This window comes from Tripterygium wilfordii, chromosome 13, assembly GCF_013401445.1.
Source record: "Tripterygium wilfordii isolate XIE 37 chromosome 13, ASM1340144v1, whole genome shotgun sequence".
Lineage (NCBI taxonomy): Eukaryota > Viridiplantae > Streptophyta > Magnoliopsida > Celastrales > Celastraceae > Tripterygium > Tripterygium wilfordii.
Window position 1 is genome coordinate 1,287,316 of NC_052244.1, and position 59,743 is coordinate 1,347,058.

The window sequence follows — 59,743 nt, forward strand, 5'->3', positions numbered from 1 at the left end:
AAATTTTTCATCTCATGACAAGTTGGATAAAAATAGAATGCGTGGCTACAAATGAATTATATACAAATATCACTGATGAAATAGACCTAGCACTTACGGTTGTTGGCTTGCCCTACTTATGATATATGGCAGAGGAACAGGTGTCATGGATGTATATTTTTCTTTAGTTTGTCTAATAAATATATGAAAAAGTTTTCCTTTTTGCTAAATTTCTATATAACACTATGAGGAATCTAATAACCAAACAATATGGAAAACAAATAATTAATTGAGTGGATATAATTACCACCTACAATAATTGATTGCATAATTCAAAATTATTCATATGAAAGTTTCTGGCTAAATAAACTTTTGGTTATCCAAAAATCTAATGTTCCAAATCAATCACCCAATAATTTTTTTTTATACAATTTGTCCACTCGTACACACAATGGGGATTTTGGGCAGTCAATCAAATGATTGTGTGTGTGTATATATACCCAATTATCCCTAATAAAATTTTCATGATACATAGCCAGGTGTCCATATGCATGGATTCCCAATTTTTTTATACCTTCAGTTTATCAATATATATGTTATATTATATCAATATCAAAAAAATATGTGTGTGTGAATTCTGTTATGCGGGCACCCACAAATTATATTAACTTACGCACCTTAATCTCACAATTGATTTGAAACATATGGGACCCAAAGTAGTGGACACTACTTGTCATTTCACTTTTGAAAACACTTAAAAAATGAAATGCACAAGTTATTAAGTTGCGGATGTCCGCACTTGAGAATTTCTGTGTATCATATATACATACATATAAACAGTGACTGGGACAAAACTGACAAGTGGCAACACATCACGGTCTCTTCTTTATGAGTATGGAATTATGAATAACCATCATTTTCACGTAAGATATGTGAAATTCAACAAAGAAAGAAAGAATGACAAATAAGTTTACGCAAGTCATTGATGGTCCTTAATTAGGGTCTCTTTTATAATACAAGGTTTGATATTGTTGGAGCGGAATATGAACATGGTGTCAAGATGGTATTTGAATGCTCGTTTTCCCACCTCTAAGAGGTCGTGAGTTTAAGTCGGGGAGGCGTGATTATTTCTTGAAATAAAAAAACAGGCAATACCTTACGTCTTACATCCATATTCCGCCCCAACGATATTAGTTTGAGAAAAGTTAGATTGAATAAAATTCTAACAAAAAAGTATCAAAGGAATTGAATTAATGAGTTAGCTCATTTATAATTTTAAATTTGTCCTTGGTGATTTTTTTTTTGTTGGATCTGTCAACTAATAATGACATACTCTAAATGAAAATCATGGATCCACCACTATATATTTTATATAGTTCATCATCCACCCTGATTCACTTTGATTTCCTCTCAAATTATATAATTAGGATCATTTCGCTATCATGGTTAGATCAGGATCATATGCTATGTATAATTAATTAATTGACCCAATAAATGACGTGGAGTTTATATATATATATATATATATATATAAGATTCTTTTATTAGATAGTCATCCATAATTAATAGTGAATACATGGATGCTCTGCTCATCGTTTGGAAAATGATTTTGGTTAATTATTAATTTATTCACATTATATATTATATTACAAGAACAATCGCGTGACTACATAAAAAAAGGCTAATTTGCCTGGAAAAGACTCCATTCCTTCGGACTTCATATAATAGGCATGATAAACTCATGTACACACAGCGCGCTCTCTTTCACCACATAGAGGGAGATTGCATTAGGTTGTAGCCCAGTGTAGGTTTTTTTATAATATATGTCAAGTATCAGTAATTTGATTACTAATAATAAAAAAATTTAAAATTAAACGAAATATTATCATGTATTGTGAATACAATTACCACTACAATATAAGGGATCTAATCGGGTCTTTATAGGTAGTAATTTAAATGTCCAATATGTCTATATAGTAATGTATTAATTGACATTATAACCAAATCCAGTGACAAAATATTTCCATATGAAATCTTCATTTTTTGGTAACTTAATTCTCTATATATATGTATTTTCAAGTTATTTACACAATCAATTATTGGCAGAGTAGTATTCAAATATCAACAATGAAATAGACTTAACAAGTACTCTTGTTGCTTACATCACACATGAACAGTTTTTAATGTCGTCTAATTATATATCTCTTCTTAATTAGAAAATATGGAAGAAAGAGTTTTCCTTTTGGCTATATGTATATATAACACTATGACGAATCTAAAGGTTGCATCGTATTACACCCCATACAAGATGGACAACAAATAATTGAGTGGATATATACAACAAACCTGCAATAATTGATCAATACATAATTCAAAATTAATAATATGAAAATCACACCCACTATGTATTTATGTAATAGTTGATCCATTCGCATTAGTAATACCACATGTTTTGGGACAACTCATACTTGCATGCACGACTTTGTCCTTCTAAGCTCAGCGTCAGTCCATACTAGTTTGAATCAAAAAAAAAACATTTGCTACAAATTTAGAAATTTGACCCGAGTATTTTCCACGTGCGAATATGGGATTTAAGGCATTGAGCCCTCTCGCTACTTAGTATCTTGCTTAGTACCACCAAACTTGAACTACATAAGCTTGTGGTCTTGCTCACTCAAATCATATACTATACACTAGTGTATTAAATATACGGTTATATATATATATATATATATATATATATATATATATATATATATTATTGTTTTGGCCTGTGTTTTGTGAGTAATACTAATAGAAAAGTGACGATATTGCACGAAGAATTGAAATACGAAGGTGGTGAATTGAAATACGTAGGTGACAGACAACACACAGTAGGAAACCCGCCTAATTGACACCATCAATAAGGACCATACGACGTCGATCACTTTCTGATGGAGGCCAGGAGGTGTACTTCTTTAAGTGAAAGCTATGCACATCACAGTTTTTTTTATGACCAGAACTTGGTTTTGGCCCATATAAACCTAGTGGTGTAGCTTGAGTCTACGTGGGTTCTGAACAAAATCTAAAAAAAAAACCCTCTTTAAAAAGATCGTATTGTTACTTGAATGAGTTTGAGACTATTATCACATTTGTATTTTTTCAAAAATATGAAACTCTGGGCGATAGCCCATATCGTCCCACTTTAGGGATTTGATAGTAAGTTTGTCTTTAGTAAAATTATCAATTATGTGGATGAAAAACTATATATAAAGGTGTAATGAATCTTAAAAAGTTTGATGTTATCGAGTTGGCAGTGGCAGAGTTGGGATGCATTGTCACCGGGGTCACATTTTCTATAATTATAAACAATTACATACCAAAATAACATATCAAGCGGACAAAATAATATTAGTTAAAGTAACCCAAATAATCATAAAAATAAACATATTACATATATTAATTTTTTTAAAAAAAAATTGAGTGGGGTCACTTGACCCCACCCTACCCCTCTATCTCCGCCCCTGCGAGTTGGGATACGTATGTGGTGTCATACTTGGACAATCACTTTCTCATTTTCAAAAGGTCATGAGTTCAAGTAAGAGATGGATCATTTTTTGAAATAAAATAATACCTTACATTGAGCACATAAGTTGACCGCACCCGTATTCCGTCCCAACAATATTAGATTGAGTAAAGTTATATTGAATAAAATGATAGCAAAAAAATTATCACACCAATTGAATTAGCTCCTTTATATTTTTAAGTTTGGCCTTAGTGAATTTAATTTCTTTTTGGATCTGTGATCAACTAATAATGACCTCCTCTATATGAAAATCATTGGATCCACCACTGTATATATATTTATAGGTCTTTCACCCTGATTCACGTTGATTCCATCTCAAATTATATAATTAATTAGGATCATCTCGCTACCATGCTTATTAGGTCAGGGAGAGAGCATTTTACATTAATAACTGATCATACGCTATGTATAATTAATTCATTATTGACCCAAGTAAGTGACGTAGAGTTGAGAATATATATACATGCATATACTTCTTTTAATATCTAATGCACTATATAGTATATAGGATTCTTTGATTAGTGAGTCATCCATATATAATTAATAGTAATATATGCATCTTCTACTCATGGTTTGGACAATAAGTAAGGTTAATTAATTATTAGTTTATTCGCACTATATAATATGATAAACTCATATGCACGCGACACGCTTTCTTTCACCACATAACTCGAATAATATTTGAGTGTAAAGTAAATATATATTGGAGAGTTTATAAAGCCAATGAATTTTCTTGAATTAGTAATTAAAAAACGTTTTAAAGTCGTGAGTCATGTAAGAAGCTATATGATGGGTTGTGTTTCAAAAAGCGGACAATATATTATAATTATAAACAAGTTTGGACAAAAAAAAAATATCGGAGTTTCCTAACAATAATAATGAGTTAATGATGCTCAATTGATCGTTAATTAATGTAATAGTATGAGATTGATTTATTTTTTTTTTAAATCACACCCACATGCAAACTTTCTCTCTATTTTTTATACCTTTAACGAAAACATGCAAGTGTTTGATATTTATTTATATATCTCCATTTTTTATCATAGTTAATTGACCATGAAATTGTATACTATTTGTATGGAAAGAGATAGTTGCAATTTAAAAGACCAACCACACAAGTTTATGTAAAGTAATTGGATATATTGTGAATAAAACAGTAGAAAAATTGGCTATATATATAATCCCAACAGGGTGTTTTTTGGGATAAGAGGGCTCTAATTTCTTGTTAAAATTGTAGCTACAATTCTCACACAAAATAATGTTAAAATAAAAAAAATTGAGTTTTTTTTTTAATGTTCATAATGTTATAATAATATACTAAATTTTGAAAAAAATCTTAAAATCTAAACTATAAACCCTAAACTTGTAAACTTCAAATCATAAACCCTAAACACTAATTTTTAAACTCTAATATGTCTTTTTAAATTAAAAAAAACTATAATTTAATATTTTCATTTTTAAATAAAAAAAAAACTATAATTTAATATGATTTTGAGGAAGAGTTTTAAATATAATTATAGCAAAAAATTGGAGGGGATTGGAGGCCCTCCTAGTCCTTCTGAGCTATCGTGTAAATTGGTTTCTTGTCGTGCTTGGAAACTACAATAACTTTAATCAAGGATAAGCAACTCCAGTTATAGGCTTAAGGATTCTTTTCCCAAAAACAACTGCACTTGAGAGGCTCCATGTATGTGAACCGAATTACGTGTCCACTGTCAAGTTCACAAGAAAACCCAACACCAAACAGACACGTGAAGTGTGAACTGAGAAGTGGAGAAAGGTTGCCCCCACAATTGGAAAGCTCCTTCGTCTTGCCATTTGTCAGGTGGGTCCCACTCAACTATACTTTGACTATAATGGCCCTGTCACTGTGATGAGTATCCCACATCGAAAAAATAGGGCTACCAACTCTAGTTTATAAGGATCCAAGACACCCTCACCTAGTAAGCCGGTTTTCTGGGTTGTAGTTCTACCTTGGGCCTTATGGGCCGGTGTGGGTATTCATCATTGGTGCTTTCATTGAGAGAGTCGCGTTTGCGGAGAGGGCTGCCGTCCGGGAAAGGGTTGCCGTCTGAAGGGCGAGTGAAGCCGCCAGGCGAGCGTAGCCGCCATGGACGTCGGCTGTCCAAGGGGGGTGGTTTGATGAGTATCCCACATCGAAAAAATAGGGCTACCAACTCTAGTTTATAAGGATCCAAGGCACCCTCACCTAGTAAGTCGATTTTCTGGGTTGTAGTTCTACCTTGGGTCTTATGGGCCGGTGTGGGTATTCATCACACACTGATGCCACCCTCCTACACTTTTTTGCCATATAAATAAACGACAAAATATAACATGACACCTGTGACTCGTAATCAATAATGAAGATGTAATCACGTGACATGGTTTTGTTTTTGATACTGATGGATCCACCCCACTTTTTAAAAGTGTTTGGATGAGTAAAATAATAAATGAGATTTATTATTTTTAGTTTTACATGTTTTAAATGAATTATTAAAATATTAGTGTATATTTAAAATGTATAAATTAGGTGTGTATAGGAGAATTCATCTTTATATATCAAATGAATTGAAATAATTTTTGAGATTTCTCTCAATTTTTTTATTGGATTTCAAGTTTATATTAACTAAATTGTGAACTAATCAATAAATCTTTATTTCCACACCGTGTCAAGATGAGATAATTAATAAAATGGATGAATTTATAACAACTAAAGGAGACCACACCAATGTAAGAAAATTCAAGGGAACCAAAAAACGACAAAAATAAGGTTGGATTTTGAATTTATATAAAAAATCTTAGACAAGCCACGTGCCACGTTGTTATAATGTTTATGCAATAAAATTATTTTAAGAGATGAGACATATTTTTGTTTTTTTTTTTCAAATAGAGTTTCGCTGAAGAGTCACATCTATAATAATCGTGTTGTGCATATTTGGTTTGTATGATCTATCTATATATATAATCATTATGCTTCGATTTGGAAATGCTTGATTAGAATGAGTACTAATTATAGTCCAAAAAATTATTAACGAATGGTGGCTTAAAGAAGAAAGTCAAGGACTTGCCTTTGGAAGAAAAGACATGTCATCACCAAGCTCTCCCTGATTGTCACTGGTTTTATAGATGGCTTTCCGTATTATAGTCCATGTGTGTTTCTCTTTTAATCTGTGTCGATTAATGGTGATTCTGTACGAATTTATTCTTTATGGGTCGTTATCATGGGTGTTTAGGCCCACAAACACGTCATTTGTGTGAGACATGTTAAAACTTTACTTATATACCACCTGATTGAATTATATAAATCCGACATGTGATATCGTCTTGACATGACTTGACTGTTAATTTCTGTTGGGAAAATTATCAGGATCCTCCTCCACGTAAATATCAAAAACAATAGAGAAAATATAAATGGAGAATAACATCACAATCACGGCACAAGAAGATATAAATGGAGTATTGTCAAGGACAATCAGAGAGATTATCACTATATGAAAAATTGTTACAACCACACTCGCAATATTTTTTTTCTCTCACCACAACCCAAGAACATAAAAGAACCAAAACTATTCAAGAGAATGTCTGTCTTGTTCTATATATTCTCTATGCAAATAACTCAACCTGCTTATTGAGTTTTTCAAGCCGTAATACATCCACCTTTGGTCCACATATTTGGCACCATCCGAAGGCAAATCCTTGCGCATGATTTGCAATGCACCTTATTTGGCCCACTAGCCGAATAAACCTTCTACTTTTTCAACAATATTTTGACTTATGCTAGCACTCGAGCATGCTAGCTATTCAATGCATGTTTTTCTTTTTCTTTCTTTGATCAATACTAACAATTTGTACTTATACATGTTGTTAATACAGGTCCTTCGAAGACAACACATAAAATAGAGTAATAAAAACCAGGGCAATCGAAACAGTAAAGAAAAAGAATGATACGAGATTTATGTGGTTCTGCAAGAGTGTCTACACCTACGGAGTTTATGATTGTTTTCACTCTGATAATTTAAATAGTACAATTGAGTTAGGGTTTTCCCAATTTATAGCAAACTACCCGGGTACCCAAAATATAAGTATACCCATAGTAGTGAGGATAATCAATACTCATCAATAATACCGCAAGGGTCTGCCCCCGGTCCCACCTGACACAAATGAGCTGTACTCGACTGGTACGTTGCGCTCCCCTCTCCTCTCGGCTCTCTCGCAACTTCCCCTTTTCTAGAGTTTTTAGTATTAAGTAATTCTTCTAATATGAGCCACTTTATTTGACAAGACACTAGGTTTACAACTTCATTAGATTTGGAGAGATCGAGAGAAACTCATGGAACCTCTGAATTGTCCTGGGCCTAGAACTCCATTTTGTTGGTCTCAACAAAATAGATTTGTTGGGCTGGGCTGTAATAGTCAAAAGATGAAGACAAGGCTTGCAAAAGTTTCAGGCCCATCACTTGAGCACTTCATGTGGGCCGGGCTTAGTCTCTTAGCCTGACGGATAGGAGACAACTCGAAGCCTACTCGGAGACTTATCACGTTCACACTTCAGAATAAACTCCTTGAACTGCACTCCGAAAGCCCTCAAACATAAGCGAAGACGCTGCCGTTTCTTCATCCGTCTTTTGTCGTTGTGGCTGCTTGGCTGCTTTCCCGGCGGTATTCAATCTTTTTCTCTTTCTCTATCTCTCTTTCGATCTGCGATAACTGCCCTACAGAGTCTTTCACTTTCTCAATTTTAAGATGATGGCTGGTGGATTTGAACTCGCAATTTCATTTATGAATAGAATTTATCGATTCGTTGGGCATTGTTTTTAGGGTTTCTATGATTCTGTTATAACCTGCTCCCTTTGTTACATTGATGAATTTATTCTATCTGTTTGGTGCATTCGTAGATAGGTTTCCGGTGTATTGGGTGCAATTTGCAGCCTAGATTGGGTGTTTCATGGGCTTATGTTTTTATTTTTTTTCTCTGCTTCTTCAATAGATTTTGCGAGATTTTTTAATTTGTTGTGCATATGGATTCCGGTGTTTGTACGGATAGAGTGAGGGAATGCAAAGATTCAGCGGATGAAGGATTAAAAAAATCAGATGAGCCTAGTGTTGTTGAAGCTAAAGGAAGTTTTATTGATCAAACCATTGTTGCTTTAGGGCCTATTACTCCTGATTCTAACCGAGAGAATGGGGAAGTCCCGTATTTTGTTTCTCCAATTACTGTGCTTAGAAAACCAGCGAAAGCACTCTGTTTCGATTTTGAGACTTCCAGAAATCAGGACCCATTGGCTCCAATTGATGACAGCGGCAGCCCTCGAACTCCCAAAGACGGTGTTTCTGATACATTTGCCCCTGGTCCTGATCACCTGGCGCTGGCCCCATTGTGCAAGAAATTTTTTGACAAATCAAGAATTAATGTTGCACATCGACTAAACTTTGATTCCTCCTATAAGATTGTGGAAGATGCAGGTTTTATCTCCGACGAACAGATGTTTGATGCGGTATATGAAAATCTGTTGGAAGTTATTGTTACCAAGCAGGCAGGCTGACGATGCTTGCTAGACACCTCGTTTGGCACCTCGGCTAACTGGCATTGCTGATACTTGTCCTGGTGCACCTATAAAGCCCTCAGGTAAATCAATGAACTTTGACTTGGGATTGTGCAGAAAGATTGAATTTTGATGCTCAATGACTCTCCTTTTATTTGTTGCTGAGAGCATGACACAGCACTATCAGCTGATTTGGATGCACATTGATGGTGTGAAATTGAAACATTAGGGCTTTAAGTTATAGCTTGTGTTATTTAGGGAGTATCTTCTGGCAGTGAGCTGTTTTGTCTGACCAAGTTTTTAGTGGTAGTAGTAATCTTGTATAGTAATTCAACAGTTATTTCTTTTGGAGATTAGCAAGAACTCTTTGTTGCCAGACTGCATTGGTATTACTCTCTCTTTGTTTTTTTGTCTTATAAGAAAATTAGAACAAAATGTGTCAAATTCTGTTTGCATATACAAACATTTGTAACTCTGAGTCTGAGGTTACAACTCCTCATGCTAAATTTACGCGGGAAATGCTATGCTGGAGGCTGTGCTCCTAGAGTTTTGGCCTGATATTACATTTTGCTGGGTTTTTTTTTGCTGTTCCTAATACCCAGTGGCAATCTCATAGAGAAGCCCTTTTGTACATTCTGAAGTTCTAAATTTCTAATAGTGTTCCTTTAAAGGGTTGAGAAACCATCGTTGGATTATCCTGGTGTCAGTCTAGGCTGGATTGCATCGCTAAATCTAGTTTTTATGAAGGAGCTCGAATTTAGCGTGAGCAAGGATTGGGACTATTGTATTAGTAAGTAAGTTACTTTCATGTCTTTTTTTCCTTTGGAAAGTTGTTGCAACGCATTTCTCTTCATTAATACTGAAACTCATACAGTGATTGAGTCTGTATTTGTGACCACAGTAATAAAAGTGAATGCAGGATATGCACTTTGGCTGGCTAATTGATACACTTACTCAGATGACTGAACTATGACATTTGTTTCTACGTTCTGATAATGCTTGAGTGGCTGAGCATGCCTCCACCCCCCCCCCCCCCCCCCCCAGTCCCCTTCCCTTCCTTCCCACCCTCAACACACCCCGAATGGGAATTCGAAAATGATTTCTCCCACCTGCCTGTCTTTGTATGGAAGGAAACTCTTTCCTGCACCATGCTTGAAGCTGGCATGGTTAGGGTTCTCCACCAGGATTTTCAGGTTGATGGTGAGATTAAGCTCAATGTTCAATAACGGGAATCTCGAGGAGCGAGGGCATCAATGATGGCTGAGATAATGTGGACATGCAGTTGTTTTGGCTTGAATAATCAGACAGTGATTTATGATATTTTTGCATGTGAATCTCATCCAGAGTAAGAGAGCAATTCAAAATGGAAGCAAATATGGCTTGGTAACTGTCATAGCCGTAGGAGTTATAGACGTTTAGCCTATGGTAATTAACAAAGGCCCAACTCCAATACTTGTAGTCCAGCCCAAAACGATAGAGGGCAACCTCCAATTTAAGCCCAAAACATGACCCAGAAAAGAGAGTAAATCTACTATTTTTGTTCATTAATTGCGATTTTGTTTTCTTTGTATTGGTTCCTTGGACAACTTCCTTACTAACAAGACAAAATCTCTTACGAATACATCATGAATGTGATGCATCAAATGCACTACAAGTATTTTAATTGGTTAATTGTCAGAGGTGAAAGTTTTTCTACACAAATCTTTATCTTTACTCCATGCCCTACTTGATCTGCATCAGCACGAATGATAACATACTTGAAGAAAAAGCAAAGGTAGTGAACAGTAGAGAATGGCAACTTATATTCAGGTAAAAACTAAAAAGAAGGATCTCTTATTGTTTCACTAGTCACATGTCTGCCATACATACATACATACATACATACATACATACATATATATATATATATATATATATCACATTCAACGCTGCCAGCATTTATATTTATATCACATTCAACGCTGCCAGCATTTATATTTAACTTTCATGCCAGCCTCATTATTGAAGGAAATGCAAGCTGGCTGGTGAGGAAAAGAATCTTAAAAACCCCAAAAACTACACCTTACCTCAACATGATGTGCCGAAACAACTCTACCATGGAACCATATATTTTGCTCAATAATATGTTTTATTAAAAGAATCAAACTCAAAACTCTCCGATCCTGATTTGTTTCCAGCTCTTCAATCACTTCTTAGAGCGTAAACATGCATAAACGTTACCAGCACTATGAAAAGTATCCTAATTGAAATTTCAAGCAGAGGCAACTTCAATCTAAGAGACCAGGTTGCTGATTCATGTACAGCCATTTATTTGAACAACTAATTTCTACCTCTCCATTTTAAAGTTACAAAAGTTAACTAATTTAAAATTTTTGACATGTAGATTCAAACCGAACTAAGCCATGGTGTAGGAGATTTGTTTTACCCTTCACAGTACAATGCACCACAGAGGGTGCCAAAGGGTAATCTGTACTACAGAGAGCACAAAACAATAAATGACCATCAAAATCAAGGAAATCTGAATTCTGTATGCATATGAGGAATTCAATAGTTGTTGTTATATACACCCAAAAATATTTTATCTAAGCCAAGATTACTAAACAGATAGAAAGTAATTTACAATCAAACAGATAAGAATAAGTATAATTAATCAATATGAATTTCCAATCAGACAAATAAGAGCATAGAAAATTGACAGCAATAGAACTATAATTTTGTCTTATATCTGCAGTGTTGATCACCAACCGTTCTATTGGAAACAAAGACAGTGAAATCACAAGTGCTGGTGGAAACCACTTTCACCTTAATACCGATAATACTAACCTTGCCGGAGATCCGGAGAAAAGTGGATAGAGGCAACTCACCGGCAATCACGTCCGAATAAACCTGAGAATTGGAGAGCAATTTGTCCGCCATGATCGTAAGCGTCAAGTTCATGGCCTTAGTTTCTCCGGCAGAGATCTTGTCGGCGGGAATCGGAACTTCTCCAACTTGCTCCCCTTTGTAATTAAGAAGAGCGGAGGTGTTCTTGAACTTGAATCCGACTTTGTTCGGGTTCTTGATCGACAGATCCACATCAACAGTAACATTCAAGTTCACTCGGACTCGCGCGCGGTCCAACGACACATCTAGGTCCTTCAAGGAGACGGAGTTTATGGTCGTCACAGCACGCTTGGCCTTGAATACGGTGAGTGCGAGAATTACTATTATAAGCACTATAACAACGATTGTTGCGAACAAGCACAAACAGATGTTCCTTTTACGGTGACCGTAACCTCCGCCCTGCTTCATTTCTTCTTCCCTGTGAGATTCCTCTCTAGGGTTATTGGGCTATAAATATTCGGTATTCAGAAGATCTGCATAGGCGGATGCCTGAAGTCACGAGTTGACCAATACGTGTGACATGGGACCTTGATAAGTTCATACACGATTGATTTTACGGAAGTACTACATGTTCATAATTTTGATGTTTATCATCTAGGTGACATGAGCATTTCTCCTCGTATCATCTAGATTATGGATAATTATGGATACTAAAATTATATGGACACATATAATTTTGATTGATTTTACTCGTCTTTATAATTTAAATTATTTATTTATTACTTTCTATTTATTTATGATTTGATTCTTCATTGAAAACTTGGAAAGTAACGACATGGGATTACGTGCAAGGTTTTTTTTTTTTTTTTTTCCCACGATTCTGAAATAATAAATCCGTGCCGACAAGTGATTCAGATAATGTATGCTTGATTTGTTTAGGCTTGGGTTTATAATCGTGGCAATGTTGTATTAATGCACAATGTAGACTGATACCAAATTGGTTGAAAATCACGTGACTCTATTGGTCCGAATTAATTTAACTTTAAGTTGTAATGACATTTATGACACACCCTCCTGCCAACCCTTAGATTAAATGTCCAATTTCGACTACTTACACCGCGTTCAAAACTAGTTGACAATTTGTTAACCATCTGAATCCTTTAAATATGACTATACTGTTTGTAGACCCGAACAATTAATTTGTTAGGTGGATCGACACCTTCCACAAAGATCACATTAAGTAGAATATGAAGTTTGGCATTAGTATGGTGTCGGTTGAAAAAGATCTGATGATCAAGTCAATCAATGATTATGAAAATAATAATAAGAGAAATGAAATGTTTTTTGATAGAGATACCAAATAATTGAGATAATTAATGAGATTGGGACTCACATATTTATAATGTTCTATGTCACGTGATTGATAGTGTTGAACGGGCCGATGGGCCTTGGGCTTTGATTGGGTCCAAAGATTTTTGTAGGAGCTTCATTGGCAACATGGGTTTTTAGCATTTGTATAATAGATGGGCATGCTAAGAGCAATTGCAATGGGAACAATTTGTTGGGCCAGCAAAAATCAAGACTGGGTCCCATCTCTATTACATAAAAAGTCAAGCTAAACACGTATCTCAATACAATTGCATCAATAAAACACATCTCTCAATATAATCACATCAGCAAAATATAAATTCCTATAAATTTTTCCTTCCCACCTAACATGGAGGCCAACAAATTCTCATTCCCTCCATATTGTCCACAATAAAACTACACAAAAACACAATTTTCCAATACAACCACACTAGCAAAACATATCTCCCAATACAGCCACATCAGCAAAACACAAAACCTAATACAACCACATCAACAAAACACAAAACCTCATACATATTTATTGGCTCATACAAAATAACACCATTGCAAGTGCTCTAACATTAACTCTTATGTGGGTTCTCTTGTAGACCGTAGCTCTTATGGGCTTTATTGGTAGATTGCTCATGCCCTCATGGGCCTTTTGAGTTAGGCTCAAGACTTTCATGGATCTTTGTTGAATTTGGCTCACACTCTCATGGGTTGAGATGTGAATTTGTTTGGGTCTATTAGGTTTTACTAAGACTCTCGTGGCGTAGTATTGTTATTGGAATGCTCGTGGCGCATACACTGTTACTGTACCAAGCTTGTTTTCTTCTAAACCTACTATTAATACTGTTTTAAACTTTTATCATGTCTTACCTGACAAGCTTCCATATTTATTTCCTGCACTCTTGCTCGCCCAAATGTTTCGCTGTGATTCTTTATATGGGCTTTTTCCCCCCCTTCCTTTCAAGTTTGTGGGCCCACATGTCTCGTTGCTCAGCCCACACGTCTTGTATTACCAACTTTGTGGGCCTATTTGTTCGTCTTTTTGTCGACAAAACTCAAAAGTCAGTCAAGGGGCTCAGAAGTCTGGGCCACAGAAACATCCGCATCTTATATCTCTGAGATCAGTGGGAATGTGTTCACACCATAAGCCTTGTCGACCTGTAGGGTATACTGGTATTGCTTAAAACCTTCAACAGTGGAGATGGAATTTGGAAAGGACATTCCTCCAAGTAATTAACCGATATTGGAGTATAAATTGCAAGAGATTTCCTTACCTTCCCCTAAATATAAACGTGAAAATCAAATCTAAGCTCCCATGCTGTCAGAAATGCCAAGGAGAGATCGAGCTTTTACTGTCAGCAACGCCCAGGAGAGGTTCCGCAACATGCGATTGACGGTATATCCTATATTTTTTCCCCTAATTTTGTTATGCTTTTACTTTTGACATTCTCTGCTTCGTTTCTTTAGAAATTCTGTCTGTTTCTAGCTTTTTGAGTGATTATTTGTAACTAATTTGATTACTTGTAGCTTAGTAGGATGATTTGAGAGTTAGTATTTGAATATCGTTATTCACAAATAAGGATCTTGTATATTTAGAATTTTTTGCTGGGAGTTTTGGGTTTCAGAAGCGAGGCTTTGGCCGAGCCAGTACTAGAGGGATTCAATTATTCAGATTTTGGAAATTTTGAGAGGGATGAGAAGAAGAAGAAGAAAATGAGAGAAGTTTGGACTAATCCAATTCACTTTAGGTATTATCATCTACTCTGGGCCCAACGCCTGCATGATTTTGTCGCCCTCAAGTGGTTGGAAGTAGATTCAAACTTATAAATCATATCACTTGGTACTCTCTCAGCGATGTTATGTCTTTAACACTCCATGAAAAGAATAAGGTGAGAAGTAGGAGGACTTTTTTTTTTATGTTAAGACACTCCATGAGAAGAAGAAGGTGAGAAGTAGGAGGACTTTTTTTTTTATGTTAAGACACTCCATGAGAAGAAGAAGGTGAGAAGTAGGAGGACTTTTTTTTTTTATGTTAAGACACTCCATGAGAAGAAGAAGGTGAGCAGTAGAAGGACGTGAGAGAGGTATGGCCCAATCCAATTCACTTGAGCTTTGTCCGCTCCAGGTCCAAGGCCACACGGTTTTGTCCTTTAAAATGGTGGGTTCATACTTATAAACCACATCACTTGATACTCTCCAAGCGATGTGGGACATTTTATGCCTTAACACAATCATAATTGAGTTCAGCTTTTTATACTTTAATAGTCTACACCTTTTTTTTTTTTTCCATGGGCATATATGCATAACCTCTAACTTAAAATTATATTTTTTTGTGCCATGCTTAATGTATTTCTTTTTGTTTTAGGTTGAATGACACTCATGACCCCAAGGGGCATTGTTCAATGGTACTCCCCGATTTGGTGAACAGAACGAAAGTTATTGAGATTGTCGCCGCCCGCGATATTGTCTTTGCTCTTGCACATTCTGGTGTTTGTGCAGCTTTTAGTAGAGGTAGCACCCCAGATAATGCTTATATTTGTGACAGAATGTTGATTTTTAATGCTTCTTGAAAACTTCAGTGTGTGATTTTTGCTTCCCATTATGGACATGACTTTCTTCACACGTTCTCTGTTGGCTATTTTACTTGCAGAGACAAATGACCGAATATGTTTTTTGAATGTGGGCCCTGATGAAGTTATCCGGAGCTTGTTCTATAATAAGAACAATGATTCCCTTATCACAGTCTCAGTTTATGCTTCTGACAACTTTAGCTCTTTGAAGTGCAGGTCCACAAGGATTGAGTATGTAGAGCTATAGATCTCTTTTCTTATTTATGTTTGTTTGCTTAGTTGTTTTCTTTCCTTTTTTTTCTTCTCACTGTGTTACTTGTTCTCTTTCATATGGTTAGATACATAAGAAGAGGCAAGCCAGGGGCAGGATTTGCTCTTTTTGAGTCTGAGTCCTTGAAGTGGCCTGGATTTGTGGAATTTGATGATGTTAATGGGAAGGTGCTAACTTACTCTCCACAAGATAGGTATTTATCCAACACACATGCTGTCCTGATTTCTTCACTACAATATATATGCTTTTATTTGTGGTTTTGACATGTTTAATTGCTGTCAGTATATACAAGGTGTTCGATCTGAAAAACTACACCATGCTCTACTCTATATCAGATAAAAATGTACAGGAAATCAAGATCAGGTTCTCCCTCTCTCCCACAGTTTTTTTTTTTCCATGCATGTGATTCTCGTGCATTGTACTCCTAATTGCTTGGCAGAAATTTCTATATTTTTTCTAGAACCATAGTGTTCATGTTTTGAGTTTGTAGTGTTCTGTTGAATTATCCAATTTTAAGCTTTTGATCAAAGATGAGGGTTTTTTGTGCCGTCACCGGTTGCATTTTGTTAGACTTAAATATCAATTCCGTGGAACTCTAGCTCACCAATGTGGTTGAATGAGTTGCTGACTGATTGTTCTATTTTCTCCTTCTCATTGTTTGTCATGCATCATATGTGTCGTTCCTAACAACTTATGTCCGCTTTAACAGTCCTGGGACAATGCTGTTGATTTTCAATAGAGCCAGTAGCCATGTGCCTCTTAAGATTCTATCGATAGAAGATGGCACAGTTCTCAAAGCTTTCAACCATCTGCTTCATCGCAACAAGAAGGTGGACTTCATTGAACAATTTAATGAAAAGCTTCTTGTTAAGCAGGAAAATGAGAACCTCCAGATTCTTGACGTAAGCCTCATCTTTTTGTGGAAATTTCTTTATGCCTTTTCTAATTTATATGCCTTTGATCATACCTTGAGTTTTGTGTAAGTTCGAACCTCTGAGATGATGGAAGTCAGCAGAAATGAGTTTATGACTCCTTCAGCATTTATCTTTCTATATGAAAATCAATCAGTTGTTTCTGACATTCAGAAATAGAACTGTTGCTGTTTGGAACTTTCGTGGGGAGCTTGTAACTTCATTTGAGGATCACTTACTGTGGCATCCAGACTGCAACACAAACAACATTTATATAACAAGTGATCAGGATCTTATCATTTCTTATTGCAGAGCTGAATCTGACTATCAACGGGTAGAAGGAAATGGTAATTCTTTCACTTCCTTAATACATGCCAATTTTTGTGGTGGTTACTTAAGAGTTTGGAAATAGGTAGTGTTTCTTGTGCTGCTATCTGACTTGAGCGACGTTTATTCCACAGTTCTAGGTTTTGGGCTGCCATACTTTTATCTTCAATCATTTTCACGGAACATAAAATTAGTAACTTAAGAATGGAAGTGAATTAACAAAGAATAAACTTATTGCAGTATAGAAATGTTAACCAAATGAAAGAATAGTTGAAGAAGAATGCCTCCTAGTGCTAGGTTCATTAATACTGTGTCTCAGTTTCCAATCACGTGTAGTTCCTAATCTTACTGGTTTCTTGATAGGATTGTCCCACATCGAAAGATGTGGGAGCTAAGATGTTGTTTATAGGGGGAGGTATGGGCCTCCCTTAGTACCCAAGGTTTTCTAGTATGGGCTAGGAGGCCTTGGGTACAACCGGCCCATATGGGTGGGTGTCGGTTGGGCCTTGGGTGCTGAGCGTGTATGGGCACGACTCTATCAATGGTATCGGAGCATGATCCTGTTGTACCTTCAACTTGGGACCGTGCCTGCGGAGTGGCCGGCCATGGTGCTCGACCAACGGGGGTGCGCCTGCCGGAGTGATCGGCCATGGTGCTCGACCAACGTGGGCCTTGGTCTTGAAGGGGAGGGTATTGATAGGATTGTCCCACATCGAAAGATGTGGGAGCTAAGATGTTGTTTATAGGGGGAGGTATGGGCCTCCCTTAGTACCCAAGGTTTTCTAGTATGGGCTAGGAGGCCTTGGGTACAACCGGCCCATATGGGTGGGTGTCGGTTGGGCCTTGGGTGCTGAGTGTGTATGGGCACGACTCTATCAATGGATTGATACGAATCCCACATCGGTTGGGAGTGAGGGTGAAGTGCGGTTTATAAGGGGGCCGCCACCTTCAAATGGTACCAAGGGTTTTCCAAAGTAAAAGGATACCTAAGGGTATATTGGGCCAGGGCCTGTGGGCCTTCGGTTTGGGAGTTAGGCTGGGGACTCGAAGCCCAGTTCGTCTGTCTGGGGGCGTGACCCAGGAACTGCTCAGCTCCTTGTGGGCCGGGGTGGGACCCTTGTTATGCTGAGTTGGTGGGCAAGTACTTATCAAGGTATCGGAGCCTAAACTCTGGGCCTTGTGGGGGGAAGACCGTGCTCTTGGGTTTCGGCCTTACCCTTCGGGGCAGCGCTCTGCGGAGTGGCCAGCCATGGAAGTACCTGTCTAAAGATCGACAGAAGGTCCATGGTGCTTGACCAACGTGGACGTTGGTCTCGAAGGGGGGAGTATTGATACGAATCCCACATTGGTTGGGAGTGAGGGTGAAGTGCGGTTTATAAGGGGGCCGCCACCTTCAAATGGTACTAAGGGTTTTCCAAAGTAAGAGGATACCTAAGGGTATATTGGGCCAGGGCCTGTGGGCCTTCGGTTTGGGAGTTAGGCTGGGGACTCGAAGCCCAGTTCGTCTGTCTGGGGGCGTGACCCAGGAACTGCTCAGCTCCTTGTGGGCCGGGGTGGGACCCTTGTTATGCTGAGTTGGTGGGCAGGTACTTATCAAGGTATCGGAGCCTAAACTCTGGGCCTTGTGGGGGGAAGACCGTGCTCTTGGGTTTCGGCCTTACCCTTCGGGGCAGCGCTCTGCGGAGTGGCCAGCCATGGAAGTACCTGTCTAAAGATCGACAGAAGGTCCATGGTGCTTGACCAACGTGGACGTTGGTCTCGAAGGGGGGAGTATTGATACGAATCCCACATTGGTTGGGAGTGAGGGTGAAGTGCGGTTTATAAGGGGGCCGCCACCTTCAAATGGTACCAAGGGTTTTCCAAAGTAAGAGGATACCTAAGGGTATATTGGGCCAGGGCCTGTGGGCCTTCGGTTTGGGAGTTAGGCTGGGGACTCGAAGCCCAGTTCGTCTGTCTGGGGGCGTGACCCAGGAACTGCTCAGCTCCTTGTGGGCCGGGGTGGGACCCTTGTTATGCTGAGTTGGTGGGCAGGTACTTATCAAGGTATCGGAGCCTAAACTCTGGGCCTTGTGGGGGGAAGACCGTGCTCTTGGGTTTCGGCCTTACCCTTCGGGGCAGCGCTCTGCGGAGTGACCAGCCATGGAAGTGCCTGTCTAAAGATCGACAGAAGGTCCATGGTGCTTGACCAACGTGGACGTTGGTCTCGAAGGGGGGAGTATTGATACGAATCCCACATCGGTTGGGAGTGAGGGTGAAGTGCGGTTTATAAGGGGGCCGCCACCTTCAAATGGTACCAAGGGTTTTCCAAAGTAAAAGGATACCTAAGGGTATATTGGGCCAGGGCCTGTGGGCCTTCGGTTTGGGAGTTAGGCTGGGGACTCGAAGCCCAGTTCGTCTGTCTGGGGGCGTGACCCAGGAACTGCTCAGCTCCTTGTGGGCCGGGGTGGGACCCTTGTTATGCTGAGTTGGTGGGCAAGTACTTATCATTTCTAGATCTATTTCTAGCTGGATATATTTAGTTTTGTCTCTAGCTGATGCTTCATGCTTGTGCTTGTACATAAACTCACTGCATGTGAATGCTCTATTTGTTGATACATGCATTTTGGATAAAGCTACAACAGAGAATACTGTGAATTAAGTGCTGAAAACGTGCCAATAGTACACTATGTTATCTCTCCTGTTGCTTTGAGATCATCTGTTTGGCTGATGTTTAGGAATATTATAATTCCTGACACTGGCTGGTTCAAAATTAGGTTGAGTTTGGCATTGGTTATTGATAAGATCACACCCAAGCAGAGTGCCACAAGAACAATATATCGAAACAAACTGATATATATGTATGAAACAGAACTGCTATTACAGAACAATTGCACATGACAGAGATAACCTAGCTTTGGAGGAGCATAGGACCTCCCACTCTTTGACCTAATTCTTTCCTGATTCTTCCCTCTGTCCCCAAAACCTCGTTAACAACAGAAACACTAAAACAAAATAGGCAATAGAAAATCTACAAGTGGACCACTGATAAGCAAGCACGTATCACACCTGTCCCCCCCCCCCCTTTTACACAACTAACTAATAGGTCTATCAGTTATCTTTTCCTGTTTATGCTCATTATTCACCTTGTGTCTTTTTTGGGTAAATTAAGCAGAAGCGGGCTGGAAAATCTTTGCCAAACTTATCTTGATTTGAATCTTAATCTGCTACTGAAGGAAGTTTTTTTGTGATGTGCATTTAATCATGATTCTCCATGTGTGCATCAGATTTCTCTGTAGTTTACCTTTTCCCCTTCAGTTTGGTTTAGTTTCAAGTTGTTTGGCAGGCGGGACAGATATGGTGGGAGGGGTTCTCTATTTCATTTGATGTTTTTCTATGTAGCTGCTGGATCTATCAATATCAGCAATATCTTGACTGGGAAATGCCTGGCTAAAATAAACGCGACAAATGCAAGTACCACAGTTGAAGAGTGCAGCAGCAGTAGTATCGCCAATTCTAAAGAGTGTATTATCACAGCCCCAATGAAAAGTACAGTTTCTGAGGCTTTGGAAGACATAACTGCTCTTTTCTATGATGAAGAGCGCAATGAGATATACACTGGTAACAGACAAGGTCTGGTGCATGTGTGGTCGAATGAGGTGAAGATTTTTTGTCGTTCACATCTTTGATCCACACGGGGAAGAATTACTCGGCTGGTTCATGCATTGTCTAATTGGGGCAGATAGCTGGCGCCGAGCAATGACTGTGAGAGAATGGTTGTTATTCCCTACTGGCTTGAGTGCATTTTAATCTTGGGAGACTGAATAAGTGTATTATCATTAGATGAGTTTCAAAACCATTGTCAGATTGTGTCATTAGATTTGGTAGATTGTAGTGTAGTAATAATAGTTCCTGTATATGTTTTCTCTGCCCCTCTAAGAAGCTTTGAGGGGCAGGTAAATTGTTCACGAAGTTAAATCTTGCGGAGATATTTATGTGTGCAATTATCTTGTTGCTTGTAGAGCATAACAAAGTTTGCCAACGGTTTGTAAAGAAATCTTCAAAGTCCAAATTGATAAAACCGGATTGATTGATCGGTTTTTTCCTTAAAAAGTTTTATTCATTTCCCCACTGAAATTTCAACCGGAAAATTTGATAAAAAAACCCATAAAAACTGATAAAAAACTGAAGACAAAAAAGAGACCCCTCGATCGCCTAATTTATGTCAAAAAATTGGAAAAAAATTAAATTTCGACCGCGAACATCTTGTTCCTCCTTAATATTTTATAATTTTCCTTAATTTTCTAATTTTTTAGTTAATATTTTTTTTCAAAGAACAAACAAGATATGGTCGCACAGACTTTCGTTTGGATTGAGGGATTTTGAGGGAAGAGAAAGGAAGGGAAATAGAGTTTCCTTCCAATTCCCTTGTTTGGATAATTTATTAAAAATTAAGGGGAGGGATTTGAGGGGATTGGGGAGGAAGATTTCTTCAAATTTTTGTTAAAATTCTCTCTCCAAAATGGAGTCATTTGGAGGGAAGGGATTACTAATTAAGTCATTTGTAAGTTAAATATTTATTTTGTCCTTGTACATAATACTTTAACATAAAAATAAGGATAAATTAGTAAATTAAACAAATTTTCTTTCCTTCTTTTTTTTATTTATCCAAACATGGGAGAGGGAAAAATAATCCCCCTTCCCCTCCCTTCCCTTCTCTCCCCCTCCCCTCCCTTCCCTTCCCTTCCCCCCAAATCCCTCAATTCAAACACACTCTAAAATGCAGATTATTTTAAGAGTACGGGCCGTGGGTTGGATACTTCAGAGCCACGGCCCATATAGTGTCGGCTTCTGGGCTGTATCCCTGAGATGGCCCAATGGGCTCGGCTTCTGGAACTCCATATAATAACCCCCAATTTATACAGTGGACTAACATTATTATTCTCATTATTGCTAGATAATTCGATCTTCAACGGCTGCAGTATTTGAAAGAGATACTTCTCTCTTCCCTCACAGACCTTGGCGTTTCCCGATCTGACATCACCGATTGACGATCGCGCAGAGGGAAGAGATAGTCTCTCTGTACGCGGAACACGCGCGCATGTTTTGCTTTGGTACTTGGAAGAACTAGGGTTAGGGTTTTGAATTTGGGGTGGATGTGGATGCGGTGGAGCAGGGTTCGAAGAAGAGGAAGCAAGAATCATGCATATAATGTGTTGGTAAGTAAAATTTAGTAGTAGATGGAAGGACGGAGGATATCGGCGAGTCCTAGGCCCTGCTCGGGGAGGCGGGTAGTGGCGAAGAAGAGAGCTCAGTCGGATGTTATAATGAATAGTGTGAAGAAGCTGCAGAGGCGCGAGATTTCCTCAAAGATAGATCGAGCTTTTACTGTCAGCAATGCCCAGGAGAGATTCCGCAACATGCGCTTGACTGTATGTCCAATTATTTTCCCCCTAATTTTGTTATGCTTTTACACTAACATTCTCTTTTCCTTTTCTTTAGAAATTCTGATTGTTTCTAGCTTTTTGAGTGATTATTCGTAACAGAATTGATTACTTGTAGCTTAGGATGATTTGAGAAATAGTATTCGTTCTTCAAAAATAAGGTTCTTGTATATTGAGAATTTGTGGCTGGAGTTTTGAGTTTCAGGAGTGAGGTTTGGCGCGAGACAGTGGGAGAGCGACTCAATTGTTCAGTTGTGTAATTTATTTTATTGTATTTTCAATCATCATTGAGTTCAGCTCTTTATAGTCTAATAGGCTACACCTTTTCCTTTTTTTTTTTCCATGGGCATATGCATAATCTCTAACTTAGAATTATATTTTGCTGTGCCATGCTTAGTGTATTTCTATTTGTTTTTAGGTTGAATATGACACTCATGATTCCAAGGGGCATTGTTCAGTGGTACTGCCCTTTTTGGCGAAGAGAACGAAAGTTATTGAGATTGTCGCCGCCCGCGATATTGTCTTTGCTCTTGCACATTCTGGTGTTTGTGCAGCTTTTAGTAGAGGTAGCATCCCAGATAATGCTTATATTGTGACAGAATGTTGATTTTTAATGCTTCTTGAAAACTTCAGTGTGTGATTTTTGCTTCCTGTTATGGACATTACTTTATTCACTCGTTCTCTGTTGGCTATTTTACTTGCAGAGACAAATGACCGAATATGTTTTTTGAATGTGAGCCCTGATGAAGTCATCCGGAGCTTGTTCTATAATAAGAACAATGATTCTCTTATCACAGTCTCAGTTTATGCTTCTGACAACTTTAGCTCTTTGAAGTGCAGGTCCACGAGGATTGAGTATGTAGAGCTATAGATCTCTTTTCTTATTTATGTTTGTTTGCTTAGTTGTTTCCTTTCCTTTTTTTTTCTTCTCACTGTGTTACTTGTTCTCTTTCATATGATTAGATACATAAGAAGAGGCAAGCCAGATGCAGGATTTGCTCTTTTTGAGTCTGAGTCCTTGAAGTGGCCTGGATTTGTGGAATTTGATGATGTTAATGGGAAGGTGCTAACTTACTCTGCACAAGATAGGTATTTATCCAACACATGCTGTCCTGTTTTCTTCACTACAATATATATGTTTTTATTTGTGGCTTTGACATGTTTAATTGCTGTCAGTATATACAAGGTGTTCGATCTGAAAAACTACACCATGCTCTACTCTATATCAGATAAAAATGTACAGGAAATCAAGATCAGGTTCTCCCTCTCTCCCACAGTTTTTTTTTTTCCATGCATGTGATTCTCGTGCATTGTACTCCTAATTGCTTGACAGAAATTTCTCTCTTTTTTCTAGAACCATAGTGTTCATGTTTTGAGTTTGCAGTGTTCTGTTGAATTACCCAATTTTAAGCTTTTGATCAAAGATGAGGGTTTTTTGTGCTGTCACCGGTTGCATATTGTTAGACTTAATTATCAATTCTGTGGAACTCTAGCTCACCAATGTGGTTGAATGAGTTGCTGAATGATTGTTCTATTTTCTCCTTCTCATTGTTTGTCATGCATCATATGTGTCATTCCTAACAACTTATGTCTGCTTTAACAGTCCTGGGATAATGCTGTTGATTTTCAATAGAGCGAGTAGCCATGTGCCTCTTAAGATTCTATCGATAGAAGATGGCACAGTTCTCAAAGCTTTCAACCATCTGCTTCATCGCAACAAGAAGGTGGACTTCATTGAACAATTTAATGAAAAGCTTCTTGTTAAGCAGGAAAATGAGAACCTCCAGATTCTTGATGTAAGCCTCATCTTTTTGTGGAAATTACTTTATGCCTTTTCTAATTTATATGCCTTTGATCATCCCTTGAGTTGTGTGTAGGTTCGAACCTCTGAGACGATGGAAGTTAACAGAAATGAGTTTATGACTCCTTCAGCATTTATCTTTCTATATGAAAACCAGTTGTTTCTGACATTCAGAAATAGAACTGTTGCTGTTTGGAACTTTCGTGGGGAGCTTGTAACTTCATTTGAGGATCACTTACTGTGGCATCCAGACTGCAACACAAACAACATTTACATAACAAGTGATCAAGATCTTATTATTTCTTACTGCAGGACTGAATCTGACTATCAATGCGGAGAAGGAAATGGTAATTCTTTCACTTCCTTATCAGGTTTATCTCAATAAATACAATCCAATTTTTTATGTTTGGAAATAGGTTTTATTTCTTGTACTGCCACCCGACTTGAGCGACTTTTATTCCATAATTCTAGGTTTTGGGTTGCCACACTTTTTTTCTTCAATCATCTTCACGGAGCATAGAATTAATAACTAGAGAATGGAAGTAAAATAGTAAATTAACAAAGAATAAACTTATTGCAGTATAGAAATGGGAATCTAATGAATGAATGGTAGGAGAAGTATGCCTCATAGGTTCATTAATGTTGTGTCCCAGTTCCAATCACATATCGTTCCTAGTCTTACAGGTTTCTAGATCTCTTGTTACCTGGAATATATTTAGTTTTCCCTAGCTAATGCGTGTGCTTGTACATACATTTATTTTGGATATGGCTACAACAGAGAGTAGCGTGAATTAAGTGCTGAAAACATGCCAACGGTACACTATATTATCTCTCCTGTTGATTTGAGATAAACTGTTTGGCTGATGTTCAGGGACATTATAATTCCTGACACTGGCTGGTTCAAAATAAGGTTGAGTTTGGCATTGCTCATCTTTTCCTGTTTATGCTCATTATTCACCTTGTCTTTTTTGGGGAAAATTAAGCAGGAGATGGCAGGAAAATCTTTGCCAAACTCATGCTGTTTTGAATCTTGATGTGCTACCGAAAGGAAGTTTGACTCCCTGTGCATTTTATCATGCTTCTCTATGTGTGCATTAGATGTCTTTGTAGTTTACGTTTTTTGTTCAGGTTGGTTTAGTTTAAAGTTATTTGGCAGGTGGGATGAAGAAAGTAGAGGGGGTTCTTTATTTCATTTGATGTTTTCGTATGCAGCTGGGTCTATCAATATCAGCAATATCTTGACTGGGAAATGCCTGGCTAAAATAAATGCAACAAATGCAAGTACCACGGTTGAAGAGTGCAGCAGCAGCAGTACAGGCAATTCTGGAAAGTGTATTATTACAGCCTCAATGATGAGCACAGTTTCTGAGGCTTTGGATGACATAACTGCTCTTTTCTATGATGAAGAGCGCAATGAGATATATACTGGTAATAGACATGGTCTGGTGCATGTGTGGTCAAATTGAAGAGATGATGTTTTGTCATTCTGATTTTTGACACACAGAGGGAAGAACACGGTGGGTTCATGCATCGATCGACTTATTTAGGCAGATAGCTCATGCTGAGGAACGAGAGTGAGGATTGTTATTCTGCCCTACTGGCTCCAGTGCATTTTAACCTTGGGAGTACTGTATCATTTGATGAGTTTCAAAACCATTGTCTGATTGTATCATTAGATTTGTTAAATTTTAGGGTAGTGAGAGTTCCTGCATATGTATGCTGCCCGACTAAGAAGGTTTGAGGGCAGGTAAATGGTTCACGAAGTTGTTATATCTTGTACACACTTATTTTTAGTAATTTTCTTGTAGAGCGGAACAAAGTTTGCCAATGACTTCTTACTTGTTCCATCTGATCTGATTTTGGATTCTTCATTCTGTCGGGCCATGGACACACCGCCTGTCACACTATGGCAGCTGGCCATGCCCGAATCAGGTAGTACGATGGCGCAATCAATGAAGGAAAAAAAGAAGAAGCGAGAATTACCCAAAAAAAAGTCATTATATATACAGAGAGCTCATGATTCTTGTAGCAGACTTAGAATTATACTGCAGGAACTACTGCTGTCTGCATTACACCCAGGGGCAAGCCAGAGCTTAACATAGAGGAGTCATAGTGGTAAGACATAGAATTTTATATTAGGGTGGACAAAGTTAGAGGAAGGAAAAAAAAAAGAAGCGAGAATTACCCAAAAAAAAGTCATTATATATACAGAGAGCTCATGATTCTTGTAGCAGACTTAGAATTATACTGCAGGAACTACTGCTGTCTGCATTACACCCAGGGGCAAGCCAGAGCTTAACATAGAGGAGTCATAGTGGTAAGACATAGAATTTTATATTAGGGTGGACAAAGTTAGAGGGGGTCTAGGGGCGCTGCCCCTGGGATTTTTTTTAGCTTATTTATTAATTATACATTTTAAAGTATAAAAACTGACACTAAAAATGAAAAAAAAAATTATAAGATATGATAAATAATATTTGTCACATGCCTTTTTGTTTCAACCATGAACATGAAATTTTATAATAAAGGGGTAAATTAGTATAAAATTAGGTTTATTAAAAAAATTTGAGGGGGTCCCTCACTACAGGTGGCTTCGCCCCTGATTGCACCAGCGGCGGTCAAAATTTAGGCCATACATAAGGTAGATCCACCCATTTTGTGGTTGCCCTAGTTGTCAACAACTTCAACGAGAGTTGGCTCATAGTCACTAGGTGCCTCAAATCCATGGAGATTCATCACAGTGGCAGCCACGTTGGCAAGCCCAGCATTTGGTAAATCTTTGCGGTATCTGACACCAGGTGCCAATCCAGGACCCCCAATCGCAATGGGCACCTGCTCAAGGAAACTCCAAATAATGTGTCAATGCTCGGGGAAGTTACTCTAACAAATCAGACGAGAGAGAATGGCCAACTGACTGCATAAGAGGCACAGCAATGTCCTAATAAGAGGCTATATAAAACAAGCAAGCAATAACCACTGTTGGCCATTCAAGTGTGCATACAATTGTTGGACAGTGAGATCTAAAAAAAATTGTCCATCGCTTGTAAATTTGTGAAACTACCTGAACTAGTATATTTTAGCAGGTTTCAGAATTTATTGTACTTCAAGTCAGGTATGCAAGCATAATCAGATTCAAATGCTGAAGTGCACATCATAGCAAAGGAGGCTGAAACTATGAAGTTTGAATAGAGAGTTCCCGCCTAAATTCAACAGAGAAGACGACAAAGCCAAGTGCTATTAACATCTAGTTTCAGACTTACCGGTTGGAGAGTGTGGGAAGTGAGAACTTGAATGTTGCCATTCTTGTCAAGAAGAGGTTTCCCAGATTTGTCCCTCTTCACCATGTCCTCTGCATTTCCATGATCTGCAGTAACAACATATATGCCACCAACTTGCTCTATCGCATCCAGGATCACCTGCATTCATAAAAGCCTCTCCAATCAGTCATATAGATGAAATTGAGGATCAAGACAACAAAAAGTATACTAACAAATCAACATCTGAAAAAATGAGCTGTGTAGTCAAGAACATTCGATAAGCACGCTGTTTTCCTGAAGTAGGTCTCTCCTACCTTATTTTCAAGAATATCAGAAAACAAATTAAGAAAAACAAGCTCTCTTAAAAGTTTAAAACTCACTTCCTACAGTAAAATTTATTGTGAACCTTGCAACTAAGGTTAATTTTGTTTCCGATTCTCATTTAGAAATGACTAAGCTTCTTGAACATTTCCGTAACAGCTCTACCACACGAGGAGTAGGGCAAAAAGAAAATATAAGTACTACCCTAATGGTTTATGTGGTTTATATCGTCATCATCATAATCATGATGCCACCATCAAATTCCATAATTCAAGGTTAAGCTGCAAGACCTCTCTCAAATCCATGTTAAACCAATAAGATGGAGCCACCATACCTTGACAGCATCATCTGTGAACTTGCAACCCACAACGGTGGCCTGAATATCTCCTGTATGACCCACCATGTCACCATTTGGTAGGTTAACACGAACCGGAACAGACACGAAAATATGTCAACCACAAGTTTGTTCAATTTTGGAACTAAATTTCTCACATAATATGAAAGTGTGCATTAAATCACCTGATGAAATTTGCGGCTAAGGATAGCATCCCTCGCCTTTTCAGCAATCTTCATTGCCTTCATTTTGGTTGGACATTAAAAGTAATTCCTACATCACTTGGAATTTCCACATATTCCTCCATCTCATGGTTGAAATAACCAGAGCGATTTCCATTCCAGAAGAAAGTGACATGACCAAACTTGACAGTCTCACTGTTGCCAAAAAAAGGAGGAAAATGACCAGTTGAAAAGAGAGAAACAATGGGAAACACTAAATAGATAACAGGAGTTGAATGCAAAGACATGAATTCAGAAGGAAACAAATTCTAAGAAGTCAAACAAACAGCTGTACTACAGATCAGTTCCAAGCAAACAAGTAAAACAGCCATGAAATACAAGTCTAATGCTCAAATTAATGTTTTCCAATCAGGTCAATTTTTCTTTCTAATCAGTCTAATCAAGAGATAAGATATCAGTTTCATTGAAGAGAGAGAGACAAATGCATTATTAGTGGTTTGCTTATTCATATAATAAACTTCAGCCTGTGAGTTTGAATTTATTTTGTATGAGCTGGTCTAAGGTGGATTGATTAAATAAAAAATCTAGAGATACAAGTATACAACTAACCAAGGAGACACCATGAAAAGGTCAGGAAGATTTGTAGGTTTGCACAACAGACACTCATTGCAGGGCCAACCTATCAACTATTTAAAAAGAGATCATCAAACTAACTCAAGTTCCACAGTGTCCCAACAAAAGGGGCTCCTACGTACTCAATTTCCAGGGATATGCAAAAAATACTAATAGATATCGTCATTAATAAAAATGTTCAATAATAAAAAAAGAAAAATAAATGGGCAAACGAGGGGAATTTAATTATTGAACCCGCGCATGGTGGATCCACAATCCACTGCCTTGATCCACTTGGCTACATCCGCCCTTATACTTCTTATTAGCTAACGTATGAAAAGGAACAAGGGCATTTTGTTTCAAGAAATTGAATTAGTTTCTTTTGTGCCTAAATTATAAATGAGATATTTACTACTCACCTACAAGCAAAGGTACGAATGCCGTTGTGCACTAAATATTCACCAGAAGTTCTGTCAATCTCTGGTGGAGAGACAAGGTAATGGCTGGGAAGCTTCAGCTCACCATCATATTGAAGCATTCCAGCATAATGGATTTGAGGAAATCGAACACGATCGAATTTGTCAAAATCTTCATACTCAAGAGCCTTGGCCAGCATAACCATACGGTCAGCTCGGAAGTTGAACGTTACTACAGCATCTCCATCATTTATGGGGCCAACAGGATTCCCATTCTCATCGACAATAACAAAAGGAGGTAAGTACTGATCATCGGCTTTTAGATCTTCCCTCAATTTCTTGACAGCTTCAACAGCACTTTTAAATTTGTATGGTGCTTCGCCAAGAACGTGGGCATACCATCCACGTTTCACCACATCCCAGTCATTCTGTAGTTGATTCATCAACATTGTTCAACAACATACCAGATGACAGATTCATTTTTAAATACCTCTACCTTTGAAGCACAATAATATAACAGGATACAAAATATTACAAAAGTAGAAAAGGAAATCGACAAATTGTAAATTCAAGTGACAAGAAGATACTACATCCCTGTGCACTAAATAAGTTTTTCTGATCTAACTTTTTAAAGGGAAGAGTGCTAGTTCATGCACAAAAATTCCTTATTTGCATAATATCATGCCAAAACAAAGATGCACAATTATCCTATGCCAGAATGAGAAGCTGGACAATGATCATGATCCTCATTTGTCACAAGAATGAATCCTAACAGTCTAACACATACCTCATAACGGTCCATTGTCACATACATGCACCCTCCACCAGATGCTATCTGTGCATAAACCCCCTTTGCACGTAGTTCTGCAAGCTCTTTCTCAAGAGTTTCAACGAATCCAACACTAGTACCGTCCAGGACATCACGCCCATCAGTAAGTATATGAACACAAATTCTTTTAGCACCATGCTGGGCTGCTCCTTTTAGCAACAACTGCAAAAATAGCAAAACAATCAGGAAACATGTAATTAAACAAGGTTGGAAAAAGAGTCATCCATGACAAAACATACCTGCAACTGATCAAGTCTGGAGTGGACTCCTCCATCACTCAATAAGCCAATCAAGTGCAATGTACCGGTTTCAAAGCACTCTTTTATGTAGTTAAACCCTTCTCCTTCATAGATTTTCCCGGAAGCAAGATCAAGGTCTACAAGCTTTGCTCTAAATTCCAAAATAAATCATAAAAGAAAACCAGCATTTCAACAATCATATCAGAAAAACAGCATTTCAACAATATCCCGGTGATTAAAATTTTTAAAGAAAATTGTGTTACAATAAGAAACACACATCATTGAGGTCCGTAGACGGGAATCAAATAGTATGACATTTCCTTGGAAAAATTGCCTTATTCACCCAAACACCTAAATACAGCTATTAGTTGTACTTGAAAAACATAATAATGTCATGGGAATCACAATATCATTACAGAACGAAGTGAAACAAACATGCCATACATTTGAAGTACATATATTTTCCACCTAGAAAGCCATACAAATCCCACAATCATAAAAACATAAAATGCATTTCTTGAGACACAGGGGAGTTAATATTGACAATTTTAAGGAAAAAAAATTTTTAAGTCACATTGAATGGCTGCACAGTACCCCCGACAAACAATTAATTGATGCACACATCAAACTAAAAATATGCTAATACTGAAAGACATTTACCCTTGAGCAAAAATGCGGCCAGCGCCAAGTGCATTGTGACCAACTTCACTGTTGCCCATGTCATCCTCAGTTGGAAGGCCCACAGCATTACCATGAGCCTTAATTACTCTCCACTTCTCGGGGGCACCCTATAAAAATCAATGTTGAGTGAAATAATGTTTAGATCCTTGCCTTCATAATAATAGAAGTTCGACCTAACTACAGCCGCAGAACATAAAATAACCAGTAACGACAAGAAATTCATCAGCATTATAACATTAGAGGATTGATATCCTTGCTTTCATAACAATGAAAAATCGACCTAAACAACAGCTACGGAACATGAACCTGGTGACGACATGAAATTCATCAGATCATAACCATTACAACAGATGAACGTAGATAAGGTAAAAAGGAAAATCCAGGATGCAATAGCATCACAAACCAAACATGCTTCGTAGATCAATATACCAGAGTAAAAGAAGAACATAAGAGGAACAGTAATAAATTTAGGATTTCCAGAGGGAAAAGGAAACAAACCTTCCTGAGGGAGTCCATGGTGGGAGTATCGGCGACGTGGATGCAGTTATAAGGATCAGGATTAGCTTCACCCCACCCATCCAAAACAACCACCGCCACGATCTTATCTTTTGGCAGCTTTGGATGATCGGCCAGTTTCCAGTTAACTTCGCCTGCGCTCCCCATCCTCGTCAATCTCTCTCTTTCTCTCTCACCTGCTACTGGAAATATCGAATCCGTGTGTGAACCAATTCACGTGAAATAAAACCAGTGAGCCAGAACTTCAATGGAGCAAGAAACAAGTGGAAGTTATCGCGAAAACTAATGCAAGAAAAAGAAACTACTTTGCCGCCATTGCCGGTACCAGATTCACGTTTGACCGTCGGATCAATAGAACCAAAAAATCTTGACCGTTGATTAATACTTAGCGGCACTCGTGTTTTTGTACTTTTTGGTCATTTAACATGAGACTTCTAGTTCAAAATCGAAGAATGTTCTAGCTTATTCTTAACGGACCGTTTGGCACTGTTGACGTGTCCACGGTGCACCGAACCATTAGAAGCCTTTTCCGTTAGTTTGGAGCAACGGAAAGTCTGTTCTCCTGCGCGCCCATTCTTTATTTCATCACAACTTATAAGGCAGCCAGTTTACTTAGCTGCGAATTGTCGCAGTGCTCATTAATTTAATATCATGAGTATCATCTTATAGGGATCTAAAGTAGAAGAGGGGTTTTATCCTTTGAGAATATGTCTAATCCAAGTTTAATGCTACCGACTTTAGAATGCTTTACTTGCTAGCAAGATTAGTTCTATCTAGATTAGTTTAGATAGCACCAATATAATTAAGCAATCCGAGTTTAGACTCATGTTAGATGTCTAAATGATCAATTTATATGATGTCGTTATATATATATATATTAAACAAATAAGATTAGGGCAAACAAATTTATAGTAATAAAAAGGATGCACAGACTCAATTGTGCTATTGCGCCCCAAGGCCCAAGTACGCGTCCAAGGCACATAGGGACGGATGGATCAGATGGATCCAAGATATCATATAGTGTCCAATGCCAGAAAGCCCAAAGGCTTGGCCCAACACCAAGCCCAATACCTCATTCTCCACTTGAAAAGCTCAAAAGCCAAATCTTCAAGAGAGGGTCTTTGGCACGGTCTGCTTCAGTAGGCGTATGTCGCTATCCAACTGAAAGACCAAACGTTCAGGAGAACTTTGAGCCAATCACCCAACAGGGTCTATGACACTGCATGCAGCGGCCGAAATATGAGGAAGATCTTCTGAATCATAGTATCCATCCAATCCAACGAGTCCCTCTAACATCTTCTATAAATACGATCATTAGGGATGTAGACTAGGGAATTTGGGAGTATTCACACTTGGCTAAGTTTTATTATGAGCTCTCTCTCCCCTCTTTCTAGTCTCAACCTAGGTCGTTGTTGCAGGACTGCCATCAACCATCCACATAGACGATCATCTTGATAGCACTCCCCGCCCCCGCTCACTACAACAGTCACGGTGAACTATATCCACTATATTTACTTGTCTATTTTGTTCTCTACTTAATTCATTTTCCTAACTTGATCGTCGGGTGTTTATTTGCCACGTGTCAAGAATTCTCACGAATGTCATTCTCTATGCTCTTTGCAAGTCGTTGGTGGGCCATGGTTGCCCCTATGACACGTGGTCAATTGTAAGTCTTATATTAAATTATTCTTTATTAATGTTCAATTTTAAAAAAAAATAAAAAATAGAGAGATCTAAAGGATAAATCGTGTAACAGTGAAAAAGAGAAATTTTTTGGGAGAGAGATTTACATTAGAGAAGCGAGATTTACATTAGAGACTAAGCTGCAGAGATTAACGCGGGGAAGGCAGTTGCAGGTGTTGGAGAGAGAATGTGCATGGCTTGGATTTGATAGGAGAGGTTCATATCACAGGGGAACCTTGCCCTAGTTGATTGGAAGATAAATGTTGAGAGGAAAAAGTGGTGTGTTTGAGTGAGTAGCGAGTGACCGGAAATCGGAGATGAAAGTCGGTGGCGGTGGCGGTGTATATTCCGGGAAGAGGCGATGCAACGGGCTGGTGGTTGGGGTGCTGTGCCTTGTCATCCTCTCTCTGCTTGTTCCTCTCATAGGCCTTCACAATGCCTTTCACTCTGGCGGTAATAATACTCGATCTCTAGATCTGTTCGTTCTCTTCTCCAATTAGGGCATGAGCATAACATCAATATCAGATCCAGATTTAAGATTATATAGAAGCCGATCTGGCCCTGTGGTAGAGTTACAACGGTGTAAGCCGATCTGCCTGCATACTGATTGTTCCAAACCTGTCGGTACGGGAATTTTGTGCACGGGAGTTGTTTACCTATAGAATGGATATGATTTCCTATTTTTGTTCATTGAATCTGCATTTCTATGTATCTGTGGAACACATGACTAGTTTTGAATCGTCTTTTTTCTCGTATTCATTCATTCGTTAGAAGGTTATGACCTACCTTATTTTTTTATTCCTTTTGCAGCATACCCGTATGATCAACCAAGTTCGACTACTGTAAGCAATTTCACTTGTTCTTTCAATTTATAGTTATTTTTGTTTTTCTGATTTGCGTATAATTTTGTTCATCCAATTATCTAGTTTTGATGTTGACTACTTTCTGCACTTATCTTTTCCTTTCGAATGATTCAAAACAGAATGTCCTTATAGACAACTCGCATGACTCTAAGGTAATCTCCTTTGTTTAGCCTTTGAGTCATTATTGTAAAGAATAGTCCCTTTTAACCTTTTGCTTCCTTACATGAGTTGATACTTTGTTTCAAGCAGGAGAAACATGAGAGCCCTGTAAATGAGACCCGTGTAAAAGAGATACTTGACAAAATACCGCCAATCCTTCCACAGGTTTGTTGTATAATCTTATTCTGAGCATGGTGTTAAGTTGTGTATTTCATGTTTATAACGGGTGCACTTGTCATTGGACATTCACATGTAAAGTATTGCTTATCCCTTTCTATTCTTTAATCTTTTGCACAATAGGGTTTGTGGAACAGGTCAAATGAACCATTAAATGAAACCATTGATACGGCTCCAAGTGGAACTAGTACAGGAAAGAAAGGTCCAGTTGAACTCTATTTTTCACAAAATGTTCTTAGATAATTATTTTCTTTATATCATAACTTGTCTTTTATCAAATAATTTACTTGTTCTCGGAATCTTGCCTGTCAAATAATTTACAGGTAGTTCAACAGCAGATGTTGTGCAGCAACTTCCTACTGATACAAATGTATAATGCATTAACCTGTCTGCCTGAAAGATGCAATCTTAGGTTGCTGTACTTGTAAGGTCTCTAAATACATTGAATTTATGTGGCAGGATGCTAAAACTGGCACTGATCCGGCCAATGCATATGGAAGAGGTGGTGTTGATGAATATGGAAAGGGTGGTGTTGATGAAAATATAAATTCATGTGAGGTGAGCTTTGGGACCTATTGCCTTTGGCGTGGAAAGAACAGAGAGGAAACAAATGGAGAAATGAATGCTTCTATGGTGAAGAAATTAAAGGACCGACTTTTTGTTGCCAGGGCATACTACCCTAGCATAGCTAAACTTCCTGCTCAAAATAAGTTGTCTCGTGAATTGAAACAAAACATTCAAGAATTGGAGCGCGTTCTCAGTGAAAGTTCTACTGATGCTGTTCTTCAACCGGGGTAAATCTAAACAACTTTTGCATTATTTCTCCATCTTCGACAATGTGTTTTGATGATACTCTTGGCAGCAAGATAGCACAAATTGTGATTACTTTCATTATTTATTTGTTAGTCGTGTACATTCTGCCATACTTCTTGTCTTTTCTTCTTCTGAGTAAAAGTTAGTGTGCTATTTTCACTTTGACCAGTCATAATTCATGTTCTTAGAATTCTTATCTTGCTGACAAGGCACAAACCAGCTAAACATTTCTTTGTTGTATTTCTTCTTTCATTTGTGTTTTGCCAACAATCTTTTGTTGTTTCCTTCAATAATAATAATATTCTTCTGTCAAATGTGCAAAATTTTGCATTTTTGGCATGCCAAGTGTGAGTACACCGGTTATGGGTATTGATGTTGGCCACTAATCGCTAAAATTGTAAAGGTTAGAACCACCTTAAGGTGGCTCATATTGGAATTTTACAGACAGAACCAAATTGGAAATTGTATGCCTGCAAGCAACTTTTGATGTTTGGAGCCACTTTTCAGTATGCCTGGAAGCAGTTCTGTTTTTTTTCCCCTCCCTTTTGTTTGTATGGACCTCCTCGGCTAGCTTTTAGTGTTTCTGTGAATGTATGGCAAGCTGATAAAATATATTCTGATAATAAGTAGTTATTTCTTATTATAAATCATTTTTTTCTGCTCAAGAGAAGAACGCGCGTGCAAATATTACTAAAGGTAAAAAACTCCCGAGTGCAAAGCTCCCACAGTAGTAGGGGTCGGAGTCATGCAAGATGTACGCAACCTTCCTCCCGCACAATATGCGGGGAGGCTGTTTCCGGGGTTTGAACCTATGACCTCTAAGTTGTATCTCTGCAACTTAACCGTTAGGTTGCATGTTCGCCTGTGTGCACATATCACTCGACCAACTAAAAACTCCTTGTAGACAATCTGCCATCACTAAACATCTGCTCAATTTATTCACTTTTTATTATGTTCTTCCATCTGTTGTTCTTTGTTTCATGCTTTCTTCCATTGGCATGCAGTGATCAAAAGTTTCCACTGTTTTTGTCCTTTGGCTTTTATTGTCTACTGTCAGAATTGATCATATTGCTCAAACTAAGTGGTATTACATATATTATCAGAATTGAGAAGAAGTTACGTAAGATGGAAGCTGCCATAGCCAGAGCTAAATCATGCCCCGTTGATTGCGGTAATGTTGATAAGAAGTTGAGACAAATACTTGACTTGACCTTAGATGAAGCAACCTTTCACATGAAGCAGAGTATTTTCCTCTACCAACTAGCAGTCCGGACCATGCCAAAGGGTCTCCATTGCCTTTCAATGAATCAAACAGTGGAATATTTTAAATCACCTTTGAAGGACATGGAACTCTCTTTAGCTGGGAAATATTCAGACCCCACTCTGCAACACTATGTTGTCTTCTCCAAGAATGTACTTGCATCATCCGTCGTAATAAACTCAACTGTTACGCATGCAAGAGTATGTTACATATATTCTAACGTGCATGTTGAATTAACTTGGCATTATCCGTGCTGATGTAAATTGACTGGCTACTCTGCAATATTTCAGGAAAGTGGGAACCTAGTCTTTCATGTGCTGACAGATCAACAGAATTACTTTGCGATGAAACTATGGTTCTTCAGAAATATGTATAAGGATGCTGCGGTTCAAGTTCTGAATATTGAACATCTTAACATGGATTCTCATGCTGAGGCAACTGACATAAAAATGTCCATGCCTAGGGAGTTTCGTGTTTCTTTTTCAAGTGTTGATAACCAACCGTCAAAAAATATTAGAACGGAATACATAACTACCTTTTCTCCTTCTCACTACCTTCTACCTGAGATATTCAAGAGTTTAGAGAAAGTTCTGGTTTTGAATGATGATGTTGTCGTCCAACAAGACTTGTCTTCCCTATGGAATCTTAACATGGGAGGAAAGGTAAATGGTGCTGTTCAATTCTGCTCTGTGAGATTGGGCCTGCTGAAGAGTTACCTGGGGGAAAACAATGCTGATGAAAATGCCTGCGTTTGGATGTCTGGACTAAATATAATTGATCTGGCCAGGTGGAGAGAGCTTGATCTTACTAAGATATACTGGAGATTTGTCCAAGAGGTAAGTGCCGTTTATTTACCAAACATTTGTCCATTATCATATGGGGGTTGATACGTTTGTCTGACAATGTGTATTTGTCTCTAAATAAAAAATAGCATACTATTCAATTGCTCTCTTGGTTTGGATGAACTGACCTAATCCCTAGTGGCAATGCCTATGCCATACTGTTACTATGGCCTCATGGCCGAAGGATTGGTCCTGTTGGACATCTTTATTATGGATTCTGCATGTTTAGTATATCTAGAGTTTCTTGATTCTTTCAGTACTCAGTAGTGCTATCAAATGTAAAATCATTAACTGTAAGCCAGAGTTTTTGTTGACTCATTTCCCTCATTTGTAATTTGGGCTGCAGGTGAAGTTACGGGAGAAATCAGTTGGAGATCATGAATTGGCTGCAAACTTGCTCACTTTTCAGGATACAGTTTATGCTCTTGATGATTGGGCTTTGTCAGGACTAGGTCATGACTTTTGGATTGATGTTCGAGACATTGAAAATGCTGCTGTGCTGCATTATAATGGGGACATGAAACCATGGCTAAATATGGGAATTCCCAAGTATAAAACATACTGGAATAAGTTTCTGAATAGAGAAGATGAATTTTTGCTTGCTTGTAATGTCAATGCATAATCATCTGAGGTTACTACATGAAGAACGCAAGGTATTAGGTCATGGCAGGTTCATAGCTGTGATGATTTTGATCAACATATATTTCAGATTTTTTTCAGTAAATAAAGGATTGTAGATTTTTATCCTCGCCTGCTAAAGGCAGGAACGACTGATTGCCTTGGAGGTATTGACAGTTGCAAAGGCACTGAGGATCTGAAGCTTAAATTCCAGTTGGTTGAAAGAAAAGACAAGGATCGATTAGGAAGGCCTTCCTTCTCGGCATGGCCTAGCAACTGAACAAGTGCAGCAGGACACATTAAGGAATTTTGTACATGGAAAGGCACAATTGCAACCATTATTTGGGAAAGCTTCCAGTGGCCATTGATGATTTAGAGGATTCTTGGTTGAGAAAGCATAGATTGATACTCAAGTGAGTTCTTTCTAGTTTCCTTCAGTTTTTATTTTAACTGTTTTTGTAGGTCATAAGAAATGGCTAACATTTTTTTTGACAATTTGTATCATTCTAGGAGTAGTAGAAATATATATGTTTCATGTATCAATTAGTATGGCATTGCCCAAGTAATTGGCTAGCTCTGGTTGGGGATACTGCATGTCCATGCATCTGGCTTGAGGAAAAAAATTTGTGCCATCAATAAGGATTTTGATGGTTTTGGAATCCAATGTTTTACCCTTCACTTTTTTCTTTGTGGGGGAGTGAAAAATCTTTACCTTATTCAGTCATTCGAACTACGCATGGTTTAATGCAATTTATAACCTTATAGCACCCCTGGATGGGGATACCTGCTGTTGGTACAGCCGTCCAACCGCTGTAGGCTTTGTGCATGGCTCCCCGTACTGGAGTCCAGTGACCGGGAGCAAACAACAGGGGTAGTAGCCCCAACCAAGTTTCACTATCCTGTTTCAAGGTTAAATGGAGCTTTTCTAGTTTTTATTCCAGGTGGAGTACTTACTTCTTATCCAACATTTTCAATCTCGATCTTTGATATTTATTACTCCTTGGTCTTCAATTTGAAGAATTTTTCTTGCCATCTAATCAAACCTCCGCAATCCTTATGGTTTTTTTTGGCAACTTAGAACAACTCGGGCGTGCTCTTTGAACATGTCACTAGGTCCCTATTCGGACAAGGCTAGACACGCACAAATTTGTCTCACATGTTAGTTTGGTTGAGGTTCAGTGCAAATTATTTGGAAATGGTTGCGTCAGCTTAAAATTGAATTTTCGATATCGGGTGAGGTTTTTTATGTCCCAGGTCCGGAGAGATAACCAACTAGGATATTCCTAAGTTTCTCAGTCTTCTAAGTTGTCCTTCTCCCAAACCAGAATAGAATTGCTAACAATTCCGATATCCACATTTGTCCTAATTTCCGTTGAACCTTGTTCATGAGATTTATTTGAGCTTTGAGCAGCAGCTAGTATATAAAAAAAAAAGAAGTTTCCTCTTTCACATAACATGATCTATATCTTTGGGTCTTAACGTTTTCTGAAAATAGGCTATGCATGATGCTCTTCCAACAAGCGGCTGGTAAAACACATTTTTTGTTCATCCATGGGCCAACAAATAATGAGTGGGCATGTTGGGCCAATAAAACACATATTTTGTTTTTCCATGGGCCAACAAAGTGGTATTATTGTCGTTGCTCTAAATGTGTCTTACCTTCTTCCAAGCCTGCCTTAAAAGCCCACTGGTATTCCTTCTCCCTATAAAAATCTTCAGCAGCTATGGTTAAAGATCCAAGAAAGAAATGACATCTAGACGAGACAATAAGCTCAGTTTAAAGAATAGAAATTGAACAGAAAAGTTGCAAAAATTTCCAACCCAATGTAGACCCATACAGTCTCCAACCATACAAGAACATCTTCTGTATAGAGAAACATCATAGTTCATACATTATACACTGGCTTTTAAGCAGCAAAACGGTGATGATGGGTAGGAGTGAACGTATTGAAGGGTCTCCAAGCCGAAGCAGTAATCAAGCAAAGGTCTCTCCAACCAAGCTTGAGAGTCCCATTGTCCTCAACCAAAGTGTAACCATCCGAGGGAAACATGCCAAGGAGAAGTGTAGCCTGTGTGGCTGCATTGCCAGCAAGAGAGATGCCCTTGAAGCCACACTGCTGGAGCCTCTCCCTCCAGTTGTGGAACTTCACTTCTCCACTCCTAGACGGCCCTCCCACCGCCAAAACGTTCCGTATCTCCCTCGAAAGCAGCTGCTGCTCCACCACGTGCCGCTCCTCGCTCTCCTCCCCGTAGCTCGCTCCTAGCGAGTCGAACACTGCCGAGTAATAATGTATGGCCTCCACAAACCTGCCTAGGAATGATCCTGCATGGCTGAGATCCTGCTCCACCACTGTCACCACCTTTGGTGCCAATCTGCCGTAATGGAAGCATGTTACGAGATAGGACATGTGACCGACACCAAAGTGTGTGTGTACTTACCCCAAGTGTAGGGTATCGTCAAGTAATAAACCGGTGAGTCCGGTATCGATCCACGAGGAAGCAATGCAAATTTGAAGTGAATGATATGCAAATGACTAGCTAACACTAATAAACACAATGAATATCAAATAAAAGCAAGTAAAAGAAATGGGCCGAATGACTCGGTAGCATGAGCGATTTTGTAATCAAAGTAAGCACAAATTGGATTTAAAACAATTAATTAAAAACCTAGTCTCTAATCCGTCCCGGTGGTTACTCGGTTCTCATACTCAAGGTATCATTGCAAACACACACAACCATACACAATGCATTGTGTGATACTATCAATCATGCATATGCAAAGAGAATTGGGATATAAGACTTCAATTCATACATGTAGGCCATCGGGTCTCTTAATCTACGATGAACGCAAAGGGATAAGCACCTAATATTATGGATTAATGTTCCCCCTTGGGGCTCGGCTTGGCTAACACCCTAGTTTCACACTCAAAGATCAATTAACCATAACTCTCCCATGCACATTCCTAAATTAACCCAAAACCCCATCATCAATACACATAATTAATAGCTATGCAATGGAAAACTCAATTAATTAAGGAAATCATGCAATGGGTTTAACAATTCTCAATCAAACACATTAGATGCAATCCCTAGACTAGACAATCCAAGAATACAATCAAATATGTCATTCTCATATATCCACTCACACAACTATCACGAAATTAAAAGAGAAGAATCGAAGCTACGATTCTTTGAACATACCTTCAGTAATCGAAACCTTGCATCCACCTTTCGGGATTAGAAACTAGAGAAGAGAACTACCCACTCATGATTGTTGCAATAAACATCCAATCTATTGTCATCTAAATCAGAGTTTATACAAAATCAAGAGAAAGCACCAAAAACAACAAAGAAAACTTAGAGAGAGAAACTAGATCTACACTACTCCTATGGTGGCTTCCTCTTGGAGAAGTCAATGAATAATCATTAAATCTCAACCTTGCAATATGTAGCCGTTGCACTTGCATTATTTTCCAAGTCTAGCTTTGCAAGATTTGAGTTGTCATGTGCACTTGCAGCCATCTTTGACCATTTGATTAAACTTGCACCAAATCTTGACCTTGGTATCTCCAACAATTTTGTCATCTTTGACCATTTGATCAAACTTGCACCAAATCTTGGCATTGGTATCTCCAACAATTTCCTTTTAAATGTGTAGCAACTTGCAGCCATCTTTGACTCCAAAAATCAAGTAAGATCTTCTTTTAAGTCAAAAATTGCAAGCAAGAATGTTGTCTTATGCACAACCATTGGATTCACCTTTAAATGATCATCTTAACCCTTCAAGTCTTGTTGTAATCTAATCCATTCATAATTCAAAACAATTCAATCTCGGCCATAGATTAGTGTACCGTTGGAGCTTGTAGTCTTCAAGAATATCTTCATAATCTAAGTCCCGACACCTCACAGCAAAAAGTGCCCAATTCAGTCATTTAAGCCCGATTTCCTGCAGAACCAACGGGAAACATGTATAAGGGTAAAATTACTTTATTTAAACACAAATGAATTACTATAAGCACTAGAACCTCCTAATTAGATAGTATTAGGACCTCAAAATAGAGGTCCGGTCACACCCCCCAACTTAGACGTTGCTAGTCCCTAGCAATGCAAACACTTCTAAAAATAAAATCCTAACTCACTGACGTAGGCATCACGGTTGCATTTAGCGCATGCAACAAGCCTTTAAACCCCTAGGTCACCCTAGTGGACGAGTTGTAGTCTCGTGAGGGCTTATCAGAGCGATACCCACAAACACTTGCCAAGGGATCCACTATTACTTTGAAAGCACCATAAATGATTCTTAAGTTCTCACATGCAAGAAATAGAGCTAATCCCCCAATTTCCCCGCTAGTTGAAGACATGCAAAATCTTTAGAAAATCAATCTCAAATCCCCTCAAAGATGACTAAGAACATTTTATAATATGTAAAATATATGTGCAATCAAGCAAGACAACTCAACACATTCACACAAGTAAAACCTTGTTATGGACCCTTTTGGTGTTCATAAATCCGCAATCCCAAATGTACACAAAAACATAAAAGCATTGTGGTAAGTGAATGACTTACACAATTGAATTAAATGTATGTGTTTATAAAAGATAATTTGGATGGGCATAGCTTTGAGAAAGAAATCACCTACAAGAACAATTAATGCATCCGCCAACTCACTTGTTTACCTTGAATCAAATTCATCAAAAGGTTAAATGGTTTGTAATGTGGCTAAGGGACAAGGTAGGAAGAATTTGGAACTAGGTAACAAGTTGCAAGGTTAAGTTCAAACATGTGAGCTAAATTCTCATTTTGTCACCCCTTCCATTGCACCACAAATCCAAACACTTCTCATCCTTTACACACAAAGGATTAACTTTATTGCATACACCTCTTTTTGATTTTTTTTCTATGCACTTTTTTTTTTCCTTTTTTTCTTCTCTTTTCTTCTCGAAAATGAACAACATTTGAACAACAACCCTCAAATTTTTTTTTTCAACATAAGAAAGGGTAATATCACTACCAACTTATTTTTTTTTTTCAAGCTCCTACTCAACCTTGCAACCAAAAGTGGGAAGTATTTAAGGAAGTGGTGCACACAAGGCTTGTAAGTGAAATAAAAAGGCTTAAAGAAATTTAGGCTTATAATCACTCACAAAGGAATAGGCTAAGCTCAAATCTCTCAACCTAATGAATCATTCAATCCTAAGTTCACAGGCAAGTGGCAAAATACAAAAATCACACTTCTCAGTAATCAAATGTAATGGATGCAAAGCTATTGAAGAACACGTACATAAGATGTCAAATGAATATCAATGAATAGCATCACCCAGAACCCAATGTATATCAAGGAAGAATGGCTCAAAAGATTGAGAAGGGATAAAAGGTAGTTTTCCAGACAAAATGATCCAAAAAACGTAGTCATACAAATGCTTCAATGCCAAGATGCCCACTTAATCACAGTTTTGATATCAAACTAGGTCCCAATCATCCCAAGAACGATTGATCATAGTCATCCTACTCAATCACATGCATCGACTTCACAAAAGAAATCAAGAAACCTACTCTACACTTGCACGTTCGAACAAGAATAATAAATTAACGTTGAAATTGGTAGTGAATCCCAAAAGCATCTACCATTCCCTTCCTAAAGTCCATCTAGCATGTATGAACAACAAAGCACAACACAATATAATAGAGGGTAGGAAATCATACCATACTCTTCAAAAGTGATCGGAATCATGAGAAACGAAGCATATCCTGAAAAAGTTAATACCAACCACACTATCCAAGCATGACACAACAAGAAATTTTTATTTTTTTTTTTCAAATTTTTGATATTCACAAAAGCACACCAAAATAAAGCAAGTTTCACAATGAATTCACAATTCCCTCACCCCCCAACTTAAATGAGATATTGTCCCCAATGTCAAGAATGGAAAACAAGGCAAGAACAAATTGTGAAATGCATTGTGAACATACAAAAACACACCAAAATTAAAGGGTAAAAAAAAATCAAAACATAACACACAACCATGTCACAATTCTCACCCCCCAACTTGAATAAGTGCACAATGAGCAAAAATTGTGAAATGGATTTTGAGCATACGAGATACACAAAAATAAAAGTGATCTCTAAACCAATCCTAAACATATATGTACAAAAGTGGATCAACCATAACACAAGAGAGGGATGGGATCCTTGAGATCCCAAGAACATCCTCAAAATCACTACTCCCACTTTGAGGAACATGACGAACCACACATGATTCGGTCCCCTTTTCTCCAAACTCACCTAAAAAGAATTTTAATCGTGGTTTGGGATGCCACACTTTTCTAATTTTGGTAAATATTTTATGTGTGACATGATGTTTAAATGATTCTTTAAATCCACTTGCAAAAGGTAACGTTGTCAATTCTTGAGGATGCACTTGGTATGCACCGACTTTGATTGGGAAAGCCTCTAATGCTCCTAAATGAAGGGGCAAATGTTCTACACTATAAATAGTCAAGAACTTCAAAACTTTTTTCATAATATCTCCCTCAATCAAAAGTCGACTACCTTTCTTAATCAAAACTAGCACACCCTCAAATGAATTCTTTGCAAGTGTCATCTCTAATTTATCCTCAACATGAGAGTGAATATAAAGCTTAGGGATGTACTCAATTGCCCTCCCACGGTCTAACTCATTCCCTTTTGATCTCACTTTGTTCTCCTCTTTCTCTTCATTTCTCTTCTCTTCGCTCTTTTCCTCAACCTTTTCAACTTGATAATTGTCCTTGTCTCGACATGATCTATCTCCAACTATAACATTTTTCACCTCACCACCCACTTCTTCCACTAATTTCTCATCCTCACTTACCTTAGGAGTCATGGTATTGTCAATTACTATCCCACTCCTTGAGGTAATGATGGGTTGTTCTTGTTCTTGCACATTCAACCCCTCACTTGAAGTTTCGAATTGAAATTCTAATGTTTGAGTGATCTTTGTCAATTGGCTTCTTAAATCTTCCAAGGCTCTATTGGTTTGCTCACGAAATTCAAATCTCCTTTGATTAACCTCCAATTGAGCTTCCATGAATATTTGAAGCGTATCCTCAAGTGATCTCTCTTGGGGTGGGGTGCATGGTTGGTAAGATGGTGGAGCTATACATTGGTGTGAAGATTGTGCTTGCCTAAAGGGTTGGTACTCATGTGCATGAATGTAGTCAAAAGGAGAAGGTGCATGTAAATTTTGTCCGAAGGGAGCATATTGTGGCACTTGTGGCATTTGATAATACATAGGTGGGTAGACATTTTGTGGGGCAAATTGCGCCGCATTGTCTTGTTGAAGTGGTTGAGGTGCATTTTGCAAAGCATGCTCAACTTGAACATTTTGCAAATTTTGGGCATTGTCAATTTGGACATCTTGCCCTTGCACCGGATTCATCAACTCATCAATATTCACATGTTGTAAAAGACGACGCAATGCATCAAGATTCATATCACCCCCACGTACACTCCCCGCATCACTCACATTTATATCACCACCTATCCCATCTCTATTATACCCATGCCCACTAACATTATCTCTAGGTTGAGACATGATGGCAAGGAACAATAGCAAGTAACACACAAAAGTAGCACTCAACCACGTCAAGTAACACAAGATTTTTTTTTTTTTTTTTTTTTTTAAACTACACTAAATCGACTACACTACAAAGCAAGTAAAAGGGAGGAACGAAGTTACCCTTGAAGCGTGACCGTGCTCCTTCCTTATTTGATGGTGTTTAATAGCATAAAGCTAGCATCTACAAGCCACCCAACTCCGTCTTTGACACTCGCTTCCCCGGCAACGGCGCCAAAAACTTGACCGACACCAAAGTGTGTGTGTACTTACCCCAAGTGTAGGGTATCGTCAAGTAATAAACCGGTGAGTCCGGTATCGATCCACGAGGAAGCAATGCAAATTTGAAGTGAATGATATGCAAATGACTAGCTAACACTAATAAACACAATGAATATCAAATAAAAGCAAGTAAAAGAAATGGGCCGAATGACTCGGTAGCATGAGCGATTTTGTAATCAAAGTAAGCACAAATTGGATTTAAAACAATTAATTAAAAACCTAGTCTCTAATCCGTCCCGGTGGTTACTCGGTTCTCATACTCAAGGTATCATTGCAAACACACACAACCATACACAATGCATTGTGTGATACTATCAATCATGCATATGCAAAGAGAATTGGGATATAAGACTTCAATTCATACATGTAGGCCATCGGGTCTCTTAATCTACGATGAACGCAAAGGGATAAGCACCTAATATTATGGATTAATGTTCCCCCTTGGGGCTCGGCTTGGCTAACACCCTAGTTTCACACTCAAAGATCAATTAACCATAACTCTCCCATGCACATTCCTAAATTAACCCAAAACCCCATCATCAATACACATAATTAATAGCTATGCAATGGAAAACTCAATTAATTAAGGAAATCATGCAATGGGTTTAACAATTCTCAATCAAACACATTAGATGCAATCCCTAGACTAGACAATCCAAGAATACAATCAAATATGTCATTCTCATATATCCACTCACACAACTATCACGAAATTAAAAGAGAAGAATCGAAGCTACGATTCTTTGAACATACCTTCAGTAATCGAAACCTTGCATCCACCTTTCGGGATTAGAAACTAGAGAAGAGAACTACCCACTCATGATTGTTGCAATAAACATCCAATCTATTGTCATCTAAATCAGAGTTTATACAAAATCAAGAGAAAGCACCAAAAACAACAAAGAAAACTTAGAGAGAGAAACTAGATCTACACTACTCCTATGGTGGCTTCCTCTTGGAGAAGTCAATGAATAATCATTAAATCTCAACCTTGCAATATGTAGCCGTTGCACTTGCATTATTTTCCAAGTCTAGCTTTGCAAGATTTGAGTTGTCATGTGCACTTGCAGCCATCTTTGACCATTTGATTAAACTTGCACCAAATCTTGACCTTGGTATCTCCAACAATTTTGTCATCTTTGACCATTTGATCAAACTTGCACCAAATCTTGGCATTGGTATCTCCAACAATTTCCTTTTAAATGTGTAGCAACTTGCAGCCATCTTTGACTCCAAAAATCAAGTAAGATCTTCTTTTAAGTCAAAAATTGCAAGCAAGAATGTTGTCTTATGCACAACCATTGGATTCACCTTTAAATGATCATCTTAACCCTTCAAGTCTTGTTGTAATCTAATCCATTCATAATTCAAAACAATTCAATCTCGGCCATAGATTAGTGTACCGTTGGAGCTTGTAGTCTTCAAGAATATCTTCATAATCTAAGTCCCGACACCTCACAGCAAAAAGTGCCCAATTCAGTCATTTAAGCCCGATTTCCTGCAGAACCAACGGGAAACATGTATAAGGGTAAAATTACTTTATTTAAACACAAATGAATTACTATAAGCACTAGAACCTCCTAATTAGATAGTATTAGGACCTCAAAATAGAGGTCCGGTCAACATGGAATACTCAACTAAACTAAATTCTCTTACGTAATAAAGAAAGGCTGCTGCAGGGCAACCAGTTCAGGAGTAGGAAATGTGCATAAAATGATCAAAAGCAGCTCAAATCTCATCCAACATGTTACCCTATTGAATCACATGATTTAACATGGTATTAGACTACAGCTGATAAACTTTCAACAAAAAAAACCTTGTTACTAGGATGAGATGTTATTTAACACTGGCATGTTCCGTTACCCGGAAACCCTAAGCTTAAGCATGATTACCCCAGCAGTTAACTAAAAATGAGGTATGATGCATAGCTCCCGCCCATTACTAATGCCAAAAAAATTTTATACTGAGTCCATGATTTACAATATAAGCAGTCAAGATGTGCCCCCTATCATATCTCTATAATTTTTCATACACGCAGGTTAGTCATCAAATCTTTAAACAAAGAGTTGTAGGTTCGAAACCTCAAAAAATAAATTCATAAAAAAAAATCAAACATCTAGGGATTTGATTGCATTATGTCATAATATCTCTAGAGAGTTTTACTCAAAACAATTCATATATGGACCTTAGAAGCAAGGTTGTAGTCTCGAAAGGTTTTCTCTTCTCTTCGAATTAGTGTTGATGGTGCTTATTGCATAACTCTCTAATTTCGCTCTAAATCGACCATTAGTGGTATGGTAGCCACTCAGAGATAAACAATACTGTAGATAATAACAGTTGTAATGTTTTCGTGAAATCGAACTTTTTTAATACACATATGCCTAAACCATTGATAACCAAACTGTAATATAGTAAAGCTGTAATCATATAATATATATACCAGCTAATGAACAAGGGGAGAAAGAAAAGAAAACAAAAATACCTCTGAAGAAGGCAGAGCGTATTGGCGTCAGAACCAGTGACGTCGTAGAGTGAATGCTGCAACCAGTGAACGGCCACAGCCTCTCTCTTGCTTACATTGAGCCTCTCCACGTCTACATTTCCGACTTTATCCGCAACCGGAATGAACTCGAACGGCAGCCCAAGTGTCTGGGCAAAATCAGACAATCTCTTGCCCGTAGCCGCCAGAGCTTCTACGGAGGTTCCGAGCCCAGTGAGCCGGACAAATGGGGGTCCACCGGGCCTCGAAGCAAGGATGTGGAAAAGCCCAGGCCATTGCAGGCCTTGCATGATGTCTAGATCGATGATGTGTACTCTATCCTCTCTTTCGAATGCTTCTTGAATCGCTTGATTCGCCGTGAAATGCGAGAACTTGATGAAGGGGCTGATTCCGTTGAATACCTGAAACGCCGACGCAATTTTGTGACTGTGAGGGACGGATGGAAGCGTTCCGTACATTCCCAAACACGAACTCACCAGCCGAGCTGACATTGCTTCGGAGAAATAGGCCGCCACTCGCTGCGCTGATGTCCCGAACGGTGACGACATTTGTGAGATTTCTAGAAGCATCCGGTTCGCTTCTTCGAAATTATCAGCGGAAACAGCCTCCGCGCATTGTAGGAGCAAGGTTAGCAGATGCAATCCTTCTTCGTCTTTCTTCTGCTGCCGCAACTCCTCCTTCTTCCCCGCCGCAGTTGCTGCGGCTGCGGCGGCGTTGGACTCTGACGGCGTTGACGCCGCTGTCTCCTGGGATGAAGATTTCTCCTGGTCATGCACCTGCGGTTGCGGTTGATGCTGCGTCTCTGGCTGAGTTACCACTGGCCGCGGTGGTTGTACGGTTTGCTGATGATTGTTGTGAAGATTTTGGGAGTCTGTTTGGCTCAGTAACAAGTAATGATTCATCGAATCTGGTAAAGCATGATGAGGGGCGATATTGTCTACACCAGGACCTAGATTAAGCGCGAGCGAGCGATTAGGACCTTGTACTACTGGTTGCTGCTGCCGATCAATGTAGTTTAACGGCAGAGGCGGTGGTAACGGTTTCTTCCGTCTTCTCTCCTGATAACCAACAACAGGCTCCATAAGCGACCGGAGCCTGTACTCGAGAAGCGAAGCGAGGTTTGGATTGCAAGGGTAGATAATCTCCCTCACGTTCTGGATGAGTTGAGGAATGGAGACGTTCGTGGAGCTATGTATGAGATCCTTTATGATTCCGTCAATCCACGCAGTCGCCGAGCCGTCGTCCATGGGAGGATTAGGGTTTGAAATTGAACCAGTACTCGTTGCTGCAGTGGCAGGAATCGCAGCGTTTAGGTTTCTCTCCGGTGGAAACAGAGGGAGACCGGAGAAGCCGCACACGGCGGGAGGCTCCGGCAGGGGTTTGGGATGTGGCACTGAGAGGGTTTCGATGCAGGGTAAGATTGATGCAGCGGATTGTAACCCAGAGGCGGCTGACGTCATCGTGGTAAAGTTGTTGTTTGTGGAGGAAGGTAACATAGTGGAGTAGTTGAGGAGGAGATTTGGGTTCTGACTCGTATCACTGTTGTTGTTATTAGAGGCTGAGAAAGAACAACCGCCATTAATACCTGAAGGGCTGATGGTCCTGCGTGAAAGCCTGAGATGGTCATGGCCAACACTGGTCTGCACTTCAATCTCCAAAGCCATTCTCTTCCTAACCATCTTCCCCATCTGGTTAATGGCACTGCTGTTGTTGGAAGCACTCGTCAATGGAGTCCCATGGCTACTACTATTGCTGCTACCATGGACAACATTGACACCCACATCACCCAACATTACAGAAGAAGAAGCCATTGAAATATTGGAGAAGAAGCTGAAAGTGATGAAAACGAAAACCCAGATGGGAATAGAGGGTATGGTGTAATGGTATCTCCATAGAGGAGTTTCATCAAGTAACTGTTGTGCAGAATCCAAGTGGGGAAAAGGTTGAGAAGATTGAGACAGCAGCTACTACCCAGATTTGCTCTCTAGTAGTGTTTTTTTTTCTCCTCAAAACTCAAACCCCCCTGTAAGGCTCTAAGCAACACGATCTCCAATGGATTTTAGCTTTTGTTTTATATTCGTACTTTGATATGTTTTGGAAAACAGAAAAGAAGGCGGAGTAGCCATGTGTGTTACTGGTTATGGAGGCATGAATTGCTAGTTTGCTGCTGATGGTGGGGTTTGTTATGGCAGTTAGCTAAGCGTCTTGGTGTAGATAAATTATAATTATTGGTATCATTAGCAGCACGAAATGGGTTGTAAGATAGATTGAACTTTGAAGTGATAGGCTGGCAAAAGCAAATGTGAACAAAGCAGCACAGTAGAGGCATGTTGGAGGATGTTGTTCGTCGTTGCTTGTTTGACGTTTTTGCAGTCATTTGCACTTGCGACGAGCTTTGCTATGCGCGGCTTTGGCTTCTGTGTTCTGCACCTATGCATGTATTATATTATCACTTAAATCATTGTTTAATATATATATATATATATGTATTATATACCCGTGATGCGAAAACGTGAGAAACTTATCAACCTCTAAGAAAAGATGATCCCTCCTAAATCCTTACTAAAACACATTTATTAAAAATAATTTTGTATGAATTCTAAATTAACATATATATATATATTACAATAGACACCACTCATCCACATAGCCTAGCGACGTGAAAAGGAAGTGACATTTCCTATTAACCGATAACAATGTGACTATCTAAGCTGTTAACTTCTCCCCCTAGTCTTTGTAGTTAGTTTCGATAATGTTACGAAAAATTTGCTTAACAAAACTAGTAACTGGAAATACCCATCATGTAAATTATCTCGAAACCTAATTCATATACATTATTATCGTATAAATTATTAAATCCATGCTTAGATTTTATCAAGCAAGCTTAGTGTTCTTGTTTTATAGAAAAGTAACATAAGGTTAACAAAGTGCTGTCTTTTTAACCTTGTTCCCACAAAATATAACATAGAGCTAGGATTTTGACATTTTGCTATGGACTGCATCGTTATTGCTCAACCTTTTGCCTTTGGATTTGTCCTAAATATTTAACCATATAAATACAAATTTATTTTCTTTCTAGTCTCTATGGGCCTCGTTTGACTCCAAACATTGTAGATGGAAGATTAATAATAATAATAATAATTTAGTAGAGTCCATCCATCAGCCATCAGTAACAGGTCTTTGGGTGAGACTAGGCGAGAGATGGAAAAAGCAGAGACACAAATTGCGAGGCCCTACTACTGAGGCAGTAAAAGCTGAATGTCTTTCTGATATAAAATGGTACTCGAGGATCCAGAAATATATTTTGACGACAGCACCCAATGACACGTGAGAAGCACGTCCTTCGAGGTCTCTAGAAAATAAATCAATTTTGTAACCGCATCCGTCCTTTTCGGAGTCTATTCATTCTGGCTTCTCATCTGATTGAAATATTGACTTGTCGGTCTCAGCCCGCCCCCACTTTCCACTACCCCATTGGGCTTCCTCTTGGGCCTAAGATTGGGCTCTGTTTGGGCCCAGGCCCGGTAGTGTAGAAACTATTTATGCCGGCCCGATACTGTCAAATCCCTAGGGCCGACCATACTGATACTGTCCAAGAACAAAGCCACGAACAGGATTTTCGTAAGGGAGAAGCAACGAGAAAGTTCAACAAGTTGACGAGCGAGCGTAGTTTGAGAAAAAGAAAGCCAAATCTGGAATCGAATAACCACTGGTGGTAGAGTTAGATTCTAAATTAAGATATATTTATTCTTCAAAATCGAATCGCATGGAAAAATAGGAGTGGAATTGATTTTGGAGAAGCAAAAAAGATGGGTTCTGATGCAGAGAAGACACAGAGCTGGTCGAAAGTGGTGGCCACCTGCCTAGCCGTGGCTGTAGGTGTTTCGTTCGTTGGTGTATATGTGGCAACGAGTCAATATGGTAATGGCGTGCCCTGGGGTTTGGGTTTGTCCTGGAGGAGGAAGAAGAAGAAGCCTGTGCGTGTATACATGGACGGCTGCTTCGACATGATGCACTACGGCCACTGCAACGCTCTCCGGCAAGCGCGTGCTCTTGGCGACCATTTGGTGGTAGGCGTTGTAAGCGACGCTGAAATTATCGCCAACAAGGGTCCTCCGGTTACCCCTCTCCATGAGAGATTGATCATGGTTCGTGCTGTCAAGTGGGTCGACGAGGTCGTAGAGGATGCGCCCTATGCGATAACCGAAGATTTCATGAAGAAATTGTTCGGCGAATATGACATCGACTATATCATTCACGGGGACGATCCTTGTGTTCTCCCGGATGGAAGTGACGCTTATGCCCTTGCCAAGAAGGCTGGTCGCTACAAGCAGATTAAGCGCACCGAAGGAGTCTCTAGCACCGACATCGTTGGTATGGTATATATATATATATATATATATTGTACAATTGTGTACTGTGATATATGTTTATGTTGAGTGATGATTTGTGGTTGGCAGGTCGTATGCTTCTATGTGTGAGAGAGAGATCTATTATTGAGAAACACAATCACTCTTCCTTGCAAAGACAGTTTAGCCACGGTCACAGCCAGAAATTTGAAGATGGTGGATCTGGTAGTGGGACTCGGGTTTCCCACTTTCTTCCAACCTCCCGCAGAATTGTTCAATTTTCCAATGGAAAGGTATTCACTAGGTCTGTGGCACTTTTTAATTTGGAAAACGGGAAACTGTTTGACGGCTTTGAATGTTCTAGGTGAGCCTTGGCTCCAAGAACAATTTCTTTAATTTGGTTGGATAATTTGGAGAGAACCGAGTAGATGGGCTGGAGGGGATGAAATATTCATCTTAAATAGGTTGCAGTATTGGCTCAACGAGTCAAGCCAAAGCATGGTAGAATTCTAATGTAGACAAAGCAACATTCCCTGATATAACTGTTATTTTTCCTACCTTGTAGATGATTTTGGGAACTCTGGTGGCACCGCAATGGTGCCTCTTCAATGGAATTCCATAAAAAACCTAACATTATTTGAGCTCTTACTTTTGCAAAAATTTTTGATGCATGTTAATGGCTCTATGTGCAGGGCCCAGGACCAGATGCTCGCATTGTCTATATAGATGGTGCATTTGATCTTTTCCATGCTGGACATGTTGAGGTATTTTGCACGATTTTCTTTGTTTATCATTTATAAAATGTTCTGATTATTGAGAAGCAATTCATGAGATCACTATGTGCCAGCTACATGGATGGGATCTGTTTGCCCATACCTTTTCATCAACATCGGGTTTTTATCGTCTTCCTTGTATTGATACCGTATCTATGAATTTACATGCATTTGAACATGTATCAATTTGTACTTACACAACGGGCTTTATTAATTCAAGTGTAAGTTAACATATAAATAGTTCTCAATGCCGCATTTGTTGCTTCTGTCATTTGTATTATGTGATTTACCCTCACATAATATGTGGAGAGACTGTTTCCAGGAATTAAACCTGTTACCTCTAGGTTGCACCCTTGCAATTGGGCCACGTGTTCGCTCGGATTTAGAGCCAATATTAGATTAATTTAATTGACATTCTTCTGTTGTTCATACTTATATCCTAACACGCTCGTGCACATGTCTACATTTGTATGTTCATATACATGCATCCAAGGGATAAATGCATATCTTGATTCTGTACTGAAAATGGATGTGTGGATTTACTGAAAATTGCTTTCATCCTTATGGTTATGTAATTACTTGTGCAGATATTGACTTTCTAATTTTGTGTAGATTCTTAGAGTTGCTCGAGGGCTGGGAGATTTTCTTCTTGTTGGGATACACAATGATCAGACTGTCAGGTAGCTTTCTTTCTCTTTGGAACATTTTTTTTTCTCTAGAACTATTTATTGCCATATATATATGTTAGTTTGTAGCTCTAATAGACATCACACTTGAAAGGGTACTTTACTCCACTGTTCATTGACCAGAACAAATTGTCAATGAAAATAAGTGTTATGTCAAAGAAGACATAGATAAAAGAGATATAATTGATATGGCTACCGTAGGAATGTAGGATTAGTGGAGACTATAGAGAATGTTGTTGTGGATCAAGACGAATGTTGTAGAATAATCCACATTGTGGATTCCAACTGATCTTAACTATGGATCTATGTAGCTGAATTCAAATTGTTTGGGATTAAGGTGACGATGTCTTTTATATATGAAGATTTCATACAAGGAAAGTTCTTTTTTAAGGCGGGGGGAATTGATGTAAAGGTTTTTTGAGAAACTGTAACAAATGCTAGTTGTCATACTTCATACTATTTAATGTGTAGCAATTATGTAATATTGGGTTAGTCAAATCTGTATGAGAAATTACTGAGAATCCCTCACATAAATTCTCATTCGTTATTCATTCCTATCAAAAGCTACACTGTCATCTACTCCCTCCATCCCATTTTGCTTGTCCATCTTTCTATTTTGGGCTGTCCCAAAACTGGTATCATTTTTCATTAATTATTTTGTTACTTTAAAACACCAGACTTCAAGGAAAAAAGTTATTTTAAGTCAACAAGGGCAAATTTGGAATAGCATAGTTATTTTGTGTAGTTAAATTGCATTAAATCATGACTCCTTAAAAAGTTAGATTTTCAAAGGATGATAGATAAATTGGAAAGGATGACAGACAAATTGGGACGGAGGGAATAATTCTTTGGAGTTGATGACCTTTCTTATTATTGACATTTATGTCTTTTTGTTCTTCTACACTACTGATTGTCTGTTATTTATTTGTTCACCTTATTAGTTGAAATAATGATTGTTCTCAAAAGAAAGGGGGATATTAAGGATTTTTCTTAACATGGATTTGCAGCTCTAAACGTGGAGTGCACCGCCCCATAATGAATCTGCACGAAAGAAGCTTGAGTGTTTTGGCTTGTCGCTATGTAGATGAGGTGATAATTGGTGCTCCACAGGAAGTGTCTAAAGACGTGGTTAGTTTGTCACACTTGTGCCAGAGTTTACCTGTTCACCTTTTTTTATTCTATTTGTACCATACCAGTCACATTAAATTTGCAAGTGTTATTGACAATTGACTTTTTTTTTCTTCTAAATTCCCAATAATGGGTTGACACCTTTTTCATTGAATGCGCTCTACGGATGGAAATTTGAACCAAGAGACTGAATTTTCTGTATGCAAAGTATCATATTGTTTCTTTATGAAAAATGAAGTTTGAAATTTGTAGACTGTTTTCAGTTTGATTTGGGAATAGGTTGTTCAATTGATCTATCATTGGTACACTGAGTTGATTAATATGATACTCCCTTATTTGATTTTGTTTTCTTTGATTGGATACTTGTACTGAATCACTTGCTTTTGTGAGAGGTGTTTTCCCTCGTTTAATTGGCCAATTTCTTTGTCCAGTTATCCTAATGCAGTTAGATTGTACTGCCTTTGTGACTTATTTTATCGGTTTTTTCTCAGTTTTTGTTGGTCAATAATTTTTTTGCCTGCAGATCACCACATTTGACATCTCCTTAGTTGTTCATGGAACCGTAGCAGAGGGCAATGACTTTCTGGAGGTAAAGTTGTGGATGCTAAGCTGAGCCTAGCATATGTAATTCTTGACCAATTATTAGTCCCCTGTGCAGCTGGATTTACTGACATTCTTCCATGGACAGGAAAAAGATAATCCATATGCTGTTCCAATTAGTATGGGTATCTTTAGAGTTCTGGAAAGCCCTTTGGATATTACAACTTCTACCATAATTAAGAGGATTGTGGCAAATCACGAGGCATACCAGGTACAGCCACCACCACCTCTCATTTTCTCTTTGGTAGTGTTGACTGTTGATCAAATTTGTGAGCCCTATTATTCACATTGATGAGGCATTTGTAATACGTACAAGCTGAATATTATTATTTAAATTATGTGTAATTAACATAATATATGACAGGATTAACAAATTAAGAAAAAAAAAGAGTTCATCAATGGGTTGCTCCATTCGGCTTAAAATAAGGAAACAAAGATGGTGTTTATCTTTTACATGCTATGTCCCTCTGTGAATTGTTATTTGTTAATACGATTTCGAGCCATCAGCTGATGCAACATTTGCTGCTTAAGTTAATGCTCTCTCAATGCATGTACACACCTCGTGTTCTTCTGATTCAAGTCTAACAGAAGGGCTTTTCTTTTGTTCCTTTGCAGAAACGCAATGAGAAGAAGGCGGCCAGTGAGAAAAAGTATTATGAGGAGAAGACTTTCGTGTCTGGTGATTGATTGATGTCGGATCATCTGGGCACATAGACAAGGCACATTTGTCTAAGCTATTATTACCATAGAACTAACATATGTAGTTCGGTTTGTAAGAGCAGTTGGAATGAGATTCTCAAGGCAGTGGTAGTAGCAGCAAATTGGCAAAAGAAGAAGACCTGCAGATTCATTGAGACAGCTCGTAGCATATTTCCTAGAGTGTGCATCTACTTGCTGCAATGTGTATGCAGTTTTTTCTTCCGACCTTCTTGCAAGATAGATTTTTGAAGAGAAGTCAAAACATTATTCTATGGTAATTTTTGTTTTCTTCTAGAGGTATGGTTATGAAGGCAGGTTTCCATTTGGGAATTGGCCTGTGAATGTTTCAGTCATAGATCCGGATGTGTTGGGTCCCATTTGTGTATTGTTGTGGAATGTTCAGTTTGAGCATAGCCATTGCTCGGAGGACAAGTCCATCACCACAATCTCAACAGGAAAAAGATTTTTTTTTTTTGGGTGATTGAAATAATTCTCTAGCCCTGGATCAGCTCTAAACTCGGGTCGTCAATCCAGTCTGTTTCACACCGACGTTAGATATGGCCAAGCCGAAGCTCTTGCATGGAGAATGAGGTTGAAATCTACGAAGGAACGTTGAAATTGTTGAGTGTGGGAGTTGACTCAATATATGCTACATGCTGTGGTACAAAGACATGGTATAAGATTGTGTGAATGGCTTTAGTCTACTTTCTTTCCTCTTTTCTCTGTACATGTACATATATTCAAGAATGATCAAGAACACAAAAGCGGGGTAAAAGGCTTACTGGACATACGATCTAGTATAATCACAAAGGCCATAACAAGCTCAGCGTCAAAACCCGGTTGAACAAATAGGCTAAACACATCACTGTTTAGCAAGACTGTGGTGTTCACTCTCTTCCTAGCCATTCTGGCAACCACTTGTCCACTTGCCTTCCTGATTTTGCAATCTCTTGCCCTAAAAGATCCCTCAATCCTGTACTCTGGTGTCTGGTTCTGCCTTCGAACTCCTCCCATGAACACATCTGTCGCGTCTTTCCTGTTGCGGAAAAGCCCCGAGGAGGAGCTCCTCATTGAGAATACTATGGACTTATTGGAACTCCTCCCACATTCATTTTGATCTCCTCTGTATGCATCCCACTGGGTTTGCACCCTCAGTATCTGCAGAACATGGCATTACAAATATTAAGCGATTGAAGTACATAGATGGACTCAGAACCTAAAGTTTTAAGCTTCTGGGTTCGGATCGACAAATATCATGTTCAGACTTTATCTCACATCGAACTGACATAACTCAAATGAGTAGCATATAAACAAAGGTTCACGCCCTTTCACACAGCCAAAGCGTTTAATGAGTCTAAGAAAAACAAATCCATGCGGACTTTGACCAAAACGGACAAATTAAATTTAGTTTGTAGTGTTTGAGTACCTGAGTTTTCAAAGTTAGCAAAGCATTTCCAGCTCCGTCCATGAGAACAAGACCTCCACCTGCAACAAACCCGTTCTTCCTCGAGTAGTTATCGACCCGGAAAACCAATCTTCCATGTTGATCAAAAACAGTGAATCCATCAGTCCCCTGAAAACTCATGCTTGATCTCTTCCACACGGTGAGCAAATGACCATCACCAATACATTCCTTCGACTCCACATGATCATTATATTCTCTGTTGTTCTCTGCATCCGGATGAATCTTAGACATTCTTGATAAGGTAGTAGCTTTAGTTTTAATTTCCTAGGATTTATACTACTCAAGAAGCTTAATCTGGAGTTTACGAGGGGAACAGAGGTGGACTGTAATGATATATGTTTGTCCAATATAGTGGCCTACAAGAACAACTCACTTTGCTCTCTAATGATGCCGCCTTGTGTTGTTTGTGCCTTGTCTTTCCCTAATACCAGTATATATATACACATATATATCACCAACCATGGTACCCTTTCCTCTTATTATAATGCATTTTTTATAACCAAATTCAGATTTAGTGGAATTGGACCATGTTTATATTATATATTGGGTGGGTTATCTCCACCAATTTGGAACATATGTACTCTTCTTTTCACATAAAGTGGCATCCATTGTTCGGAGACTTTCCCTGGATTCCTGATTCAGCTTTGGGTAGAGAACATGAATATAATATCCGTAAGGGGTTCGGCTCAACTTATCCTGCCGTCAGGTGGAAAATTTGTGTATACGGGCGTGACAGTGTGAGTTTAGACTTATATGCAATGTCTAAATGACAAATTTGTATGGTGTCGTTGTTGATTACCAAAATAAATGAATATAATATATGTTATGGGGTTTAAACTATGTGTTAGTGGTGCATCAATTAATCTAATAATTAAAGGTGGAACAAGAACAACAAAGTGAAACTCCATCGTGGCCCAAAATGTCAAGTTTGCTTTTGTAGAACATAATTATTGTTGTTGATTATGAAGGAAGTTAGTTTAGAAGATAAAAGAGATGAAAAGTCGAGTCTTTCCAATAAAGAGTCAGACAGGGTTGAGATGCTTCCTTCAAAAACCATTTGCATGCTCTCTTTGTCCTTATCATCAACTTTTATTGATTGGTTCCCAATTCCCATGCTTGTATTTATATTCAGAGAGAACGACTCTTCTTAGCCATCTCTCTATAAATTATATATATATATATATATATGTAATCCATATATGTAGTGGGTATTTGTTAAGGTGCGTCTTCTCTTGTTTATGTTAAGGTACATATTCGATTAGCATATAGTCAACGAAAGGGGGGTTCAATGTA

The 59,743-nt window shown here is 38.5% G+C and overlaps 7 protein-coding genes and 2 pseudogenes across 10 annotated transcripts; 5 read left to right on the forward strand and 4 right to left on the reverse strand.

Annotated features, from left to right (window-relative positions):
- Nucleotides 1-8,109: 8,109 nt before the first annotated feature.
- LOC120013305 lies at nt 8,110-9,633 on the forward strand. Its single transcript, XM_038865067.1, has 2 exons — nt 8,110-8,203; nt 8,532-9,633. Exon 2 carries the CDS (start codon nt 8,563-8,565, stop codon nt 9,085-9,087), a length of 525 nt encoding a protein of 174 aa, XP_038720995.1. The 5' UTR covers nt 8,110-8,203; nt 8,532-8,562; the 3' UTR covers nt 9,088-9,633.
- A 1,962-nt stretch (nt 9,634-11,595) lies between these two features.
- Nucleotides 11,596-12,474, reverse strand: LOC120013304. Its single transcript, XM_038865066.1, has one exon. It carries the CDS (start codon nt 12,376-12,378, stop codon nt 11,794-11,796), a length of 585 nt encoding a protein of 194 aa, XP_038720994.1. The 5' UTR covers nt 12,379-12,474; the 3' UTR covers nt 11,596-11,793.
- Nucleotides 12,475-15,313: 2,839 nt separating this feature from the next.
- On the forward strand, nt 15,314-21,377 carry LOC120011753 (annotated as a pseudogene).
- An 886-nt stretch (nt 21,378-22,263) lies between these two features.
- LOC120013383 lies at nt 22,264-26,397 on the forward strand. 2 transcript variants are annotated; one of them, XM_038865172.1, is made up of 8 exons: nt 22,264-22,756; nt 23,187-23,334; nt 23,473-23,623; nt 23,732-23,857; nt 23,945-24,025; nt 24,372-24,564; nt 24,646-24,916; nt 25,782-26,397. In XM_038865172.1, exons 1-8 carry the CDS (start codon nt 22,565-22,567, stop codon nt 26,033-26,035), a joined length of 1,416 nt encoding a protein of 471 aa, XP_038721100.1. In that variant the 5' UTR covers nt 22,264-22,564; the 3' UTR covers nt 26,036-26,397. The 2 variants fall into 2 exon arrangements, with proteins under 2 accessions (XP_038721100.1, XP_038721101.1); XM_038865173.1 differs by having other exon boundaries at nt 25,726-25,924.
- A 616-nt stretch (nt 26,398-27,013) lies between these two features.
- Nucleotides 27,014-32,264, reverse strand: LOC120011860 (annotated as a pseudogene).
- A 1,445-nt stretch (nt 32,265-33,709) lies between these two features.
- Nucleotides 33,710-39,077, forward strand: LOC120013167 (probable galacturonosyltransferase 7). Of its 3 annotated transcripts, none has more exons than XM_038864890.1 (10): nt 33,710-34,092; nt 34,450-34,481; nt 34,622-34,654; nt 34,752-34,826; nt 34,962-35,040; nt 35,162-35,208; nt 35,298-35,632; nt 36,755-37,112; nt 37,203-37,748; nt 38,101-39,077. In XM_038864890.1, exons 1-10 carry the CDS (start codon nt 33,957-33,959, stop codon nt 38,374-38,376), a joined length of 1,917 nt encoding a protein of 638 aa, XP_038720818.1. In that variant the 5' UTR covers nt 33,710-33,956; the 3' UTR covers nt 38,377-39,077. The 3 variants fall into 3 exon arrangements, with proteins under 3 accessions (XP_038720818.1, XP_038720819.1, XP_038720821.1); XM_038864891.1 differs by lacking the exon at nt 33,710-34,092 and adding an exon at nt 34,106-34,263; XM_038864893.1 differs by lacking the exons at nt 33,710-34,092; nt 34,450-34,481; nt 35,162-35,208.
- A 1,134-nt stretch (nt 39,078-40,211) lies between these two features.
- LOC120013893 (protein SCARECROW-like) lies at nt 40,212-51,158 on the reverse strand. The gene is made up of 2 exons (XM_038865868.1): nt 48,733-51,158; nt 40,212-40,745 (listed from the first exon to the last, which is right to left on the reverse strand). Exons 1-2 carry the CDS (start codon nt 50,559-50,561, stop codon nt 40,280-40,282), a joined length of 2,295 nt encoding a protein of 764 aa, XP_038721796.1. The 5' UTR covers nt 50,562-51,158; the 3' UTR covers nt 40,212-40,279.
- Nucleotides 51,159-52,332: 1,174 nt separating this feature from the next.
- Nucleotides 52,333-57,313, forward strand: LOC120013895 (ethanolamine-phosphate cytidylyltransferase-like). The gene is made up of 8 exons (XM_038865871.1): nt 52,333-53,124; nt 53,211-53,392; nt 53,792-53,863; nt 54,485-54,552; nt 55,566-55,686; nt 56,210-56,275; nt 56,375-56,497; nt 56,902-57,313. The coding sequence occupies exons 1-8, from the start codon at nt 52,560-52,562 to the stop codon at nt 56,971-56,973; spliced, it is 1,269 nt and encodes a 422-aa protein (XP_038721799.1). The 5' UTR covers nt 52,333-52,559; the 3' UTR covers nt 56,974-57,313.
- A 303-nt stretch (nt 57,314-57,616) lies between these two features.
- Nucleotides 57,617-58,840, reverse strand: LOC120013896 (protein LURP-one-related 5-like). The gene is made up of 2 exons (XM_038865872.1): nt 58,412-58,840; nt 57,617-58,143 (listed from the first exon to the last, which is right to left on the reverse strand). The coding sequence occupies exons 1-2, from the start codon at nt 58,679-58,681 to the stop codon at nt 57,736-57,738; spliced, it is 678 nt and encodes a 225-aa protein (XP_038721800.1). The 5' UTR covers nt 58,682-58,840; the 3' UTR covers nt 57,617-57,735.
- Nucleotides 58,841-59,743: the final 903 nt, after the last annotated feature.

Bases quoted from the DNA above. Each gene is read 5' to 3' on its own strand.
- LOC120013305 (XM_038865067.1), top strand. From the start codon at position 8,563: ATGGATTCCGGTGTTTGTACGGATAGAGTGAGGGAATGCAAAGATTCA.
- LOC120013304 (XM_038865066.1), bottom strand. From the start codon at position 12,378: ATGAAGCAGGGCGGAGGTTACGGTCACCGTAAAAGGAACATCTGTTTG.
- LOC120013383 (XM_038865172.1), top strand. From the start codon at position 22,565: ATGGAAGGACGGAGGATATCGGCGAGTCCTAGGCCCTGCTCGGGGAGG. The intron at 22,757-23,186 runs GTATGTCCAATT...ATTTGTTTTTAG, and splicing joins TCCGCAACATGCGCTTGACT to GTTGAATATGACACTCATGA. The intron at 24,565-24,645 runs GTAAGCCTCATC...AGTTGTGTGTAG, and splicing joins AGAACCTCCAGATTCTTGAT to GTTCGAACCTCTGAGACGAT.
- LOC120013167 (XM_038864890.1), top strand. From the start codon at position 33,957: ATGAAAGTCGGTGGCGGTGGCGGTGTATATTCCGGGAAGAGGCGATGC. The intron at 35,041-35,161 runs GTCCAGTTGAAC...AATAATTTACAG, and splicing joins AACTAGTACAGGAAAGAAAG to GTAGTTCAACAGCAGATGTT. The intron at 35,633-36,754 runs GTAAATCTAAAC...ATATATTATCAG, and splicing joins GATGCTGTTCTTCAACCGGG to AATTGAGAAGAAGTTACGTA.
- LOC120013893 (XM_038865868.1), bottom strand. From the start codon at position 50,561: ATGGCTTCTTCTTCTGTAATGTTGGGTGATGTGGGTGTCAATGTTGTC. The intron at 40,746-48,732 runs GTATTTTTGTTT...CCATTACGGCAG, and splicing joins ACGCTCTGCCTTCTTCAGAG to ATTGGCACCAAAGGTGGTGA.
- LOC120013895 (XM_038865871.1), top strand. From the start codon at position 52,560: ATGGGTTCTGATGCAGAGAAGACACAGAGCTGGTCGAAAGTGGTGGCC. The intron at 56,276-56,374 runs GTAAAGTTGTGG...TTCCATGGACAG, and splicing joins AGGGCAATGACTTTCTGGAG to GAAAAAGATAATCCATATGC. The intron at 56,498-56,901 runs GTACAGCCACCA...GTTCCTTTGCAG, and splicing joins CAAATCACGAGGCATACCAG to AAACGCAATGAGAAGAAGGC.
- LOC120013896 (XM_038865872.1), bottom strand. From the start codon at position 58,681: ATGTCTAAGATTCATCCGGATGCAGAGAACAACAGAGAATATAATGAT. The intron at 58,144-58,411 runs GTACTCAAACAC...CATGTTCTGCAG, and splicing joins TGCTAACTTTGAAAACTCAG to ATACTGAGGGTGCAAACCCA.